The 65322-nt window shown below is 37.1% G+C and overlaps 2 protein-coding genes, 2 long non-coding RNA genes and 1 pseudogene across 5 annotated transcripts; 4 read left to right on the plus strand and 1 right to left on the minus strand.

Moving 5' to 3' along the window:
- Positions 1–11264: 11264 nt before the first annotated feature.
- LOC107814246 (ribonuclease MRP protein subunit POP4) lies at positions 11265–25584 on the plus strand. Of its 2 annotated transcripts, XM_075230893.1 has the most exons (8): positions 11266–11582; positions 20346–20381; positions 20479–20555; positions 20646–20899; positions 22055–22123; positions 22249–22307; positions 22600–22701; positions 25027–25584. In XM_075230893.1, the coding sequence occupies exons 1-8, from the start codon at positions 11348–11350 to the stop codon at positions 25122–25124; spliced, it is 930 nt and encodes a 309-aa protein (XP_075086994.1). In that variant the 5' UTR covers positions 11266–11347; the 3' UTR covers positions 25125–25584. The 2 variants fall into 2 exon arrangements, with proteins under 2 accessions (XP_075086998.1, XP_075086994.1); XM_075230897.1 differs by lacking the exon at positions 22055–22123 and having other exon boundaries at positions 11265–11582.
- On the minus strand, positions 13246–20062 carry LOC107814245 (T-complex protein 1 subunit epsilon-like; annotated as a pseudogene).
- A 9069-nt stretch (positions 25585–34653) lies between the features above and the next one.
- Positions 34654–36486, plus strand: LOC142168184 (uncharacterized). The gene is made up of 3 exons (XR_012698231.1): positions 34654–34791; positions 34885–34988; positions 35065–36486. It is a non-coding gene; the product is annotated as an uncharacterized LOC142168184 (long non-coding RNA).
- A 1288-nt stretch (positions 36487–37774) lies between these two features.
- LOC142166219 (uncharacterized) lies at positions 37775–38809 on the plus strand. Its single transcript, XM_075224793.1, has 2 exons — positions 37775–37975; positions 38321–38809. The coding sequence occupies exons 1-2, from the start codon at positions 37775–37777 to the stop codon at positions 38807–38809; spliced, it is 690 nt and encodes a 229-aa protein (XP_075080894.1).
- A 1569-nt stretch (positions 38810–40378) lies between these two features.
- On the plus strand, positions 40379–42389 carry LOC142168188 (uncharacterized). Its single transcript, XR_012698232.1, has 3 exons — positions 40379–40548; positions 40642–40745; positions 40822–42389. It is a non-coding gene; the product is annotated as an uncharacterized LOC142168188 (long non-coding RNA).
- The last annotated feature ends 22933 nt before the right edge of the window (positions 42390–65322 follow it).

Below are 65322 nucleotides of genomic sequence, written 5' to 3' on the forward strand. Positions count from 1 at the left end.
TCCTTTTAACTTATACAACTTTAAGGTTTTGAAGTATTTCTTATTTCAAGCACTTTCTATTCCTTTAGTTAGAGTTCTTTTTTATTATTGTCGAGTTAAGAGTGTTACTTTTTTTCTATTTCAATTATACAATTTCACCTTATTTAAATTTTTTTCCGAATTATATAAGCAAATGCATTTATAGAAGAAGCCTTATTATACGGTCTTCATCACCGAAAATTTGGATAGCTTTCGTTTTGAAGTGTAAAGTTTCAGCTACTACAAAAATAAACACTGAACAAAAGAGTTACTATTTAACTATTTTATTAATATTAGTGAATAGTCATTTAATCATTTTCTTAATATTTATAATTTAAAAGACAACTAAATTTTTTATTTTGAAACCGGAGATAATAGTGTAGTTTGTGATAATTGAAATCACTATCATAGTTTGGATGCTTCCGAAAGCTCCAAAATTATGAGGTCTTTTGTATGTCCTTTGACTTTACATCAATTTTCGGTGGCATGTGACCTAGTGGATGCATTGCCTAAATTATGGGCGTACATGAGTCGAGTTGGTTCAGATTATTTTAATTATCAAACCAAATTAATTGTATCGGGTTATTAAATCTAAATATCAAATCAAACCAATAAAGTCGGGTTTTTTAATCTCGGATTTTTCGGGTTTTCAATTTTTTTTTCCATAAAGTCTTCATAGCACAAAACGTAAAATTTGTGCTCCAAATATTTCCTTAATCGTATTAAGACAAAACTATATAAGGTATTTTTCAATAAAATAACATAAATATGAGATGAATCATGACATTGTACTAAAATATTCAAGAATAAAGATAATAAAATCACATAAAAAAAATATTATTAATAAGCCATGATGAAAACAAACATAATTTAAAATTATGACTAATAAGTACTATTAATGACTAACCACTAAAAGAAAAAAAAAGTTATACATTTTATCTAAAACCATAAAAAAACTAAAAAATAGATATCCAACACTATTTTCATGTATAGTACAATTGAATGTATTGTCTTTTATTAGTATTAGTATTGATTTAATTTTGATTTAGGATTTATTAGATTTACTAATATTTATGGACTATAAAACTTATTGGAACATCCAAAAATTATAAGCCCAAGCTTGAAATAATACGTTAAAAGATAAAATTATGAAAAAGCTTAAGAAATATTTATAAACTACACTACCATAAATATTTTTATGTATTAAATATATTTAAAATTTCTATACATATAATGTCTGTTTGGTTTGGTTTCGGTTTGACATTTTTTAGTTAAAATCATACCAAACCAAATATGGTCGGGTTTTTTTTTCCAACACCAAACTAAATTAAACCAAACCATAATCGAATTTTTTTTCTCGGTTTGACTCGGATTATCGGATTGGTGTAGTTTGTCGGTTTCATTTGTACACCCCTACCCCAGATAATATCACTTATCCTTATTATTGAGCTTTAATTACGAGGAGATTTGGTAACTACGAATCCTATCTAACTATATCTTACTTGAGTTTCATGATTAAATTTAATTATGTAATCATTCTATTTAAAACTAATGCGTCATTTTAAAAAAAAAATCTTCTAACGCTTTGGTTGCTCCGTCATGATAAGAACTTTTATTATGGACATTAATATTCCTCTTCAAAATGCATTATATAGTTGTCAAAGAGAGAAACATGTTTCGGCAGATACATTTGGAATTGTTTGCCATTGTGCTTTGTTTATTATCATTGTACTAGATGACTCTTGCCCGCGCTTGCGGACCCAACAATTTAGATTCTAATGCAACTTTACTTTATATTGCAATTAAGAAACAAGAACATTTCATGAGATGTACAGTTATGCCAAAAGAACAAAGACAAAATTAGACATAAAAACCCCACGATGGCAAATACGTACATCGTACATCGACTGATATCTCCAAATTATGAAAAAGTCACCTTCAATCTTATGTTATCTTGAAAAGGCACTCAACATGGGTGTTGTTAGTCATGAACTTAATTAAAGTAAAAAGTCGCCTTCAATCAGATCTTGTGTAATTGTATGTAAGCCAAGGCAATATGTTTTACTTTATAAACTTTTAGAGTGCCCTTTTTTTTTCCTTCTACGTCTATACCTGCTGAAATCAACTCAACTCCCTTCTCTTTCAGCTGACGCGGCTTGTGGGTAGGCAACGAACTACTAACATTTTCACAACTACAACTTATGCCTGCACCCTTGACTCGACATGTATGTATTGCAAACTGACAAGATCTTTACGATATATCTCCTCTCTCTACAGCTTTCAAGCTCAAGAGTCAAGAAGTAACATAATAAAAATATTGGCTTCAATTAGAGCCCTGAACAAGTCCTGCCAAGGTAATTGCTAGTAAGTTCCGCCAAGGTAATTGTGAACCTGGCAATTTTCAAAGATTGAAACTTCAAGAGAAGGGAATTATGTAGGATATTTCACAAGAGCAGCAGGAACAAGACACTGATACTTTTTATGAATGAAAACTCTCAGCAGAACAGCACATGATGACCAATATTAGGAGAAACACACAACAGAGAAAACCATTAATAACTTAACAATGCAAACTAAATGAATCACAAATAATCATGCTACCAATTGAAAAATAAGCATTATTCCAAAGGAATTCTAAGAATCAAATAACTGTAGTTATTAGAAAGGAAAAAAACATAACCATGGATTTATTATCATCTAGCTACTTTTTATTTAGTTTTCACAAATAATTGGAGGTGTTTTATTAACGGACGATGTGATGATAAATCCACTTCCCTGCTTATGCAATAGAAACAATACCCTTTTATGTTAAAAATTATAAAACGAAAGTAAAACTTGGCAACTAACAGTAGTGGATAACTAAATAACTAGTAACAATGCCGCTCGATATGTATAATAACCAACAATAATAACAACCCAGTAAAATCCCACTAATGGGGTCTGGGGAGGGTAGTGTGTACGCAGACCTTACCCCTACCCTGAAGGAGTAGAGAGGCTGTTTCCGAAAGACCCTCGGCTCAAAAAAATAAAAAGACAAAATGACAAAATGACAAAAAGGAAACAATATTAGTATCACAACAACAATCATAGGATAAATAGGAACACCATGAAATCCAGAAGAAAGATGCAAAGCAAAGGGAGACAATATTAGTAAATATTAGTATCACCACAACAATCATAAGAAAAATAGGAACACCATGAAATCTAGAAGAAAGATGTAAAACAAAAGCGATAGCTAGTAAATAGGACATGCACTGAAAAGCGAAATAGTAAGCCACAATATTGCCAATACCTATCTTAGACAAAAATCCTACATGGCTAGTCCCACAATGGTACGAAGTAAGGCACGACTCAACTACCTCCTAACCTACAACCCTAATACTCGACCTCCACATCTTCCTATCAAGTGTCATGTCCTCGAAAATCTGGAGCCTCGCCATATCCTGCCTGATCACCTCTCCCCAATACTTCTTAGGTCGCCCTCTACCTCTTCTCGTGCCATCCATAACCAACTGCTCACACCTCCGTACCGGAGCATCTGGGCTTCTCCTCTGAACATGTCCGAACCATCTAAGCCTCGCTTACCGCATCTTGTCATCAATGGGAGCCACATGCACCTTCTCCCGGATATCATCATTCCTAATCTTATCTATCCTAGTGTTCCCGCACATCCACCGCAACATCCTCATTTCTGCTACTTTCATCTTCTGGATATGTGAGTTCTTAACGGGCCAACACTCAGCCCCATACATCATGGCCGGTCTAACCACCGCTTTATAAAATTTACTTTTGAGTATCGGTGGCACTCTCTTGTCACACAGGACTCCAGATGCTAACCTCCACTTCATCCATCCTACCCCAATATAGTGTGTGACATCCTCGTCGATCTCCCCTCCCCCATGGATAACCGAACCAAGGTACTTGAAGCTGCCTCTACTCGGGATGACCTGCGAATCAAGCCTCACATCTACGCCCTCTTCCCCTGGCTCAGCGCTGAACTTACACTCCAGGTATTCCGTCTTCATCCTGCTCAGCTTGAAACCCTTAGACTCAAGAGCTTGTCTCCAAACCTCCAGCCTCTCGTTAACACCGGCTCGCGACTCATCAATCAGAACTATGTCATCGGCGAATAGCATGCACCATGGTACATCCCCTTGAATATGGTGTGTTAACGCGTCCATCACCAGGGCGAATAAGAACGGACTGAGCGCAGAACCTTGGTGTAACCCCATTACAACCGGAAAATGCTCAGAGTCGTCTCCTACTGTCCTAACCCGAGTCTTAGCCCCATCATACATGTCCTTAATCGCCATAATGTAGGGAACCGACACGCCTTTTGCCTCCAGGCATCTCTAGAGAATTTCTCTAGGAACCTTGTCATACGCTTTCTCTAGGTCAATAAACACCATGTGCAGATCCTTCTTCCTCTCTCTATATAATTCCACCAATCTTCTAACAAGGTGTATAGCTTCTGTAGTCAAACGACCCGGCATGAACCCGAACTGGTTGTCGGATATAGACACTGTCATTCTTACCCTCGCTTCAACCACCCTCTCCCACACTTTCATGGTATGACTTAGTAATTTGATACCCCTATAATTGTTACAACTCTAGATATCACCTTTGTTCTTATACAATGGAACCACCGTACTCCACCTCCACTCATCTGAGATCCTTTTTCCCTTAAAAATAATATTAAACAACCTAGTCAACCACTCCAAACCTGCTCTCCCCACACACTTCCAAAATTCTATCGGAATCTCATCTGGCCCGGTCGCTCTGCCCCTACTCATCTTACGCATAGCTCCCACGACCTCCTCAACCTCGATATGCTTGCAGTACCCAAAGTCACGGTGACTCTCGGAATGCTCCAATTTGCCTAGCACAATATCCCGATCCCCTTCTTCATTCAGAAGTTTATGAAAGTAAGTCTGACATCTTCTCTTAATCCGGGAACCTTCCATCAATACTCTACCATCATCGTCCTTGATATATCTCACTTGGTCCAAATCCCGAGCCTTCCTATCTCTCAACTTGGCCAGTCGGAATAACTTCTTCTCCCCACCTTTTTTCCCCAATTCCTCGTACATACGACCATAAGCCGCAGTCTTAGCCTCTGTGACCGTCAACTTAGCCTCGTTCTTAGCTTCCTTATACCTCTCCATGCACTCGCCTCTCCTCCTCACCTATGCTCCCTACTAACTTCAGGTACGCCGCCTTCTTTGCTTCAACTTTACCTTGAACCACTTCATTCCCCCACCAGTCTCCTTTGTGCCCACCAGATACGCCCGTCGAGACCCCTAACACCTCTCTCGCAGCCTCCCTAATATAGTTTGTTGTCGCTGACCACATAGTGCTCGCGTCACCCCTACTCCTCCAAGCTCCCATAGCCGACAACCGCCCCTCTAACGCTTGGGCTTTATCCTTAGTTAAGGTTCCCCACCTGATTCTCGGTCTTCCTCGAGTAGTCCTTTTCCTCCTCTTTAACATAATACCAACGTCCATCACTAAGAGCCTATGCTGCGTCGCGAGTATCTCACCCGGAATCACCTTGCAATCCTAACATAACCCTCTGTCACACCTCCCGAGAAGGAGATAGTCAATTTGGGTCTTCGCCACCGTATTCCGAAAAGTAACCAAATGCCCCTCCCTCTTCTGAAATCTAGAGTTCGCAATCACCAACCCAAAAGCCTTAGCGAAGTCCAACAACGATGTACCTCCTCCGTTCATCTCCCCAAAACCGAAGCCTCCATGCACCTCGCCATAACCACCTGCGGTCGACCCAATATGCCCATTGAAATTCCCTCCTATGAATAGCTTCTCAGCAGGCGGAACCTGGCACACTATCTCATCTAACCTCACAAAGAGCCTTTATGATCAATGAAAGGCATGTTTGCAAGTATAAATATACATTCTCTTAGCACAAACAAAATAGCACATTGCAATAGGTACTCTAATAGTTGGAGTAAAATTGGACTACACATATAGTACACACATGAGAGATGGTTTCCTTCTGTATACTGAGTTGATGCCGCTGTTGCCTTAAAAATTCATTTACTAACTGAGAAAAGAAAGATCTATATGTTCCTTTGACATTGTTAATCTTCTCTTTCCAAAATACTAATTTTCTTTTTCTATTCATTCATTTAATTTCTTTGTACTTGCTTACGTTTTTGGACAAAAAAGATAGCAATCACGCGAGAAGAAGGTAGATAATAAGAGAATAAGATAGTTGAATAAGGATTGAAGAAGCTTGATACTCATACTCCACGTTATAATGGTAATGGATGTTGAGTTTGGGTTCGTTTTCTTCCTTTCTATCTTTTTATTTTTCCAATGGCCCATTAGAGGCTTCTCTTCCTTTTCGTTTAATTTTCTTAGAATTTCTAAAGATCTTAATTTTTTATTTTTTTGAAATAGTAGTATGAAAAAATTGGTTGAAAAAATAAAGAATAGAATTCAAGAAGCAAAAGAACATTATGTAATAGCTTGTAATTGATCTTTCACTTCTAGCTCAGAATTGGCTATGTCATCCGAATCAAAACTACAAATGCAGAACTGAACTTTAAAATCAAGGAGAAATAAGAAAAGGAGATAGAATAGTAAGACTCACCAATCAGAAGCAGTGGAACACCATAAATCTCCAAGCGAGGGTAGCGGCAAATAACTGTAACAATAGCCCAGTCCCAAGAGCAACTATATTGCCATAGAGGGAGAAGCGTGTATGTAAAGCATAATAAAAAAGCGTGTATCTCCATAGCTCCTACTATAACTGGAGGAAAAAAGGCGCAGAGAGATGCTAAAACTCAGGCAAAGAGGAAGGCGATGAATGGAAAAGCTCTAGAGGATTTTAGAGCCACAAAGAAAGTAAAATAGAGAAGGGGTATGTGACAATTCTGCATAGGGTAAAAGAAACGCATACTAACTTAAGTAAAGAGTAGAAAAGTCCAATATGCCCTTAGTCGACCATCATAGGTTTCTATAGTATACCTATCTTCGTAGCAAAGAAAGATTCTAATCTTCAACTAAGATTATTCGCTATCAACCACATGATCTAACTGAAAATAAATGGAGAAGCAACTCACTAAATGTTTGTGAAACATGTTTTCCTAGAAGGGGAGCAATGTTGTGTTAAGTTTAACATATTTATAAAAATTAGCGTACTAATTACACTCCTTTAAAAGTTAAATTCATAATTAAAATAACTCTCATCACTTTTACTTAAAATGTTTTCACCACCCAACTAATGTTACACACATGCCTAAAACGCAACACAAACCAACATAATCGGAAGCTGATATTAGTATTCTATCTTCTGAGAACTAAGCTCTTGGGTTCTTATATCTTTTGTCATAATTGAAAGCCATTAGATCAATGTAATTCTCTAATGAATCAGTGATCAATGATCCAATAAGCTTCTGGATGTTTTTTATCACCAAGTTTGAAGCAGAACAAACAGAAAAAGGGAGGAATGCACAAGCATTCCCTGAACAGACGGCGAAATATATAAAGGCAAAGAAAAAAGGTAATTTGCATGACTGTAAAATTCCATCTCCACACAATCAACTCGTGTAATTTTATCCCTAAGAATTCATCTGAAATATAGAATCAATTCTGTTCCAACTTCCCCGAATTAGAGCACTATGAAAAATATATGATTATAATATTGAGAAAATTCAAGTAAAACAACCTCAAATATCTCACATAATACACTCATGACAAAGACATTTAAGAAACGGGTATACTAAAAATAAAGAATGCTCTAAAAAGAATATTATCTCTGTACATATCATAAATATGTTCCCAGAGACTGCACCTTTAAAGAGCAGCAAATACATGGTAAAAGAGCACCATTGTTGTCGGCAAAGAACTCCAAGTTATGCCCTAAACACTTCTACCTCACGCCTAACTCTCCAACAATAAAAGTCAAATCAGACCGGAAAACAAATTCCTCATAAAGATTAACCCGAAAAAAAGAACAAGATTTGGACAAAATTTAAAAGAGGAGGTGACCTGAAAGTTGCAATACCAAGTTGAGAAAACGAAGAGAACTGGAAAAGGCATTAGTAAGTCTGGAGAACTTGAACATATAAGGAAATGAAAGAAGGTGAAGCAATTGATCTTCCTACAGATTTGAAAGAAAATCATACATGTAATTGGAATAAGGGAGGTGAAAGAGTTCTGCTTCTAAAATTGTGTTCGAGTGTTACTTGGAAAAAGCAACCTGGAAAGGGTATAATGACAAATATACCCTTGGTCGACCAACTTCTCATTTATATATAATAGAAAAAAACAAGCGTAAAGAAAATTACTTTTGTACAAATTTAAAGGATGCTCTTCATTATTCGGAGGCAAAAATTGTATTCTAGGGATGAACACATGCTTGGAAGAACATTGACCCAGCATAATTTTTGCATGTATGACGTTATTGTCAAAACCTCTATATACCGTCCTTGTACCATTACATATATCATTTGATGGATCAAAGTTTCTCAGTAACATGATGGGTGTATTTTCTTCTTCTAAAATCGACATGCGTATATGAAAGATTAATTTTAAATTAATAAGAATATCTTCAACTCTCCGATTAAAAGCAGCTAGCAATTTGAAGAAAAAAATACTAATGCATCATAAAGCCTCAAAGTTAACCAAACTAACGTAAAAGAAAACTAAAGTGATTTAGCTGTACAAATGAATTAAAAATTTACTAAAGTATGTGTTTTGACTTGTTGGCTTTTAAAGACTTATGAATTATGGCTGAGTGGAAGAGGAAGAAGGCATATAATGAAATTTATACAAATTAAAATTTACAATTGTTCCTAATTGAACGAGAACTCTTTAAGCATTTAGATAGTTAGAACCTAACCCATTACAAATTAGACATAATAGCTGTGAAAGAATTTTTGTGTTTGTTATATGCACAATAACCTAAATTTGACAATAAACATGTACGGTGGAAGGCCATTCGATATTAAATATTTAAAATTGTATATGCCGTGACATGTTTTCTAGCACAGACAATTATATGTTGCTCTTTCAAGAAGAATATTAATATCTACAATAAAAGTTCTTATTATGACAAACCAACCGTCATAAGGGAACATACACAAAGAATAGCATCGACAAAAAAAGGCCTTAGGCAAGATATGATCACATTGTATATTTATAAACGATAAGTACATAATAATATTATTTAATTAAGACGACTAAATTGATCATTTTTGTAGGTTCATATGATGATGTCCAATATGTTTGAATTCATATATTACGTTAATGTAATAAAAATTTTCCGATATTTTTATTATTTATATTTCTCTCATTAATTAAATTTGGTGTCCCTTCATATAAACAATTGACTAAAACATCACGTGTTATTACTCACGTGCAACACACGTTCATAGAAACTAGTACTATATTAAAAATACGAAGGCCCTCAGCGAAATATTGTTTGCCATTTTTACCCTTTAAATTATAGAGTTCACATTAGACAAAATAGTAATTTGAGTATTTCATTAATATTTAGAAATAATTATTTAATTAATTCTCCTACAAAGACAAAAGACAATCTTCTTTCTTTCTTGCGCGCAAAGTACATGTTGTTATATTTATTTAATCAATAAAAATATATATGAACTATGATAAAAGCATAATGCCTCCGAGCAAAATATTAGTAAACCTTTTTAGCATTTAAAAATAAATTTTAAATAGGATAAAATTAACATTTAATTATTTTTCTCAATATTTATAACTTTGAAATCAATCAAAATATTATGATTAAAGTATTAACTTAATTGCCCATTTTTATTGATTACTACATAACGAATCATAATATACATGGTTATTAAGACAAAAGCAATATTCATAAGATATTCTAATTTCAAATTACTAATAGATTTTCTTTTGTATACGTTAATTTAATTTGTTACTTAAATAAATATTATGAGACACGATCATGAATAAATGAATATAATTCATTATATGTGTGTCAATCTCATGATCAATATTTATTATTTTCAAGAACTCAACTTTTTACTTAATATTTATTTTGTGACTAAAATCATGCTTTGAATGTTATTTATATATACTTTTAAAATTATTCTCATCAATATATGGTACAAGCACAACGTGCGTACCCTAAGACTAGTTTTAACAAACATGAGGACTATAGCTTGTTTGGATGGTTGTTACCCGTTGTATTGTATCGTATTGTTACTTTAAATACAATGTTTGTTTTGATTGTTACTTAAATTTTATTGTATCGTATCGTTAAGTCCGTCGTTACATAATGACGAAATGTGCCACTTTATGTAACGACCGATTTGGTGTGGTCGCGTCGTTACCTTGTCTTTTTCTCTCAATCTCACACTTTATTATTATTAAATAATTTTATTTTATAATTTATCCTACATTTTTATATAGTAATTTTACTCTGTATCATAAATTTTCTTTATAATATTGTAAGTTTATTCTTTATATTGTCGGTGCGTGATATCATGAAACGATGACAAACAATACAATCTATCCAAATATTGTATTTATCAAACGATACAATACAATACAATACAATATGATACGATACTTTATGAAACGATACGTAGCAATCATCCAAACAAGTTGTAAGGTTATGTATCAAGGATCAAAATAAACCTACCCATATACTTCCTACGTGTTGTTCCTCCAAATTTTCCTGTATTCACTAAAATCCTGGTTTGAGTCTACTCAATCGGGAGCTTTACACAAATAGCCGACCAGATTTGCTGTTTATTTTTCTTAGTGGACATCAATTAATTGTAAATATACGATTATATATATATATATATATATATATATACATATATATATATATATATATATATATATATATATATATATATATATATATATATATATATATATATATATATATATAGCCGTATATATTTAAGAACAGATCAGATGTGCGTTTATTTGGGTTAATTCTGCTCGAATCAATTTAAGAATGAAAAATTAATTTAAATAGCTGCTCTATTCAAGCACTTAAATTTAAAATAGCCGACAGATATATAATATATGTATTATTTATATATAATATATATAATCATATATAATTATTATATAATGTATGTATATTGACTAAAAAAATAAAGAGTAAATTCGATCGGTAAAGATCCCAATTCTAATTCAGACCTTTTTTCTATAGCCTAATGATTGGCCCATAAATTGTTGCTAATACTTTGGCCCATTTAAATGAATTGAAACACAAACATTCTCCTAACGTAATTTCTTGATTTCACTCTCAGTTGTTATATTATCACCAAATAATAAGCTCGAGTAGAGAAGGGGAACAACAATGGCGATGGCTGAAGAACAAAAGAAACGAACAATGGAGGCATTAGAGCGAAGATTTGCGCAATCCAAAGCTGAGCTTGAGTTACAGCAGCACAAGAACAAGAAAATCTCAGTTGCTACTACAACGACAACAACTCCTGTTGAGAAAAACGGTGGACATACTCCCCAGGGCATCAATTCTTCGCCTTTGCCCTTCAAATCAAAGGCAACTTCCTCTTCTATATCATCCAAAAAAGGTTTCATCTTTTTACCTTTTCCTCTGTATTTCACTGCTTTTGTTTTAAAAAATTATTAATCAACTATGCCTCAATTTCGAATTACTGGGGAAATACTCCATAGTCGTAGTTCGCTGTTCCAATTTTTGATGAGTCAAAGGGTTTTTGATTTGACTACGATTTTTTTTTCCCCAAAGATATATTTAGATATTGTGATTTATAGTTTTTTTTTCTTCTAAAGTAGTTTATGTAAGTTTGTTTTGATTATTAAGGAATGCGTGACTGTTGTACTTCAAACTCCGCCGTGCTTCATTAATAAATTGTACATATTCAATGATTCTTTTAAGACGAATACAAAATTTGAACCAAAGTTACTAGGTTCAGCCGAATGTGCACCCGACACTCTGGCTCTGCGCCCTAGTGTTTATACTCTCACCAAAGCTTGGAGGAAGGAAAATAGAGCAGGAAAAGTCTGCTCTTTGGTGTTTTATCTATTGTCTTTACAGTTGAGATGTATTCTAAGTGGAAATAAACTCAGAAAGTTGAAACAAACTACACTTCTTTTTATACATAACATTGGTGTATCAGGTCAACTTATGTACACCTTGACTATTCCGCCGGGTACATGTTACCTCCCACCAGGTACCCGGTAACTCTGTCCACTCAGGTGAAGAAATCATCTAATGTTTTTTGCCTCTTCTAGGGTTTGAATCATGATCTCTAAGGTTTTGCACCTACCTTATTGACCACTAGGCGACACTTTTGGTTGCAAGTTGAGACAAACTACACCTAGGACAAGAACTTATATTACATGTTCAATGTTGTGTTTGGGTATATCGAGTTTTATAGGATGAACCTTGATTACAACAACAACAACAACAATAACCCAGTGTAATCCCACAAGTGGGGTATGAGGAGGATGAACCTTGATTACTAAAGAAAATGATTTTTTCATATTTACATAGACGGATAAAGTGAGGGAAAGAGAAGAAAGATGATGACTAATGAGAGTTTTTAGGAACCGGTTTTGGCTGTAACAATGACAAAATTAGATTTAAGTTTGATTAAAATCCTAATATAGCCTTCATCTGGTCACTAAATTGCCACAGTTCGTGACAGTGTATCACTTCCTAATCATAGTGTCAGTCATTTTTTCTCTTCAATTTATTCAAGACCAACCTAGTGCTCATGCTTCCACATTTTCCCCAGAGCCTGCATTATTTGTGTTCAGTAGCGGAATCCAACACTAGAACAGCTTGTCGATGTTGACCACGAAGTCCCACTATTTAGAAAGAAAGAACGCACTTGCAATTACTATGTTTAATTCTTTCTCGTTGATTGGAACTGTGTTTTGGAATTATATGTGATTGGAACTGGTTTTCCGAAAGAACTTAGTTGTAATTGCATTATAATTCACTGTATTACTGCCCGAAAATGATAAATGGAGAAGAAAACTTGTTTTATGTGACCTTATAGCAGACAACATGTTTTACGTGCAGAAGACACATGTAGTTTTTCTTTTTCTATGGCAGCTGAATAAAATGAGGAATTTGGTTTTGTTAGATTTTTTTGGAAAAGGGTAAAATCCCTTAGAGATGGCAATAAGCTTTTGATAGAGCAAATTGTGACAAGGCACCGATCATCAACGGAACCAACATGTTCAATCCGAAACTCACAACAATTGGTCAACCACCAAAACTGTACTCAAAACACATGACATAGAAACCAAAACTACTTGGAGTGGCATTGCCAAAGGTACCGTGTTCATCATCTGTTAGGCGAAGCAAAAGTTTGCATTTGCGTACTTAACATCAATAATCAGATGGACTAATGACGTCGTCAATCTTTAGAATCATCTTAACAACCCGAGTTGCAAGCAAAATCTGCTGTTGCTTCCCAATCTGCCTTAAAGACATGTTATTCACGCATGTCATTTGTGCCTGTTAGTTTACAACATGTATATAGTGTAGTATTGTCCCACATTGGTAGAAGAGTAGTATGTCCTTGTATAGTATAGCTATAAATAAGGACCTCTTGTATTGTATTGTTCATCCAATATCAATAACATATTTTCTCCTGTGCCTTCTCACATGGTATCAGAGTAATTGTGAGAGACTTATCGCTGTGCATAAATTCCAGCAATTCCGGAAAAGAGAAATCGCTGTGCATAAATTCTAGCGATTCCGGGAAAGAGAAATCAATACTTTTTTAAGGTTGTTTTCTATCTGCTTCATTTCTGACAGTGTTGTGCAAAATCCAACACTACCACAAGAGTTGTCACTGTCCGACGACCAAACCCCAGTGAAAAACTCCGGCAGCAGCCTCCTCACGCGCCTCCACGCGCCACCAGAAGTTCACGCACGTGAGCTCACGCGCCGGCGCGTACGACCACTTCCGGCCATTTTTTGAAAATCTTCCTTCAGAACAATTGGGTCGCCTGGTAATTCCGATCCTACCCCTACTGTTTTCATTTCATTCCAACAACTTTGAGTTTTTTCCGGCAGCTACAGTACTATTCCGACAGCTCCAGTAGATTCCGGCAGCTATAGTATTTCAGTATTCTGTTTCTGTGTTTCCGTACACTGTTTCAGTGGATTACAGTTGATTCTTTCTCCTATTTGGTAATAATTTGCAACAATGTCTTTGGGATTTGATGCTTTTGGGTCTAGAAACATGAGTTCTGGAAGCTCTAGTGCTATTATTACCTCGGAACCTTTAATGGGAGGTTCAAACTACTTAGCTTGGGCTTCATCTGTCGAGTTATGGTGTAGAGGTCAAGGTGTTCAAGATCATCTAATCAAACAGTCTAGCGATGGAGATGAAAAGGCAATAGCACTTTGGGCAAAAATCGATGCTCAGTTATGTAGCATCTTGTGGCGATCTATTGATTCCAAGTTGATGCCCTTGTTTCGTCCATTCCAGACATGTTATTTGGTTTGGGCAAAGGCACATACCTTATACACTAATGACATATCTCGCTTCTATGATGTGATATCACGGATGATAAACTTAAAGAAGCAGGAATTAGATATGTCTACTTACTTGGGTCAAGTACAGGCAGTCATGGAGGAATTTGAGAAGTTGATGCCAGTTTCTGCTAGTGTGGAAAAACAACAAGAGCAGCGACAGAGGATGTTTCTCGTTCTTACCCTCGCTGGACTTATTAATGATCTTGATTCAGTACGCGACCAGATTTTGGCTAGTCCGTCTGTCCCTACAGTTGATGAATTATTCTCTCAATTACTCCGCCTTGCTGCAGCACCAAGTCCACCAGTGATCTCATCACAGATATTTGATTCCTCTGTTCTTGCATCCCAGACAATGGATGTTCGGGCATCTCAAACTATGGAGCATAGACGAGGAAGAGGTCGTTTTGGAAGATCTAGACCCAAGTGTTCTTATTGTCACAAACTTGGACACACTCGTGAAATGTGCTATTCCTTACATGATCGTCCACCCAAAAATGCTTTCATTGCTCAGACCGAGACTCCAGGTAACCAAGGATTTTCTTTATCTAAAGAAGAATATAATGAGCTCTTTCAGTATCGAGCAAGTAAGCAGACATCTCCACAAGTAGCCTCAGTTGCTCAGACTGATACTTCTGTTACTGGTAATTCTTTTGCTTGTGTTTCCCAGTCTAGCACTCTTGGCTCATGGGTCATGGACTCCGGCGCTTCTGATCACATCTCTGGTAATATATCACTTTTGTCAAATATTGTATATTCACAGTCTCTTCCCACTGTTACTTTAGCCAATGGATGTCAAACTAAGGCAAAAGGAGTTGGACAAGCTAATCCCTTGTCTTCTATCACCCTAGATTCCGTTCTTTATGTCCCTGGCTGTCCTTTTAGTCTTGCATCTGTTAGTCGTTTGACTCGTGCCCTCCATTGTGGTATATATTTTATTGACGATTCTTTTATTATGCAGGACCGCAGTACGGGACAGACAATTGGTACAGGACGTGAATCAGAAGGCCTTTACTACCTTAACTCACTCAGTCCTTCCACAACATGTCTAGTTACAGATCCTCCAGATCTAATCCACAGACGTTTAGGACATCCGAGTTTATCCAAACTTCAGAAGATGGTGCCTAGTTTATCTAGTTTGTCTACATTAGATTGTGAGTCGTGTCAACTTGGGAAACATACCCGAGCCTCCTTTTCGCGTAGTGTTGAGAGTCATGCAGAGTCTGTCTTCTCCTTAGTTCATTCTGATATATGGGGCCCTAGTAGAGTCAGTTCATCTTTGGGATTTCGTTATTTTGTCAGTTTCATTGATGATTATTCAAGATGTACTTGGCTTTTCTTAATGAAAGTTCGTTCTGAGTTATTTTCTATATTCCAGAGTTTCTGTGCTGAAATCAAAAAACCAATTTGGTGTTTCTATTCGCATTTTTCGCAGTGATAATGCCTTAGAATATTTATCTTCTTAATTTCAGCAGTTTATGACTTCTCAAGGAATTATTCATCAGACATCTTGTCCTTATACCCCTCAGCAAAATGGGGTTGCTGAGAGAAAGAATAGGCACCTTATTGAGACTGCTCGCACACTTCTAATTGAATCTCGTGTTCCGTTGCGTTTTTGGGGCGATGCAGTTCTCACAGCTTGTTATTTGATTAATCGGATGCCTTCATCTCCCATCAAGAATCAGATTCCGCATTCAGTATTATTTCCCCAGTCACCCTTATACTCTCTTCCACCTCGTGTTTTTGGGAGCACGTGTTTTGTTCATAACTTAGCCCCTGGGAAAGATAAGTTAGCTCCTCGTGCTCTCAAGTGTGTCTTCCTTGGTTATTCTCGTGTTCAGAAGGGATATCGTTGTTATTCTCCAGATCTTTGTAGGTACCTTATGTCAGCTGATGTCACATTTTTTGAGTCTAAACCTTTCTTTACCTCTACTGACCACCATGATATATCTGAGGTCTTACCTATACCGACCTTTGAGGAGTTTACTATAGCTCCTCCTCTACCTTCGACCATAGAGGTTTCATCCATACCAACCGTTGAGGAGTCTAGTGTTGTTCCCCCTAGTTCCCCAGCTACAGGAACACCACTCTTGACTTATCATCGTCGTTTGCGTCTTCCATCAGGCCCAACTGGTTCTCGTCCTGCACCTGACCCTGCTCCTGCTGCGGACCCTGCTCCTAGTACACCGATTGCACTTCGGAAAGGTATACGGACCACACTTAACCCTAATCCTCATTATGTCGGTTTGAGCTATCATCGTCTGTCATCTCCCCATTATGCTTTTATATCTTCTTTGTCCTCGGTTTCTATCCCTAAGTCTACAGGTGAAGCGTTGTCTCATCCAGGATGGCGACAGGCTATGAGTGACGAGATGTCTGCTTTACATACAAGTGGTACTTGGGAGCTTGTTCCTCTTCCCTCAGGTAAATCTACTGTTGTTTGTCGTTGGGTTTATGCAGTCAAAGTTGGTCCCGATGGACAGATTGATCGACTTAAGGCCTGTCTTGTTGCCAAAGGATATACTCAGATATTTGGGCTCGATTATAGTGATACCTTCTCTCCCGTGGCTAAAGTGGCTTCAGTCCGCCTTTCTCTATCCATGGTTGCGGTTCGTCATTGGCCCCTCTATCAGCTGGACATTAAAAATGCCTTTCTTCATAGAGATCTTGAGGATGAGGTTTATATGGAGCAACCACCTGGTTTTGTTGCTCAGGGGGGAGTCTCGTGGCCTTGTATGTCGCTTGCGTCGGTCACTTTATGGTCTAAAGCGTCTCCTCGAGCCTGGTTTGGTAAGTTCAGCACGGTTATCCAGGAGTTTGGCATGATTCGTAGTGAAGCTGATCACTCTGTGTTTTATCGGCACTCTGCTTCAAGTCTCTGTAGTTATCTGATAGTCTATGTTGATGATATTGTTATTACTGGCAATGATCAGGATGGTATTACCAATCTGAAGCAGCATCTCTTCCAGCACTTCCAAACTAAGGATCTAGGCAGATTGAAGTACTTTCTAGGTATTGAGGTTGCCCAGTCTAGCTCAGGTATTGTTATTTCTCAAAGAAAATATGCTTTAGACATTCTTGAGGAGACGGGGATGATAGGTTGCAGACCTGTTGACACTCTGATGGATCCGAATTCTAAACTTATGCCAGGACAGGGGGAGCCGCTTAAGCGATCCTGCAAGCTATAGGCGGCTGGTTGGAAAATTAAATTATCTCACAGTGACTAGACCCGACATTTCTTATCCTGTGAGTGTTGTAAGTCAGTTTATGAATTCTCCCTGTGATAGTCATTGGGATGCAGTTGTCCGCATTATTCGATATATAAAATCGGCTCCAGGCAAAGGGTTACTCTTTGAGGATCGAGGTCATGAGCAGATCATTGGATACTCAGATGCTGATTGGGCAGGATCACCTTCTGATAGACGTTCTACGTCTGGATATTGTGTTTTAGTAGGAGGAAATTTGGTGTCCTGGAAGAGCAAGAAACAGAATGTAGTTGCTCGGTCTAGTGCAGAAGCAGAATATCGAGCAATGGCTATGGCAACATGTGAGCTAGTCTGGACCAAACAATTGCTCAAGGAGTTGAAATTTGGTGAAATCAGTTGGATGGAACTTGTGTGCGATAATCAAGCTGCCCTTCATATTGCATCAAATCCGGTGTTCCATGAGAGAACTAAACACATTGAGATTGATTGTCACTTCGTCAGAGAAAAGATACTTTCAGGAGAGATTGCTACAAAGTTTGTGAGGTCGAATGATCAACTTGCAGATATTTTCACCAAGTCTCTCACTGGTCCTCGTATTGGTTATATATGTAACAAGCTCGGTACATATGATTTGTATGCACCTGCTTGAGGGGGAGTGTTAGTTTACAGCATGTATATAGTGTAGTATTGTCCCACATTGGTAGAAGAGTAGTATGTCCTTGTATAGTATAGCTATAAATAAGGACCTCTTGTATTGTATTGTTCATCCAATATCAATAACATATTTTCTCCCGTGCCTTCTCACAGTACCAAAGTGTTAGATCATGAGAGTAGCATGAGAATTTTGTCTTCCATTTAAGCATGCAAAAGATCTGTATTTTGCATAATATTGGCATGAATGAGTTTAAATGGTGTGACGTAGAATCCAAAGCATCTGTAAATGCCCTGATAGTATACTGCTCAACTCCTGGGTGTTTATCAGCTGCTGTTTCAACAGCAATTGAGCAAGAGATCTCTGCTGAACCACCACCCATATACAATAGAATTATTGCGGATAAGATTTCTAGCCACACACAAAGCATAATGGATACTACACTATGTCTCCTTTGTTACCACCACTGATAAATAAGGTCACAGCCTTAAATTTGCACAATGTTCAATGCATGTCATTCTGTTCTTTATTGTACCAAATGATTTCTCTAGAACCAGACTAGTTCTGTCAAGTCTTTTTAGTTGTCAACTCTTGAAACCTTGGCACAATTCTCCCACCTGAGCAATTGCTATCTGCTCCAACTCCACACCTCCTACCCATCTAACAGCAGGTTGATTTATATGCATCAGTAAGTAGTTTGCTTCATCAAAAAAACCCCACTGGTAAATAACTGAAGTGGCACCAGCATCCTTGTATTTTTGAACCATGTCATCGAAGTACTTCTGCTCATCCTAAAGTTTGATTTTTTTTTTACAGTATCAACGTCAACCTTGTGCTTGGTCTTTGGTTTTGGAGGCTCAAAAGGACAAGTCAAAATGGCAATTCTTGCATCCTCAATTTGCTTTGGCATCTGAGGATGACTCGTATCTTTGCCAACTACAATTCCATAAATTAGTTCTCTATCCTATAACTTTCCACCTTTTGCTCAACTTTGAATAGGTCTAGGCGAACATCCTTCCTCTCTAAATCTGCAACAGCTAGATCTGCAACAGCTTGCATTTGTTCACAATCTTAGATGAAAAAGTAGTCCTGCAGGTTTGAATCAAAGCTCATTCCCTCCAAATTCAAACTTCTACTCAATTCGCTCCAAATGCTAAATTTATATCCTTGAAGCCATTTCATATCCTTCCGTGATTCAAATAGGGTGATTACCACGTTTTAACAACCTCTCCGCTTGTTCTAGAAGTGCCCAGCCATGTCAACAACTCCAGTAGTTCCATTACCAAATAATCTTGACTTCGTGACAGCTCAACCATCAACTTCTTAATCTGATTTTCAACATCCATCTGCTCCAAGATGGTTGCACCATCATTTCTGATGGTGACATCACCATTAGGGCTCTGAAGCATCTTCATGCCCTTAGAACCAAGAGAAGTGCGGAGAATGCCAGCTATGACTTTTCCAGCATAAGTGTTAGCATTTACAAAGCGATGAATATTTCCTTTTTTAAAAAGAATTGTTGGCCTTTTGAGCATCAAGGCCTCTTAATCTGGTTTTCTGTTCTTGCTCCTTGATTATTATGAATGGCCTACCAAATTCATCAAATGCCTACGCCATTGCTCCGCTGCTCTCTCCACCAGATAATGAGATGGCACGGAAACTTTTGCTTTGAAGAAAATATATGCAGACAATGCAATGAATTCCAGAGTGAATCTTTAGTCTGTATAGCAGGTTGCAGAAACCTAAGTTAAGTTCAGTGCTAAACCGTGGATTTCTTTCTTTTTATTCTCTTTGATTTATCCGTAGTTAAATTGTGGCATCCAAAAACAGTGTAAACAGTTGGCATTTTCCAGGAATGTAAGTTAAACATCTTAATGTGATTCCCTCTTGATTTCATTCTTTAAAAAAGTGATTCCCTCTTAATTTATCTCATCCAAACATTTTCCTGGTTTATTTGTAGGCTATTTATCTTTTTCTGGCCATCCATCTTCTCAAGGTAAAACCTTTCTACTGTATGCTTCTCTTACATTTTTATCTATAGAAAGGTATACATGAGACTAATCTAGGATGCTGAATTTCATCCTGTAACATAGATGTTGAACTGAATAATCCAGCGTACCTTCAACTCTCCCATTCAGTAGACGAGAATCTTCTGAAAAATACTACTGAGGTAAGAATACACGTGAACAAAATAATGCTTCAAGAATGCGCACTATTAATTAATAGCTTCTTTATTGCTCATCCCCTTTGTTTTTTACAGATTACTGGTACTGTTAACGATATTTTGCACGATCTTCTCCAACATGGTGATTCAGCCCAGAAATATATGCAGGGGTCAAAAAATGTGAAAGTTGATAACTGGATTCTTCTTGATAATGTTGTTCAAAAAAGTAGCATTGCTACTGGAGCTCGTAATCGGGCTTTGCAGAGACAGTCAAAGAGATCTAAAAGACATATGTCCATAAAGCAACATAAGAAATTTGGATCATTTGATTTGCCTCAAGAGTTCCACAAGTGAGTTGCACTTTTTTTTTTTTTTTTTTTTTAAATAATTAAGTTTTAGCTTGTCTTTTAAAAACATTCTGCCCTTCTCAGTGAGGAATTATGTTTTAGTTTTTGAACTTGATACAGTGCACCGCGTTTCGTTTTTTTTCTTCTGTTTAACTTGATGAGTTTGATTATGTCCGAAGTTGAATGCTGAAGTCTCATGGTGGTTTATAGATTTAATGTTGGTGTGATTATTTCCTTATTTTAATATTGTAAAAAAATTGGTAAGTAATCTTTTAATTAAGAGCCATCACATGAAAAAGGCAGTAAGATGACCTTTTCATGAAATGGCTCTTGAGTAAGAGATTAGCTGCTGCACTGTATCTCATGTTGCATGTGATGCCTGTCCTCTATTTGCTGTGGTAATTTTCTGCACAGTTATCCTCAAGAGAACAATAGATGAATAGGCTGCTAGTACTTCTCCCTAGTGTTATTTGCTTAGATATTGCTTATGTAGAAAGTTAAAGGCTTAAAAGGATATCTTACACCCGTGTGGTTCCACTACATAAAATTCAGTTTCCGAATGATCAAATTCAGCTGTCTACTTATTTGACTTTTTAGCTATATTATTCATCTAGGATTCTAGGGACAAAGTTCTCCCACTTCTTCAGCAGGAAAGATTATACTTTTAAGGGCTCGACTTTCTGGGGCTTGCGTCTGTAGGGTCAGATTGAGCCAAATATTCCTAGACCTCACAGTTGATGATACCTCATGGATATATAGTGCCAATGTTGGCTTGGCCATATTCCTTTTTGTTCTTATTTTGACTAGTTAAGTTCCCTGTTTTCATTTGTTCTTTTATAGGTTGGGTGTCTTTTCCCCCCTTTTCTGCTCTTTTTTCCTTTTTTATTTAATGTGGATACACACACACACACACACACACACATGCAGACACATATGTTGCATTGATTTGAGCAGCAAAGTTATGTACTCACTTTCTGGTGTTGCCCAGATCTATGTTATTCGGACTCTTTAAAAATGTTGCTGGGTGCGTGTCGGATCCTCCAAATTTAGTGCATTTTTTGAGGATCCGACACCGGTGCGGCAGCACTTTTGGAGAGTCCGAGCAACATAGGCCCAGATCATCTCTTGTTCTGAGAATTCTTGTGGCTTGTTCTACAGCTATGACATCTTCAAGCCAATGCACGATAAGTGGAAAGACTATGTAACAAAACTCCTGAAGAATATTGGGTTCGCTTTTTGTTTCCTCGCTTTTGTTTATGGTTTTGTTTTTCAAGAAAGAAGCCTTTTTCTCTAATGATTCAGCTAAACAATTGACTTGTATGTCTCTCTCACCTGCAGTATTGGCCTTGCAGGAAAAATCAGTTATCACAATGTCTCCTTAATGCAGACTTACATGGTGCACTAATTCTAGGTAAATAACAAACCCACTCTCCTTTTAACTCTTTTAGGTAGACCCTTCAAAACTATTTTAAGGAAATGCTATGTTATTAGTCGCTGAATCTGTCCTGTCTTAATGTTTTACAAGGACCTAAACGTTCGTTTGAGCTAAATTACGATAACCAGTTATCTTTATCTAAAGCCTGAAGAATAGACCTGTCATAGAGAAATTGGGTTCACTGTGTTTAACTCTTGCACACTGGCACATGCACACAGAGAATATAACAACTTCGTTTCTGAAACATTGTGGCACTTATTTCCTGCAGTTGTTCAGTGCAAAATAGCTGGCTTAAGTGGTGTACGTGGTATCATGATTCGTGAGACCGTAGATACATTTGGAATAATCACAGAAGACAACAAATTCCAAGGTTTATATCCTGTTCAATTTTTCATTTTGTTGGTAGCTAGCTATATGAACTTATGACGTAGCAAATATATGTCTTTTGCTCCACTTTCAGTAGTCCTAATACCGGAATAGAACAAATTATGATGCTTGCTGCTTCTGTCTTCTCTTTTCTTTAATTTTCTTATGCTGTCTTGGTTGAGTAATTTTTGCTTGGGCTACTCGCCTTGATAAGCAATGAATTAAGCACCAAGTGCGGCAGTTTTTTCAAGTTCTGGTAGTTTTCGTCTCTACTTGTGCCATTCACATTTTAGCTTTATTAGATTGCATGTTAATTTTGAATCCACAGGAAAATCGGCACCTTAGTGGATTTGTTCTTGTTCTAAAAGAATTATTATAGGAATAGTCACCCTTCCTCGGTCTCTTTCTGGGAATCTTACCTCAGCTTAGGCTCATTTTATAAATACTCTTGTCCAACCTTATCCTTATTTCAGCTACTTAGTTCTTTGACTTCTCATTAAGCTGTGAGTTGTCACACGTCAATTGTTGCTGTCATTGCAACCTGAAACTTTTACTTGATACACCTTGTTGGTAAATTATGTATATTCTCCAAAATATTATTTAAATTAGCTGGTCCTTATTACAACAACAACAACAACAAACCTAGTAGTTTCCCACAAGTGGGGTTTGGGGAGACTATTAGCTGGTCCTTATTATGTTATAGAAAGTTTCAGAGACTGGTTGACTAAGTCTGTAGTTCCAAAACTTGGATTTTCACATCCTGGAGAGTGTGTCCACTAAAAATCAAAATGGAGCAGTGGCCTTTACTTCATCAGTTACTGTTTTGAATGAATTAGCATTGTCTTTGAAGTAGGCTGTACTGGAATATAAGGAATGAATCATAATTCTAGATAACTTCAACCTTGTATGTGAAAATCTTGAGTTCTTTGCATTTTTTCACAACCTAACATGTATGTAAATTTTTGGTTTGCACCATATCTTCTTAATTTTTAAGATTTGCCCCCCCAATGTATTGATCTTCCTGCAAAATCATTAAAACACTCATCAATGAAGGGGTAAAGTAGGAATGCTATAATTTTAATTCCATTTAATTTATCTTTCCAAACACACTTGAGTCTACTCTTTAGAGAGTATATATGTCATCTTGTTGGGCATAAAAGGATGAAATCTCAGTGCATACTACTCCTTTTTGAGTTTGTTTGTGCCACCTTTTTTGTTGGAAATGCACTGTGAAAACAAAATCGAAAATAGAAAGACAGGAATAGAAAAGTAGATGATTAGAGGTTCAGTTTTGTTAAGAAAGGAGCCAAAACCGAACCTACAGTTATCAGATTCTATAATCGCAAGTGAATATTATTAAGCACTGCAGACTACAGACTTAATTATAGGTACATAGAGGTTGTGAGTTCGAGTCACCCCAAGAGCAAGGTGGGGAGTTCTTGGAGGGAGGGAGCCGAGGGTCTATCGGAAATAGCCTTTCTACCCTAGGGTTAGGGGTAAGGCCTGAGTACAAACTACCCTCCCCAGACCCCACTAGTGGGATTATAGTGGGTTCTTGTTGTTGTTGTTGTTGTACATTAGTATGCTGTTCTGCAGCTCTACTTTTCACAAGCAGTTATATTAAAACTCACGAGAAGCCGCCTGAAAAACCATATTAGACAAATTGATTATTTATCTGAAAATCATTTTAGTTGAGAAGCTTTTTACATAGATAGAAATTATAGTATCGTACTTGCACCAGTGCTCTTGAGGAAACAAAACTGCCAATATTAGATACACTCATAATTACTGGGTGTGTTTGGCAAAAATTAACTAATTTAATCAAAATTCTATTCCTTATCAATACAAATGTAATAAACAAAAATCCTCAAAACAAAAAATGTAATCAAAATTCTATTATTACTACTATTTTGTCCCTTTGCAAATGAGTTGTTCTGTGACTTGCAGAAAGATGAATATATTAGGGGGCAAATCGAGGGTAGGTTGCAAATAAAATAATGATGTATACATGAACAACAACAACAACAACATACCCAGTATTATCCCACCCACACCGTGGGGTCTGGGGAGGGTAGTGTGTACGCAAACCTTACCCCTACCTTGTGAGGATAGAGAGGTTGTTTCCAATACACAAAATGATGTATACATGAGGAATGCAAAATGCAAAGAGCTCGAAATTCTTTAACCAAGCTAAGAAAAAACTATTTCTGTTTCCCTTTTCCATTTATACCAAGATGAGAAGGGCATGGTGCAAGAATGAAGAAGTCCGGTTCTTGTTAATACTTGTTTTCCACTGCTTTTCTTATCCAATTGCTTATCTGAACTGCAGTTGTACCAAAAAAGCTTTCTGTATTTATGCTGCAAGTGGACTGCTGGAAAGTTACATTGCTCGGAGACAAACTCAGTTCGAGAAACATGATTATATGATATTGTTAAGACGGAAATTTATCATATGGAAAATGTCTTAGCATTGTAGTAGTGGCTTCATATGGAGTACGACGTTGATGTGGATCAACTCCTATGGTAGCACATAATTTTGGCCGAGTTACTACATCTTTAAGAAGACTGGAAGGTTTCATCGAAGGGTTAACCAAGTTTGACTAGTTTTAATCATGGATTTGACCAGACTCGAGGATGACTCAAGTATGGTTCCACACGCCCCACTAGCCTCTCGACTCCTTGAAGTTATAATAGGACTTTATTATTTTGAAGTATAGGAGTAGTGTACGAGTTTTAGTATATTTATCTGAGGCTCTATTGAAGCCTTTTGGGGTTCTTTAAGAACTCTTTGGAATTCTTCCCTTGTCTTTGATATCTTTGGATCATTTCTTAAGTAATTAGAATGTAATTCATGTTAAGGCAAATAACAGTTTTAAACAATTTGCAAGTACTCCTGCAATTTTTGCTTTCTATGCTTTTGAAAATACAAATAAATAAATATATAATAGAAGCGCATTAGTTAATGCAGAATATTTTCTGAGTATTGAATAATTTATATTCTTACGGAATGAATTGCATTAAAGGCATGAACTACACAAGCGTTACCTATTGGAAGGCGGAGCTATAATTTTTTATTAAAGGAGGTCAAAATATAATGAAAATAAACATACGAAAAAGACAAGGAAATTCAATATATATATATATATATAGAGAGAATTTTCTTTACCTATGATAGATGGAAACAAAAAGTTATCTTTTTATTATGGTAAAACTGAGAGTTCAAACCAAAATTCAACTGAACAACCGAAATAAAAAGTCTATGTGAAAATTGGGAATCCAAAACTAGCTAATTAAGAACATGTTTAATGATTCTAAACATGATCGTGATATACATAGAGATGCAAACCAAACAATATGTAAATAAATTCTTCACCTGCTATCTACTGCTTTTAAAAAAAAAGGGTAATTACAGTTCTATCCTGTGAAATTGATCATTCAGATACTACAAGGCCTATGAACCACTTCGTCGATTTTTTTTACTAAATATATGTATTAATACTGTGAGGAAACGGATAAGTAGGAAAAAATGACGTCACTTGACATAAATTGTGTCTTGGTGTGTTGATTATGTGCTTGATTTTGCTCTAAGTGGTTAGAGGTTCAAGCCGCAATTAGCACAACTAGTAGAGTTGAACTTAGGCTCTTTTCTAACTTAAGACTCAACAAAACTAATAGATAAAAGCTATTTATTGTCTAGAGGTATGATAATTAAAGTTATTATTCCAATTCTTCTATAAATTTTGATACCGCTCACAAAAATTCCTGCATACTAGGGCTGCTTATCGGGCGGATTGGGCGGTTAATTACTCTTAACGGTTTGGCTTAACGGTTATCGGCTTTTAAATATATTAATCCGCTAGCCACCCGATAAGATATCGGGCGGATTGGTATCGGTTTAGCTCTTATCGGGCGGTTATTGGGCTGTTTATCGGCCTAATTCAATTTATTGCGTGTATTAATTATTTGTTGACCGCCTAGCATACAAATTCAGAATAGAAAATTATACATTGAGTCCAAACATACATGTCTGTTAATGCCTACATAAGAATGATGTAGTGTGTCATGTGTTGTAGAGTGAAAAAAGATGTGGCACAACACTACTGTTCTTCTATTAAACATAGATAACATGCATTAGTTTTAAAAAACAAAAGCAGAGGTGAACTATAGACATCAACTTAAACAATCTTGTTGTAGGGTGGGAGAATAAGCTAAGCTAAGCCAAGCCTGGGATGCTCTGATGCATAGTACGTAAGGGTTCTGATTATTTAGGAATTAGGCGTTAGAACTTAGAGATAAAGTACTGGAAGAAGTGGAAGGGTTTTTGATCTTTAATATATATATATATATATATATATATATATATATATATTCTTAACGGGTTAACGGATTATCCGTTAAGAAAATTGAATAATCCGCCTCCAAACCGATAAGCCGTTAATAAAAAAATTTCAATCCGTTCCCCATCCGTTAAACCATTAACCCGATACAAATAAGCCATTAAGCTTCGATTTCGGTTCGGTTTTTGGTTTCGGTTTGGTTTTGAACACCCCTACTGCATACGCCCCTGCCTGCCTATAGGTTTATGGTAAAGTTGTCTCCGTGTGACCTATAGGCCACGGGTTCGAGCCGTGGAAGCAGGTACTAATGCTTGCATTAGTGTAGGCTGTTTACATCACACCCGTTGGGATGCGGCGCTTCTCTAGACCCTGTATGAACGCGAAATGCCTTGTATACCGGGATATCGTTTTTTATACTATGAGGCCAAATCTTAGTCAAAGTCTGGATGCTATAATGGCTGATGTAGAGGAGCATCAAAGTGGAAAAACTCACCCCACAAGCAAAAAATATAAACAGAATACAAATTTGGCAAAGAGGCTTTAATTTGCTGCCATATATGCATGTCCCTTTAGTGTACTATGAGACTCCAAATTAAAGTGCCTTAGAATAGAATCTGATTCTCCAATCTATTTAGAAATTGAATTATACATTGTCTATTATCATGTCGAGAAAATTATGTCTTGAGTTTTTCAACAAAAGAAAAAAACCCGTTTAATGTCGTCAAATATTTATCAAACTCTACTTGTTAGATTTAATAAGAATATTGTGGGAAAAAGTTGATTTAATGGTAACTCATAGTGAAATTTTTTCACTTCCTGCTATTTTTTGGTCTATCAACTTAGTCCAAACAAATTTCGAATTTCTCAAATAATCATCCAGCTTACGAATTTTCTCAAAGACTTCCTTTATTTCTTAAATAAACTCTTATGTACAATTAATAATATTTACTTGATAAACATTTCTTTCACCAAATAATATTTTTATTCTTTTATTATAAGGTAAGATATTATCCCATTTACCCGATAAAACCAACTCAATAATATTTACTTGATAAAAAAATGATGATCAACTACATTGGCCATGTTTCTTTAGCTATTGCTAACCACGTTAATTAATTTTGGCTTTATAATATATGTTAGCAAATGCTCAGTTAAGTAATCTGCTTGATTACACAATCTAATAGGTTAATTATTAGCCTGTTGGATTCTCTTAACTATCATACATAATTCTATTACTATTACTTATCTTAGGCCCCGTAATTCTTTTCCTTTTTTCAAATTGTTTTCAAAAATGTATTTGTCCATGAAATTTTGTAACTTTTTGAAAAAAAATTGAAAATGAGTTTTTAAAAACCAAAAAGTTAACCACTTTTTCAAAAAAATTCAGAAAAACTTTTTTCCCCATTCGTAAAACTGCAACATTTTTTCAAGTGAAATTCATGTCCAAACATAATTTCAAATTCTACCATTTTTCAACTTAACTTCAAATACTACTTTTTTTTTCAAACCCTACTCAGTAGTTTGGACTAAAGATATGATGACCTATAAATTGTATGCCATCATTAACTAGTGTGGCGTAGTGAGAGAAAATAAATAAACTGCAGCTGCTAAACCGTACTAGAACATTGATAGTAGTACAAGTATCCCGAGGGGTCTTATTCAAGGGTAAAATATAATATTATGGGATCGTGTGGCACGCCGTCCACTTATATATATATATATATATATATATATATATATATATATATATATATATATATATATATATATATATATATATTATTAAATTATGAAATTGTAAATGGGCATGATATACAAATAGCACGATTTTATTGAACCTTATTAATTGAAAACGGCAGAATAGTTCGGGACCCCCTGAACTTGGTAACTTTTGTTTGGCTTCCCCTTAAACTTCACATGCTCTTTAATACCCCTTTAAACTTGGCGATTTCATAGCCTCGACCCCTTGGACGCTGGTAATCCATCGGAGTGTAACGTACGCACTGCCACATGGATTCTTTTGTCAATGTGGATTTTAAAAATAAAATATATATTTTTATCCTTTTAAGACAATCAACTATTTAAATTATTTTTTTCATGCCAAAATCTGTAAAATAATAAATTGAAAAAATATTAATTTGATTATAATTTTTTATTTGGTTAAAGACGATGATATTTTAATCAATTTGTTTACATATTTGGTGAGGAAAAGAAAGAATACACAGTTAGAACATATTATCATTGCATCTAAAAAAATAAAATAATACATTGTTGGAACTCCATATATTGGCTAAATAAATATTTAAGCTAAAAATAATAAAATTTCGACCAAATATTTACGAATTTAACTCGAAAAAAAAAATGCATAGTTTAAATAAATTAGCATCGCGTGAAAATAAGGATAAAAATACACAGTACTTTTTCTTTTTGTAGAAAATACACAATTTAAACTTTATTACTTTGGCTAAATCTTCTTTCTATTTGGTTAAAATAAATGGAGTTTCAACTAACTTTTATAGATTTGGACCGGAAAAAAAGATAAGAAATACATAGTTGAAACGTATATTATGTATCTAAAAAAATACAATTGAGATAAAATATGCAATGTATATTAAGAAGAAACAACGAGAAATATATTTGGAATAAATAAATTATTATATTTGATTATGTGTGGCAATTAATATTTGAAAAATACCTCACTTGGAAGCAAATTTTTCGATTTCTCTTCCCTACTACGCGCCTAAAAGAAAGTATATTCACGCTCTTTGCCACATCAGCATCTAGGGAGGTCAAGACTATCAAATTTCCAAGTTTAGGAGACATTAAAAATTATGTAAAGTTTAAGAGGGAACTAAACAAAAGTTGTCAAGTAAACATTTAATTTCTGCCCTTTTTTATGTTTATTTAAGTATGTGAAGGTTAACATAAAGGTTAGAATGATGGCTAATGTAGTTTCAGCAGGAGCATAGGACTGAATCGACTGACCATATTCGCTACAGAGATACAGATACAGAATAACCAGAACAACGTACAAATATATGCAAAAGAGGTTTTTGATGCTATTCCTGCAGTCTCATAAACGTAGTTTTAATTTCTTTTCCAAACTAAATAAAGGTTGAATATCTAACTCATTACGTACAAATCGGAGAAAAAAGAATTGTACTACTACTACTAGTTAACAGTGTGTCATGTCGGACCACCGCGTGATCAACGAGGTTATGAAGATTCAAGTTCCCATGACATTAATGGACATTCTCGGCCCACTGGGATACTAAGGGAGAGTGTGTCTGTATACTGTCAAAATCGAATTTACCGTTTGTATGACTAATCGAGATTGGAACATGATGGTCCGAGATTCATCATTGTGATATCGAGCCATGATACGAAGTTAGGTTGTCGAGCTCGAGCCCCAGAGACCGATCAATATCGAGATCGGTCAAGACCGACCTCGAGACCCAAATACCGATCAATATCGAGATCGGCCAAGACCGAGCTCGAGACCCAGAGACCAATCAAGATTGAAATTGGTCAAGATCGAGATCGAGCCAAGAAACAAAAAAAGCCGTTATAGCCGCAATTGGGGGAGAATCTCGGCGGAAATCAAGGAGAGACTAATTAATTAATCTATCATTGGATCTCTATTATGTATTTTTAATTATATCCAAAATAGAATTTTCCCACTATATTAAGGGTGATTATCATTTGTAGAAGGGCATCCTTAGAACTACATATAAATTCAATTGATAATAGTTTGGCGCCCACCGTGAGGCTAAGGATAATAGTGGTTATTTGATATAAATCTCTGTAAAACACACTATTTTACACTTGTTCTTGGAAGTATCTTTGATTTCAGGCTAAAAATGACGAAATCTCGATTAATGGCCCTACCTATCGACAACGAATCTGGCCATCAAGATGAGAATAACGACGTGACGCCCGAGGATGAAGGGCCACCCATTGACCCCGTTGGGACTCGGGCCGTGGATTCAATTGACGTTAATTCGCATGTGACCATTGAAGCGAATCAACATTCCGACCCCGAAAATAACATTCATGGTGGAACTCGATCTGCAGTTCGAAATACCCAAAATATTAGAGAGGACGGGATCAACATGCGTATGATTTTTGAAATGTTGCAAGCTTAACATGTAGCGATAGCTCAGTTGCAGAGCCAAACTCAAGCACCGAGCAGGCCTGAGCCCGGTCCACCCCAAGAAGTCACCCATAGAACGGGGTCAGTTGTAGTAAGGTCAAATGAACAAGAATCGGGGACTAACCCCGAAATTATAAGATGCTCGAGGAATTGACAAAACGAATAGAGTCAGGAGAAAAGAGGATTGTAGCAAACGACAAGAAAGTAGAAACTTATAACTCCAGGGTCGATAAGATCCCGGGGCACCACCAATATTGAAGGGTTTGGATTCCAAAAAGTTCGTGCAAAAGCCCTTCCCCCGAGCGCAGCTCCAAAATCGATCCCCAAGAAGTTCCGCATGCCCGAGATTTCTAAATATAATGGAACGACCTACCCCAATGAACATGTCACCTCTTACACGCGTGTCATTAAAGGGAATGATCTAGAGGACAATGAGATTGAATCCGTATTATTAAAGAAATTCAGGGAAACCCTATCAAAGGGAGCAATGATATGTTATCATAATTTACCACCTAACTCTATCTTTGTTTTTGCCATGCTTGCAGATTCTTTTGTAAAAACACACGCCGGAGCCATAAAGGTCGAGATCAGGAAGTCAGACCTTTTCAAGGTAAGGCAAAAAGAGAATGAGATGCTAAGAGAGTTTATATCTCATTTTCAAATGGAACAAATGGATCTGCCACCAGTCACGGACGATTGGGCCGTTCAAGCTTTCACCCAAGGACTAAACGAACGAATCTCGGTGGCTTTACAACAGTTGAAGTAGAACTTGATTGAGTAGCCGGCTGTTACCTGGGCCGATGTACATAATCGATATCAATCGAAGATTAGAGTCGAAGACGACCACTTGGGAGCATAGCTTATGCTGATGTGCCACATCAAGAGAAAGCGAAGCTTGACGATCGAAGTGTCAAGCATGTGTTTGCTGGCTATGATACAAGTTCAAAAGGCTACAAGTTATACGACCCAAGTAGCGGCAAGATGGTTGTAAGTCGCGATGTTTAATTTGATGAAGAATTAGCATGGAACTGTGAAGCTCAGGAAGAAACTTCATATGATTTTCTTCCATAATTTGGTAATGAAGAAGAACCAGAGACCGTGGAACCTGTGCGGGATACAACTCCATATCCTTCTCCAACCAATATTGCATCTCCCTCTTCTCAAGAAAGTTCAAATGAACAGCCGCAAAGGACAAGGAGTATTCAAGAGCTCTATGAAGACACATAAGAAGTTACTAATTTTGATTCTTTATATTGTCTCTTTGCTGACAGTGAACCAATAAACTTTGATGAAGCTGTTACAGACAAAAGGTGGAGACAAGCCATGGAGGAGGAGATCAAGTCAATAGAGAAGAACAACACTTGGGAGTTAACAACTCCTCTCAAGGGTTATCGAGCAATTGGAGTTAAATGGACATACAAGGCGAAGAAGAATGATGATAGAGATATGGAGCTATACAAGGCACGACTTGTGGGTAAAGGCTATAAGCAAATGCAATACATTGACTATGAGGAAGTCTATATATATGTTGCCCGCATGGAGACGATTCGTTTGCTCATCTCTTTGGCGGCGCAAATGAAGTGGAAGATCCATCAACTAGATGTCAAGTCAGCTTTTTTGAATGGCTATCTTGAAGAAGAAGTCTATGTTGAATAACCATTGGGCTTGTGGTAAACAACCATGAATATAAAGTGTTAGGGTTGAACAAAGCTTTATATGGATTAAAGCAAGCCCCACGAGCATGGAATAGTTGCATCGACAAGTATTTTCAAGACAATGGGTTTACTCGTTGTCTCCATGAATATGCTCTTTATCTTAAAGTTCATACTAGTGGAGATATCTTACTTGTTTGTCTTTATGTTGATGATCTTATTTTCACGGGTAATAACCCAAGTTTGTTTGAAGCTTTTAAGAAAGATATGTCTCGTGAGTTCGAGATGACAGACGTAGGGCTCATGTCATACTACTTGGGCCTATAAGTGAAGCAGATGGAGGATGAGATTTTTATCTCTCAAGAAAGATATACAAAAGAGATATTGAAGAAGTTCAACATGCTCGATTGCAACCCCGTGAACATACCGATGGAGAGTGGAACAAAATTGCCCAAGTTTGATGAAAGAGAAAAAGTGGATCCCACATTTTTCAAAAGTCTTGTGGAAAGTTTGAGGTACTTGACTTGTACCAGGCCAGATATACTCTTTGCGGTTGGAGTAGTAAGTCGCTTCATGGAAGCTCCTACCTCCACTCACTTGAAGGTCACTAGAAGAATTATTCGTTACTTAAAAGGTACGATCGACTTTGGGTTATTTTATTCTTCTTCTAATGATTTCAACCTTATGGAATTTTGTGATAGTGATTATGCGGGAGATATTGATGATAGAAAAAGCACAACTGGCTTTGTGTTTTTCTTGGGTGATTCTGTTATTTCTTGGTGTTCAAAAAAACAGTCCATAGTTACTCTCTCGACTTGTGAAGCCGAATATATAGCAACAACATCATGTACCTGTCATGCTATTTGGCTAAGAAGATTATTGAAGGAGCTCAATTTGTCACAAATTGAAACTATAGAGATTTGTATTGATAACAAATCTGCACAGGCACTCGCCAAGAATCCGATGTATCATGATCGAAGCAAGCATATAGATACAAAATATCACTTCATCAGAGAGTGCATTGCCAAGAAGGAAGTCAAGCTCAAATATGTGAAGTCTCATGATCAGGCTGCAGATATCTTTACAAAGCCTCTTAAGTTTAAGTATTTTCAGAGATTGAGATCAAGTCTTGGAATGAAAAAGAAAAATCAAAATTAAGGGAGAGATTTGTGGGGCTCATATTAAAGAAAACAAAAAAGAAATGAAGAAAAATGGGATGGGAGGTGCCTAACTTTGTTGACAACTTTGTTGAAGAAAACATGGGATAAGTGCCTAACTTTGTTGAAGAAAAAAATGGGAAGTGCCTAACTTTGTTTAAAAATTATAGGACTAAATCAACAACAAGCCATATTCTTTGTAGTAGTTGGATGACATATCTTACTATAAATAGAGGTCTCGATTCTTCATTTCAATTACACCAAAATAAGAAAGACGCAATATAAGTTAGAGAGAGTAATCCACAGATTGTAGTATGTGAGATAAATATTGAGCTTGAGTAATATTGTAATGAGATGTTTTAAATAAAGAATGTTATTTCTTTCAAAATTGTAGTAGTCTCTTGACACTACTAAGTTGTAATATTATAGTGGTTATATTGCTCCGCTCGGGTATTGTATTTTACCCATTAAAAGAGTTGGTATCGTTGTTACTCTCTTGTGGAACAATACTCTACTTATCACTTTATTACTCGTAGACCACGTATACTTGCGTATGCGTTTTGGAGCATCAGTTAATCATGGCTACACTTGCTAGTTACGTTGTTCCTATGTTTATAAAGGAAGATTCTACTTATTTTAACTATCTTTTGGTATTCAATTTCATTTTAGGTTGGTGGAAGCAACAGCTTGGTAAAACCACTTGAGAGAGAAATAGCTCACATATATGATAAACCAATAATCGTATTTGGTGCTGATGTGACACATCTGGGCGAAGGAAAATTATCCATAGCTGCAGTATGTTGAAGTCTATTAATCACATCTCTAAATTTTAAATTACTTGTGATAGATGATCTTCCACACTATGCATCAAAAATATTTTTTTTACAGGTGGTCGCTTCAATGTATTGGCCCGGGATTACAAAATACAAAGGGCTGATTTCTGCACAGACTTGCTGGAAAGAGATCATTGAGGACCTGTATAATCTTGTTAGGTAAAAATCCTTAATTATGGCCTATGGTTTAATTTTTCTTATCAAAGCTCTTGTCATCTCTAGTTAAATTTTACAGGGATTTATTGAACGAATTTATAGAGTCTACAAATGTCCGGCCTGCTAAAGTTATATTTTACAGGTTAGTTCTTATTCTTGTTGATTAGCTAGTGATTTTGTGAACCAGTTTTTCACATTAATTTAAAGAAATTGTGACATAGTTGTTTCTGTGAAATTGTGTAGTAAATAATCTTGACATTTTTCATGCGGTATTATGTGTTAATGAAATTGAGCTGAAAAGTATATTGAAAATCATGTTGAGGCTATGTGCCAGTATTATTGGGACCCACAGAGGTCATATTGTTGTGAATTATTTATTTTAAATTGAAAATTCATACTCAGTAATATTCATTTCAGTGCATATCACATCTCAGTCTCTGTTGTTATTTATCGATACATCATATCATCATTTTTGGGCTATTTTACATTTTCATGACATTGTGAGCCCATGAGAGAGACTAGAGAAATTGATGACTGAGTGAGGCTGAAAGCCTGATTGTGAGATATGATGGATCGGGCTGCGCGCCGCAGTAAATGTTGGATCGGGTTGCACGCCGCAACAAGCCTTCGGGCATGATATTGGATCGGGCTACACGCCGCAGTAATATATGAATCGGGCTGCACGCCGCAGTAGTGTTGGATCAGGATGCACGCCGCAACAATATAGCGCTTGGATTGTAGGAGCCCCTCATGAGTCGACTATAAACAGGGATCGGGATGCACGCCGCAACAGATATTGTATAGCGCTGAGTGATTGAGTGTGCTGAGCATAGTGAGAGAGAATGCGAGACAGTGAGATTGAGTACTCTGAGAGTGTGAGTACATGAGTACAGTCTCTGAGATACATTGCATTAACATGCACACATGACATATATGCATAGAGATGTGTTTTCCTCATACTGTACGGTATCACATTATTCATGATTTCTCACACATGTTGACAGATGGGCATTGTGATGCATTTATTTTACACTGGTTATCTAGAAAGAAGACGAGACATTTTATTTATTATTGAAAGGATTTTGAAAAATTACTGTTTTCAAACTTATTCATATTTTTGGTAATTTCGGTAAACGATTTGGGTTTTTATTGATGTACTTGAAATGAAGAACTATTATTGTTGAAATCATGATTTGACTGAGCATTTTATCTCTGAGTTACTTCTGGTATTATTTGCTTTATGTTGTTATGGACTGTTGTGGATTAGTGATTTTGGACCCGACCTTGGTAGAAGCTCGTCACTACTTTCAACCTAAGGCTAGGTTTGTTACTTACTGAGTACATGTGGTCGGTTGTACTGATACTACACTTCTGCACACTACGTGCAAATGTTGGCTGCTGTTGTTGCTGTGCTCGATGGTTGCGAGATTTGAAGATGTACCTGCATCCCTGTTGTAGCTGCCTCTTGTTCATGCTAGCCTTAGATTTATAAAAACTCTGTTTATGTACTATTCAAACAGACTATATATTTATTTTATTTTCGCTTTGTATACTCTATTCTTAGAAGCTCATGATTTGTACTACTAGTTCTTGGGAGATGTATAAGATTAAGATCTTTATTTACTTAAATTGCTTTAATAATTATTATTGGAGTCGGATAGTTGGTAATTGGCTTACCTAACGGGTTAGGTTAGGTGCCATCATGACTAGTTGGATTTTGGGTCGTGACACTATCCCACTCCATATCCTTTCAGCAGTTCACCCTCCTAAGACGAAATTCTACCAGATTGAGAAGATCATCTCCAACTTCTTCTGGGGTATGGATGGTAACAAGAAGTACTATTCAAACAGACTATGTATTTATTTCATTTCCGCTTTGTATACTCTATTCTTAGAAGCTCATGATTTGTACTACCAGTTTTTGGGGGATGTATAAGATTAAGATCTTTATTTACTTAAATTGCTTTAATAATTATTATTGGAGTCTGATAGTTGGTAATTGGCTTACCTAACGGGTTGGGTTAGGTGCCATCATGACTAGTTGAATTTTGGGTCGTGACACTATCCCACTCCATATCCTTTCAGCAGTTCATCCTCCTAAGACGAATTTCTACCATATTGAGAAGATCATCACCAACTTCTTCTAGGGTTTGGATGGTAACAAGAAAAAGAAGCACTGGATTACTTGGAAAGACATGTATTTTCCAATCGAGGAAGGGGGAGTTGGCTTCAAATCTTTCATAGACACATGTGATGCCTTCTCTGCTAAGTTATGGTGAAAATTCAGAACTCAAAATCCTCTTCTTAAAGACTTTCTCGAAGCTAAGTATTGTAAAAGGTTTCATCATGTTGCATGAAAGAAAGTTCCCGGCCAATCTCATACTTGGAGAAGAATGATGGACATAAAAGACAAGATGGAACCTTATATTTCATGGAGGCTTGGAAGGGGGGAAATATCATTATGGTGGGACTCTTGGACCGACTTTGGACCTCTAGCTTATCTGGTTCAAAATAGCAGGACTCCTAAAAGAATTATGGTAAAGGAGTTCTACCTTCACGATGATTGGAATTAGAGTAAATTGACGAGAATTCCCCCTTTGCACGTAGTCAATTCTATCAAAACCATCTCTTTCAACAGCAATAGAGAAGACAAACCCATTTGGACCACGAATCCGTCAGAGGAATTTTCTTGTAAATCTGCATGGCACACACTGAGATCTAAGAAAGGAACTACTCTTACAGGTATGACTATTTGGCATAAAAAAATTCCTTTTAAAGTCTCATTTTTTATGTCGAGAGTCTTGTTGGATAAGGTGAAAACTGATGTTTCTATTAAAAGATATGGGGTGAATATTGCCTCCATATGTAGTTGCTGCTTCACTGACCATTATGAAGAATCCACTGAACACCTCCTTAGTGAGAGCCATAATGCCAACTTAGTATGGTCCTTCTTCTGTAACTCTTGTAGTATTAGGTTGGTCCAAGGCCAGGTAAAACAGAGAGTTATGAGGTGGTGGTTGACTAAGCCTAAAAATGAAGTCCATAAGGCAGTACTTCAATGCCTACCTTCAATCATATGCTGGCAAATTTGGAAGAACAAATGCTTGGCTAGGTTTGACGAAAAGCACATGTCATATTGCTTCATCATCCAGCAAGTGATCGAGATGATAAATATTCTTATCCATACGAGTTTCCCAGATTTGCAATTGACAAACAAGTGGCTTGATACTTACAGTAAAATTGAGAAGCTCTCCCCTACTATTCATTGTCAGATCGTTTATTGGCATAAACCTCCAACACGCTAGTTTAAACTCAATACTGATGGTTGCATCAAGGGTAATCCAGGCTCGGCTGGTGGTGGTGGTCTTATCAGAGATTACAATGGTGTGTTGATTGGTGCTTTTGCAGAATTCTATGGAGATTGTAATTGCAATATTGCGGAAGTTAAAGCTATGAGGCGAGGCATCAAAATGTGTATTACAAAGGGCCTCACAAATATTATAGTCGAATCTGACTCAGCGATTGTTCTCAACTTGATCAAAAGAATCAGGAAACCACCCTGGAGATTCAATGATATTATTGAGCAAATTCAAACCATGACCAAGGATCGTAACTTTGTCTTTTGTCACACCTTGAGGGAAGGAAACAACTCTGCTGACAAGCTTGCTAACTTGGATGAAGAATCCAAAACTGTTTCTATCTTCAACGAGGCTGTATCATTACCATTGAATGTTAGAGCTTCAATGCAGTTAGAAGGTGATGGGATACCTAACTTCAGATTCAGACAGAAGAAGAACAAGTTTGTTATCAATGACATCACCTAGCAATAAGCTCTTCTCTAGCACCTTTTTGTACATAGCATCCATGTGTGTTAGCTACAAACTCCCGAAGGAAGCACAACCTTCTTCTTACCCATTCTAATTTACTTTGTTCAATCATGTATCATAGGGTGAGTCCAATCACCGACCTCACTGTTCTGGAGGCCAAGGTCTATGTGCTCCTCCGTGTAATTATGATTTTTGATATATATACAGGTCAGAGTCATGCCTTAATTCCTCCATCATGATGATGGAATTATTTTAAAAAAAATCTGATTCTCCAATGTATTTAGAAATTGAATTATACATTGTCTATTATCATGTGGAGAAAATTTTGTCTTGAGTTTTTCAACAGAAGAAAAAACCCGTTTAATCTCGTCAAATATTTATCAAACTTTAGTTGTTAGATTTAATAAGAATATTGTGGGAAAAAGTTGATTTAATGGTAACTCATAGTGAAATATTTGCACTTCCTGCTATTTTTTGGTCTATCAACTTAGTCCAAACAAATTTAGAATTTCTCAAATGATCATCCAGCTTACGAATTTTCTCAAAGACTTCCTTTATTTCTTAAATAAACTCTGTGTACAATTAATAATATTTACTTGATAAATATTTCTTTCACCAAATAATATTTTTATTCTTTTATAAGGTAAGATATTATCCCATTTACCCGATAAAACCAACTCAATAATATTTACTTGATAAATATTTCTTTCACCAAATAATATTTTTATTCTTTTATAAGGTAAGATATTATCCCATTTACCCGATAAAACCAACTCAATAATATTTACTTGATAGAAATAAATGATGATCAGCAACATTGTCCATGTTTCTTTAGCTATTGCTAACCACGTTAATATATATGTTAGAAAATGCTTAGTAAAGTAATCTGTTTGATTACACAATCTAATAGGTTAATTATTAACCTGTTGGATTCTCTTAGCTATCATACATAATTCTATTACTACTACTTATCTTAGGTTCCGTAATTTCAAGTTTAGGGGTATTAAAAATCTCCTAAAGTTTAAGAAGGAACTAAACAAAAGTTACAACAAGATAACATTATTTCTGCCCTTTTTTATGTTTATTTAAGTATTTGGAGGTTAACATAAAGGTTAGAATGATGGCTAATGTAGTTTCAGCAGGAGCATAGGACTGAATCGACTGACCATATTCGCTACAGAGATACAGATTACAGAATAACCAGAACAACGTACAAATATATGCAAAAGAGGCTTTTGATGCTATTCCTGCAGTCTCATAAACGTAGTTTTACTTTCTTTTCCAAAGTCTGCACTGCATGTGCATGTCACTGTTGAGTGTAGGAGATCAAATTTCAGCCCTGCCCTGCCCTGCCATTATTACAGTGGTTATATTGCTCCGCCCGGGTATTGTAGTTTACCCATTAAAAGAGTTGATTGATAGTTAATCACAAGCGCTCGTAGGAACGATACTCTACTTATCACTTTATTACTCGTAGACCACGTATACTTGCGTGTGCGTTTTGGAGCATCATATAATCATGGCTACACTTGCTAGTTACGTTGTTCCTATGTTTATAAAGGAAGATTCTACTTATTTTAACTATCTTTTGGTATTCAATTTCATTTTAGGTTGGTGGAAGCAACAGCTTGGTGAAACCACTTGAGAGAGAAATAGCTCACATATATGATAAACCAATAATCGTATTTGGTGCTGATGTGACACATCTGGGCGAAGGAAAATTATCCATAGCTGCAGTATGTTGAAGTCTATTAATCACATCTCTAAATTTTAAATTACTTGTGATAGATGATCTTCCACACTATGCATCAAAAATAATTTTTTTACAGGTGGTCGCTTCAATGAATTGGCCCGGGATTACAAAATACAAAGGGTTGATTTCTGCACAGACTTGCTGGAAAGAGATCATTGAGAACCTGTATAATCTTGTTAGGTAAAAATCCTTAATTATGGCCCATGGTTTAATTTTTCTTATCAAAGCTCTTGTCATCCCTAGTTAAATTTTACAGGGATTTACTGAACGAATTTATAGAGTCTACAAATGTCCGGCCTGCTTAAGTTATATTTTACAGGTTAGTTCTTATTCTTGTTGATTAGCTAGTGATTTTGTGAACCAGTTTTTCACATTAATCTATAGAAATTGTGACATAGTTGTTTCTATGAAATTGTGTAGTAAATAATCTTGGCATTTTTCATGCGGTTTTATGTGTTAATGAAATTGAGCTGAAAAGTATATTGAAAATCATGTTGAAGCTATGTGCCAGTATTTTTGGGACCCACAGAGGTCATATTGTTGTGAATTATTTATTTTAAATTGAAGATTCATACTCAGTCATATTCATTTCAGTGCATATCACATCTCAGTCTCTGTTGTTATTTATCGATACATCATATCGTCATTTTTGGGCTATTTTACATTTTCATGACATTGTGAGCCCATGAGAGAGAGACTGGAGAGATTGATGACTGAGTGAGGCCGAAGGCCTGATTGTGAGATATGATGGATCGGGCTGTGCGCCGCAGTAAATGTTGGATCGGGTTGCACGCCGCAACAAGCCTTCGGGCCATGATGTTGGATCGGGCTACACGCCGCAGTAATATATGGATCGGACTGCACGCCACAGCATTGTTGGGTCGGGCTGTACGCCGCAACAATATAGCGCTTGGGCTGTAGGAGCCCCTCATGAGTCGACTATAAACAGGGATCGGGTTGCACGCCGCAACAGGTATTGTATAGCACTGAGTGATTGAGTGTGCTGAGCATAGTGAAAGAGAATGCAAGATAGTGAGATTGAGTACTCTGAGAGTGTGAGTACATGAGTACAGTCTCTGAGATACATTGCATTAACATGCACACATGACATATATGCATAGAGATGTGTTTTCCTCATGCTGTACGGTATCACATTATTCATGATTTCTCACACATGCTGACAGATGGGCATTGTGATGCATTTGTTTTACACTGGTTATCTAGAAAGAAGATGCGACATTTTATTTATTATTGAAAGAATTTTGAAAAATTATTGTTTTCAAACTTATTCATATTTTTGGTAATTTCGGTAAACGATTTGGGTTTTCATTGATGTACTTGAAAGGAAGAACTATTATTGTTGAAATCATGATTTGACTGAGCATTTTATCTCTGAGTTACTTCTGGTATTATTTGCTTTATGTTGTTATGGACTGTTGTGGATTAGTGATTTTGGAGCCGACCTTGGTAGAAGCTCGTCACTACTTTCAACTTAAGGCTAGGTTTGTTACTTACTGAGTACATGTGGTCGGTTGTACTGATACTACACTTCTACACATTACGTGCAAATGTTGGCTGCTGTTGTTGCTGTGCTCGATGGTTGCAGGATTTGAAGATGTACATGCGTCCCTGTTGTAGCTGCCTCTTGTTCATGGTAGCCTTAGATTTATAAAAACTCTGTTTATGTACTATTCAAATAGACTATGTATTTATTTTATTTTCGCTTTGTATACTCTATTCTTAGAAGCTCATGATTTGTACTACTAGTTCTTGGGGGATGTATAAGATTAAGATCTTTATTTACTTAAATTGCTTTAATAATTATTATTGGAGTCAGATAATTGGTAATTGGCTTACCTAACGGGTTGGGTTAGGTGCCATCACGACTAGTTGGATTTTGGGTCGTGACACTATCCCACTCCATATCCTTTCAGCAGTTCACCCTCCTAAGACGAATTTCTACCAGATTGAGAAGATCATCTCCAACTTCTTATGGGGTATGGATGGTAACAAGAAGTACTATTCAAACAGACTATGTATTTATTTCATTTCCGCTTTGTATACTCTATTCTTAGAAGCTCATGATTGTACTACCAGTTCTTGGGGGATGTATAAGATTAAGATCTTTATTTACTTAAATTGCTTTAATAATTATTATTGGAGTCGGATAGTTGGTAATTGGCTTACCTAACGGGTTGGGTTAGGTGCCATCACGACTAGTTGGATTTTGGGTCGTGACACTATCCCACTCCATATCCTTTCAGCAGTTCACCCTCCTAAGACGAATTTCTACCAGATTGAGAAGATCATCTCCAACTTCTTCTGGGGTATGGATGGTAACAAGAAAAAGAAGCACTAGATTGCTTGGAAAGACATGTGTTTTCCAATTGAGGAAGGGGGAGTTGGCTTCAAATCTTTCATAGACACATGTGATGCCTTCTCTGCTAAGTTATGGTGAAAATTCAGAACTCAAAATTCTCTTCTTAAAGACTTTCTCGAAGCTAAGTATTGTAGAAGGTTTCATCATGTTGCATGAAAGAAAGTTCCCGGCCAATCTCATACTTGGAGAAGAATGATGGACATAAAAGACAAGATGGAACCTTATATTTCATGGAGGCTTGAAAGGGGGGAAATATCATTATGGTGGGACTCTTGGACCGACTTTGGACCTCTAGCTTATCTGGTTCAAAATAGCAGGACTCCTAAAAGAATTATGGTAAAGGAGTTCTACCTTCACGATGATTGGAATCAGAGTAAATTGATAAGAATTCTCCCTTTGCACGTAGTCAATTCTATCAAAACCATCTCTTTCAACAGCAATAGAGAAGACAGACCCATTTGGACCACGGATCCGTCAGAGGAATTTTCTTGTAAATCTGCATGGCACACATTGAGATCTAAGAAAGGAACTACTCTTACAGGTATGACTATTTGGCATAAAAAGATTCCTTTTAAAGTCTCATTTTTTATGTCGAGAGTCTTGTTGGATAAGGTGGAAACTGATGTTTCTATTAAAAGATATGGGGTGAATATTGCCTCCATATGTAGTTGTTGCTTCACTGACCATTATGAAGAATCCACTGACCACCTCCTTAGTGAGAGCCATAATGCCAACTTAGTATGGTCCTTCTTCTGTAACTCTTGTAGTATTAGGTTGGTCCAAGGCCAGGTAAGACAGAGAGTTAAGAGGTGGTGGTTGACTAAGCCCAAAAATGAAGTCCATAAGGCAGTACTTCAATGCCTACCTTCAATCATATGCTGGAGAATTTGGAAAAACAAATGCTTGGCTAGGTTTGACGAAAAGCACATGTCACATCGCTTCATCATCCAGCAAGTGATCAAGATGATAAATATGCTTATCCATACGAGTTTCCCAGATTTGCAATTGACAAACAAGTGGCTTGATACTTACAGTAAAATTGAGAAGCTCTCCCCTACTATTCATTGTCAGATCGTTTATTGGCATAAACCTCCAATACGCTGGTTTAAACTCAATACTGATGGTTGCATCAAAGGTAATCCAGGCTCGGCTGGTGGTGGTGGTCTTATCAGAGATCACAATGGTGTGTTGATTGGTTCTTTTGCAGAATTCTATGGAGATTGTAATTGCAATATTGCGGAAGTTAAAGCTATGAGGCGAGGCATCAAAATATTTATTACAAAGGGCCTCACAAATATTATAGTCGAATTTGACTCAGCGATTGTTCTCAACTTGATCAAAAGAATCAGGAAACCACCCTGGAGATTCAATGATATTATTGAGCAGATTCAAACCATGACCAAGGATCGTAACTTTGTCTTTTGTCACACCTTGAGGGAAGGAAACAACTCTGCTGACAAGCTTGCTAACTTGGGTGAAGAATCCAAAACTGTTTCTATCTTCAACGAGGCTGTATCATTACCATTGAATGTTAGAGCTTCAATGCAGTTAGAAGGTGATGGGATACCTAACTTCAGATTCAGACAGAAGAAGAACAAGTTTGTTATCAATGACATCACCTAGCAATAAGCTCTTCTCTAGCACCTTTTTGTACATAACATTCATGTGTGCTAGCTACAAACTCCCGGAGGAAGCACAACCTTCTTCTTACCCATTCTAATTTACTTTGTTCAATCATGTATCATAGGGTGAGTCCAATCACCAACCTCATTGTTCAGGAGGCCAAGGTTTATGTGCTCCTCCGTGTAATTATAATTTTTGATATATATACAGGTCAGAGTCATGCCTTAATTCCTCCATCATGATGATGGAATTATTAAAAAAAATCTGATTCACCAATTGTGATGACCCAAAATGTTATCTTTAAATTTAATGATTAATTATATGATCTAAGCACTATTTACCATTACTCGACTTGCGTGTGCAGTCCGTAAAAAATTTTCGAAAAGTTTTCAGGTGAAAAATGAATTAAAATGTGAATTAGAGCTTTAAAACTCAACTCAGTTGACTTTGGTCAACATTTTGAGCAAACAGACTCGGATCAGTGTTTTGACAGTTTTAGTAGGTATGTATTGTGATTTGGGACTTAGGCATATACCCGGAATCAAATTCCGAGGTCCCTAGCCCGAGATATGAAATTTTGATGAAAAATTAAAAGTTTAAATTCAAATAGTGACCGGATGTCAAATTATGTGCAAACGACCTCGGAATAGAATTTTGATGATTCCAACAGCTCCGTATGGCGATTTTGGACTTAGGAGCGTGATCAGAATTTTATTTGGAAGTCCGTAGTGGAATTAGGCTTGAAATGACGAAAGTTGAATTTTTGGGAAGTTTGACCGAGGGGTTGACTTTTTGATATCGGGGTCAAAATACGATTCTGAAAATTTTCATAGCTCAGTTATGTCATTAATGACTTGTGTGAAAAATTTGAAGTCATTCCGAATTGATTTGATGTGTTTCGACACAAGATATAGAATTTGAAAGTTCAAAGTTCATTGATTTTGATTTGAGGTGCGATTTGTCGTTTTGATGTTGTTTGATGTAGTTTGAAGCCTCGACCAAGTTAGTATGGTATTTTGGGACATGTTGGAATAATTGGTTAAGGTCCCGAGGGTCTCGGGTGGATTTCGGAAGGTAAACGGAATGGATTTCGGACAAAGAGTGCTGGAAATTTCTGTTGCAGAAATTTCGTGCGTGGAGCCAACTTTGAAAGCTTATATCTCGCAATTCATAAGGAATCAGAACATTTTCAAAACATGAAAGTTGTAGTCGTTTGATTATAGTTTCCATAAAGTGAAACCATTCATTATTTGGACATTTGTACAGAAAGTTATGACGGATTGAATGAAGGCTGGTAGAACAGTTACGTGGAGCCGACTTTGGAAGCTTATATCTCGCAATTCATAAAGAATCCGAACATTGTCAAAGCATGAAAGTTGTAGTCGTTGGATTACAGTTTCCAGAAAGTTAAACCATTTATCATTTGGACATTTGTACATGAAGTTATGATCAATTGAAGGAAGGCTGGTAGAGCAGTTTCTGGTGGACTTTTAGTGACGGAAAATGGACTTTTAGTGACGGATTGGCAGAAACTTAAGGACCAAAAATGATCATTTCATTCATCTCGTTTTGGATTTTTGGAGCACGGTTCGTGGGCGATTTTCACGGAAAAACATTGGGGTAAGTGTTCCTTATCCTATATTGATTATATTTCATGATTTCCATACTCATTTACATCATGAATCCGTGAATTTATGGAAGAAAAATCAAGATCTTTGCAAAATCTTCCAAAAACAAAAATTTAAGATTTGGAGGTCGAGTTGTTATCGGATTTTGGTAAAATTGGTATGGGAGGACTCGTAATTGAATGGGTTGTCGGATTTTATAAGTTTCGCCGGATTTCGAGATGTGGGCCCCACCGGCAAATTTTGAGCTAATTTTGAATTTTAATGAAAATATAATATTTTCTTATGAAATTGATTACTATAATTTTTGTTGACTGTATCGAATTAATTATGACTAGATACGAGTCGGTCGGAGTCGGAAAATCGAGGAAAAAGTATAATACTTGATTAAATTGGAGCAAGTCGAGGTAAGTGACTTGTCTAACCTTGTGTGGGGGAAATTTCCCCTAGGATTGACATTGATGTGATTATTGAAATATGTTGAAAGTCGTGTGCATGAGGTGACGAGTGTGTACACGGGCTAAATTGCGAAAGATTATATTTTTAAATTGTGTAGATCACTGTTGCGCATTTATTAAATTATTTTATCTTGTTATATTCTTCATCATTGATCTGAGATATATACTTCAAATTTGTTTGATCTTTTCTTACTAATTGTTTTACCTGTTTAGTTGAAACTTGATTTCTTTTATTCTGTGCATTATTTGAAAGTTGATTTTCTTTAAATTAAATATTATTAATATGAAGTATTTGACATTTTTAAACTTGATATTGAAGCAACGTAGTAAAGATTTTGAAATATTATTTTTCTAAATTATTTACTCCTGAATATTTTTATACTCATTGTGAGAGATCCGTGAGCTCTTTATTGTGAAAAAATATTATTGTTGAATTATTTTGACATGAGCCGTGAGCTCTTTATTGTGGAAAACTATAATTGATGAATTATTTTGACATGAGCCGTGAACTCTTTATTGTGGCAAACTATTATTGATGATTTATTTTGGCATGAGCCGTGAGCTCTTTATTATGAAAAAATATTGTTGTTGAATTATTTTGGCAAGTTAAATTATTTGAGCACTTGATGTGCAAATTGTGATATATTGTGATATTGATACGCATGCGGTGGTATAAGGTCTGGGTGTTGAAACGCATGCGGTGAGATAAGGGTGGCTTGATACGCGTGGCTAGTAGAGGTGACTAATAGAAGTCATGCGGTGTGATAAGGGTGGCTAAAACGCGGGATGCTATTTCGGAAAAAAATGTTTTTTTTTTAAAATAAATTGTGAAGGCTCCCGCGGTGATATAAGAAAATGAGATATTGTAAAATTATTTATAACATGGGACTACGAGGCGGTACCTCGGTAGTGCCCTTGTTGATATTGATTTATGGCCATAGTTGCTTTCGATTAATTGTAGTATTTTCATAATGTTGAAGGAAATTCTGTTTTGATTCCACGAGATATTATTTGCAATTATTTGGTGTCATTAAATGTGACATACTATTTAATTCATTTCCAATATTATTTTATTTTACTACATTGATAAATATTTTACCATGCCATTATTATTTTCCAGTAGGGCCTTACCTGACCTCGTCACTACTCTACCGAGGTTAGGCTTGGCACTTACTGGGTACCGCTGTGGTGTACTCATACTACACTTCTGCACATCGTTTTGTGCAGATCGAGGTATATTTTACCAGCCTAGACGTTAGTGAGTTACCTGCGCACGAAGACTTCGAGGTATATCTGCCAGCGTCCGCAGACTCTGGAGTCCCCTTCTATCATTTTATGTTGCTTATTTATATTTTATTTAGACCTTGACATATAGAGACATTGAGAATAAATTCTTAGAAGCTTGTGACTTATTTCTACCGGATTTTGGGAGTTGTAATCATTTGAATTGTAGATTACTTATTTTCAGATATTTATGATTATTCTGCATTGATAGGCTTACCTAGTCTTAGAGACTAGGTGCCATCACGACACCCTACAGAGAGAAATTTGGGGTCGTGACAAGTTGGTATCAAAGCACTAGGTTCATAGGTGTTATTAGTCACACACAAGTTTAGTAGAGTCTTGCGGATCGGTACGGAGACGTCTGTACTTATCTTCGAGAGGCTATGGAACTGTTAGGAATTATTCACTTCTTTGATTCCTTATCGTGCGCCTTTGTTGATTTTAAAGTTGTTAACAATTGTCTTTCTATTCTCTCACAGATGGTGAGGACACGCACAACTGGATCTGATGATCAGACACCCACGCCTCCTGTTAGAGCCGCAAGAGGCCAGGGTCGGGGCAGAGGCCGAGCTAGAGGCCGAGGAAGACCACGTGGTGCAGCCAGAGCATCTGCACGAACTGCTGCACTAGCGCCGCCAGTAGCTCTAGTTGGAGAGCAGGCACCTGAGACGCCTGTTACTACTCCTGCACTTTAGGAGACTCTTGCCCAGGTTTTGAGCATGTTTGGCACTTTAGCTCAGGCAGGATTAATTCCACTTGCTCCTGCCATATCTCAGGCTGGGGGAGGAGCGCAGACTCCTACCGCCCATACTCCAGAGCCATGTGCCCAAGTTGACCATGCCCCAGAGGTTATACCAGTGTAGCCAGTTGTCCCAGTTCGGCCTGAGATTAGGACAACAGTTTCATAGGGAGAGCAGCTTAGGCTCGAGAGGTATAAGAAGTACCATCCTCCCGCTTTCAGCGGTCTAGCTTAAGAGGATGCTCAGGGTTTCCTGGAGGAATGTCACCGTATCCTTCGTACTATGGGTATTGTGGATTCCAGTGGAGTTTCTTTCACGACATTCCAGTTTAGAGGAGCAGCCTACCAGTGGTGGCGGGCATATGAGTTGGATAGTCCGGCTGAGGCAGCTTCACTTACTTGGACTCAATTTTCAGATATGTTCTTGAGGGAGTATGTTCCTCAGAGTCTTAGGGATGCTTGGCGCGCAGAGTTTGAGCAGCTACGCCAGGGTTCTATGACCGTGTCAGAATATGCGGTCTGATTCAGTGATTTGGCTAGGCATGCACCAGCCTTAGTTGCTACTGTTCGAGAGCGGGTTCGTAGGTATATTTAGGGTCTTCACCCTAGTATCAGATACAGTATGGCCCGAGAGCTAGAGATGGATATCACATACCAACAGGTGGTGTCAATTGCTAGAAGATTGGAAGGTATGCGGATTCTGGAGAGGGAAGAGAGGGAAGCTAAGAGACCCCGAGATTCTGGCACATATAATAATTCTCGTGCCCCAATTGCAGCCTGACATGGTAGAGGTTATGTGGGCCGTCCTATTCATTCAGAACTTCCAGCTTCCAGTGGTATTCCTACTACTCCCAGACCTCAGGTTCCATATTATGCACCACCAGTGTCTTCTGTACCTCCTGTACGGGGTGCTTTCAGCGGACAGTCTAGTCGATCAGGCTTGAGCCAGTCCCAGCAGCCACGTCCTCCGAGAGCTTGTTTTGAGTGTGGTGACACTCGCCATATTATGAGAGATTGCCCCAGATTTAGGAGGGGTGCACCTCCATATATTTCTCAGGCCCTACCTATTCCACAGGGTCCTCCGGCTTTTCAGGCCATGATTTCTACACCAGTTGCCACTCCACCCGCACAACCAGCTAGAGGTGGAGGTCGGACAGGTAGAGGTCGCCCTAGAGGGGGAGGCCATGCCAGATATTATGCCCTTCATGCTAGGACAGATGTTGTTGCATCCGATTCTGTTATCACAGGTATTATTCCGGTCTATCATAGAGACGCGTCAGTTTTATTTGATCCAGGCTCCACTTATTCTTATGTGTCATCTTATTTTGCCCCGCATTTGGGTGTACCGCGTGATTCCTTGAGTTCTTCTGTTTATGTATCTACACCCGTGGGTGAATCTATTATTGTGGATCATATGTATCAGTCGTGTTTAATTATTATCAGTGGTTTTGAGACCAGAGCTGATTTATTATTGCTCAGTATGATGGATTTCGATATTATTTTGGGCATGGACTGGTTGTTGCCCTATCACGCTATTCTTGATTGTTACGCCAAGACGGTGACATTAGCTATGCCAGGTCTACCGCGGCTAGAGTGGAGAGGTACCTCAGATCATGTTCCTAACAGGGTTGTTTTATTTCTTAAAGCTCAACGGATGGTTGAGAAGGGGTGTGATGCGTATCTGGCCTATGTGAGAGATGTTAGTATTGATACTCCTAATGTGGAGTCAGTTCCTGTAGTAATGGATTTTCCTGATGTATTTCCAGCGGATCTTCCGGGTATGCCGCCCGACAGGGATGTTGACTTTGGCATTGATTTGTTACCAGGCACTCAGCCCATTTCAATTCCACCATATCGTATGGCCCCAGCAGAGTTGAAAGAATTAAAAAAAACAGTTACAGGAGTTTCTTGATAAGGGTTTCATTCGACCCAGTGTATCGCCTTGGGGTGCTCCTATCTTATTTGTAAAGAAGAAGGATGGTTCTATGCGGATGTGTATTGATTATCGCCAGTTGAACAAGGTTACAGTGAAGAACATGTATCCATTGCCACATATTGATGACTTATTTGATCAGCTTCAGGGTGCCAGGGTATTCTCAAAAATTGACTTGCGTTCAGGCTATCATCAGTTGAAGATTCGGGAGCTAGATATTCCGAAGACTGCTTTCAGGACTCGGTACGGTCAGTACGAGTTCCTTGTGATGTCTTTTGGGCTGACCAATGCCCCAACAACATTTATGCACTTAATGAATATTGTATTTCAACCCTATCTTGATTCCTTCGTCATTGTATTTATTGACGACATTCTGGTGTACTCCCGGAGTCAGGAAGATCATGAACAACACCTGAGGACTGTGCTTCAGATTTTGAGAGAAAAGAAGTTATATGCAAAATTTTCAAAGTGTGAATTCTGGCTTGATTCAGTGGGAATTTTGGGTCATATAGTTTCATGCGAGGGGATCAAGGTAGATCCAAAGAAGATTGAAGCAATGCAAAGTTGGTCCAGACCGTCCTCAGTTATGAAATCCGGAGTTTCCTTGGTTTGGCTTGGTATTATCGCCGATTTGTAAAGGGTTTCTTTTCTATTGCTGCATCTATGACCAAATTGACCCAGAAGGGTGCTCCATTCAGGTGGACCGAGGAATGTGAGGAAAGCTTCCAAAAGCTCAAGACAGCTTTGACTACAACCCCAGTATTGGTATTACCTATAGGTACATGATCTTATACTGTGTATTGTGACACGTCGCGTATTGATCTCGGCGCAGTGTTGATGCAAGACGGTAGGGTGGTTGCTTACGCATCCAGACAGTTAAAGGTGCATGAAAAGAATTATCCTGTACATGACCTGGAGTTAGCAGCTATTGTTCATGCCTTAAAAATTTGGCGGCATTATTTGTATGGTGTCCATTGTGAAATCTACACCGATCACCGGAGTCTACAACATCTGTTTAAACAGAAGAATCTTAATTTGCGGCAGCGGATATGGTTGGAGTTGCTTAAGGATTATGATATCACTATTCTCTATCATCCGGGGAAGGCCAATGTGGTGGCCGATGCCTTGAGTCGTAAGGCGGAGAGTTTGGGCAGCTTAGCATATTTACCGGTAGCAGAGAGGCCTTTAGCCATGGATGTTCAGGCCTTGGCCAACCAGTTTGTTAGATTGGATGTTTTCGAGCTGAGTCGGATTTTGGCTTGCGTGGTTTCCCAGTCTTCACTTTATGATCGTATCAGGGAACGTCAGTATGATGACCCCCATCTGCTGGTCCTTAAGGATACAGTTCAGCACGGTGATGCCAAGGAAGTCACTATTGGAGAAGACGATGTACTACGGATGCAGGGCAGGCTATGTGTGCCTAATGTGGACGGCTTGTATGAGTTGATTCTCCAGGAGGCTCACAGTTTGCGGTACTCGATTTATCCAGGTGCTGCGAAGATGTATCAGGACTTGAGACAACACTATTGGTGGAGGCGGATGAAGAAGGACATAGTGGGGTATGTATCTCGGTGTTTAAATTGTCAACAGGTAAAATATGAGCATCAACGACCGGGTGGATTACTTCAGAAGTTAGAGATTCCAGAATGGAAATTGGAGCGGATCACTATGGATTTCGTTGTTGGGCTCCCACGGACTCAGCGGAAGTTGGACGCAGTTTGGGTGATTGTGGATAGGCTGACCAAATCAGCTCATTTCATTCCTGTGATTACTACTTACTCCTCAGAGCAGCTGGCTCAAGTATATATTCGCGAGATTGTTAGACTTCACGGTGTACCAGTATCTATCATCTCTGACCGGGGTACACAGTTTACCTCACGGTTTTGGAGGGCAGTTCAATGTGAGTTGGGTACTCGGGCAGAGTTGAGTACAACATTTCACCCTCAGACGGACGGGCAGTCCGAACGCACTATTCAGATACTGGAGGATATGCTTCGTGCGTGTATGATAGATTTTGGGGGTGCTTGGGATCAGTTCTTACCACTTGCGGAGTTTGCTTACAACAACAATTACCAGTCAAGCATCCAGATGGCTCCGTATGAGGCCTTGTATGGTAGGCAGTGCCGGTCTCCAGTGGGTTGGTTCGAACCAGGCGAGGCTAGACTTTTGGGTACAGACTTGGTTCAGGATGCCTTGAAAAAGGTTAAGTTGATTCAGGATCGACTTCGTACAGCCCAATCTAGACAGAAGAGTTATGCAGATCGGAAGGTTCGTGATGTTGCATTCATGATTGGTGAGCGGGTATTGCTCCGGGTTTCGCCTATGAAGGGTGTGATGAGGTTCAGGAAGAAGGGCAAGTTGAGCCCTAGGTATATTGGGCCTTTTGAGATTCTTGAGAGAGTTGGAGAGGTGGCTTACAGACTTGCACTACCACCTAGTCTTTCTGCGGTTCATCCGGTATTCTATGTTTCTATGCTTCGGAAATATCACGGCGATCCGTCTTATGTGTTAGACTTCAGTTCGGTTCAGTTGGACAAGGATCTATCTTATGTTGAGGAACCAATGGCTATTTTAGATAGGCAGGTTTAAAAGCTGAGGTCAAAGAACATTGCTTCCGTAAAGGTTCAGTGGAGGGGTCATCCGGTCGAGGAGGCGACTTGGGAGGTCGAAAATGATTTACGCAGCTGTTATCCACACTTATTCACCAGCTCAGGAACGTTTTCTAACTTCGTTCGAGGACGAACATTTGTTTTAGAGGTGGAGAATGTGATGACACAAAATGTCATCTTTAAATTTAATGATTAATTATGTGATCTAACACTATTTACCATTACTCGACTTGCGTGTGCAGTCAGTAAAAATTTTTCGAAAAGTTTTCAGGTGAAAAATGAATTTAAATGTGAATTAGAGCTTTAAAACTCAACTGAGTTGACTTTGGTTAATATTTTAAGCAAACAGACTCGGATCAATATTTTGACAGTTTTGGTAGGTCTGTATCGTGATTTGGGACTTAGGCGTATGTCCGGAATCAAATTCCGAGGTCCCTAGCCCGAGATATGGAATTTTGATGAAAAATTAAAAGTTTAAATTCAAATAGTGACCGGATGTCAAATTATGTGCAAACAACCCCAGAATAGAATTTTGATGATTCCAACAGCTCCGTATGGCGATTTTGGACTTACGAGCGTGATCAGAATTTTATTTGGAAGTCCGTAGTGGAATTAGGCTTGAAATGCCGAAAGTTAAATTTTTTAGAAGTTTGACCGAGGGGTTGACTTTTTGATATCGGGGTCAAAATATGATTCTGAAAATTTTCATAGCTCAGTTATGTCATTTATGACTTGTGTGCAAAATTTGAAGTCATTCCGAATTGATTTGATGTGTTTCGACACAAGATATAGAATTTAAAAATTCAAAGTTCATTGATTTTGATTTGAGGTGCGATTCGTCGTTTTGATATTGTTTGATGTAGTTTGAAGCGTCGACTAAGTTCGTATGGTATTTTGGGACATGTTGGAATAATTGGTTAAGGTCCCGAGGGTCTCGGGTCGATTTCGGAAGGTAAACGGAATGGATTTCGGACAAAGAGTGCTGGAGCGTTGAGCCAACTTTGAAAACTTATATCTCGCAATTCATAAGGAATCAGAACATTTTCAAAACATGAAAGTTGTAGTCGTTTGATTATAGTTTCCATAAAGTGAAACCATTCATTATTTGGACATTTGTACAAAAAGTTATGACGGATTGAATGAAGGCTGGTAGAGCAGTTTCGCCAGAAATTTCTGATGCGTGGAGCCGACTTTGGAAGCTTATATCTCGCAATTCATAAAGAATCCGAACATTGTCAAAGCATGAAAGTTGTAGTAGTTGGATTACAGTTTTCATAAAGTTAAACCATTTATAAGTTATGATCAATTGAAGTAAGACTGGTAGAGCTATTTCTGGTGGACTTTTAGTGACGAAAAATGGACTTTTAGTGACGGATTGGCAGAAACTTAAGGACCAAAAATGGTCATTTCATTCATTTCGTTTTGGATTTTTGGAGCACGGTTCTTGGGCGATTTTTGGGCGATTTTCACGGAAAAATATTGGGGTAAGTGTTCCTTATCCTATATTGATTATATTTCATGATTCCATACTCATTTACATCATGAATCCGTGAATTTATGGATGAAAAATCAAGATTTTTGCAAAATCTTCCAAAAACAAAAATTTAAGATTTGGAGGTCGAGTTGTTATCGGATTTTGGTAAAATTAGTATGGGTGGACTCGTAATTGAATGAATTGTCAGATTTTATAAGTTTCGCCGGATTCCGAGATGTGGGCCCCACGGACAAATTTTGAGCTAATTTCGGATTTTAATGAAAATGTAATATTTTCTTATGAAATTGATTACTATAATTTTTGTTGACTATATCGAATTAATTATGACTAGATACGAGTCGATCGGAGTCGAAAAATCGAGAAAAAAGTATAATACTTGATTAAATTGGAGCAAGTCGAGGTAAGTGACTTGTCTAACCTTGTGTGGGGAAAATTTTTCCTAGGATTGACATTGATGTGATTATTGAAATGTGTTGAAAGTCGTGTGCACGAAGTGACGAGTGTGTACACGGGCTAAATTGCGAAAGATTATATTTTTAAATTGTGTAGATCACTGTTGCGCATTTATTAAATTATTTTATCTTGTTATATTCTTCATCATTGATCTGAGATATATACTTCAAATTTGTTTGATCTTTTCTTACTAATTGTTTTACCTGTTTAGTTGAAACTTGGTTTCTTTTATTCTGTGCATTATTTGAAGGTTGATTTTTTTTAAATTAAATATTATTAATATGAAGTATTTGACATTTTTAAACTTGATATTGAAGCAACGTAGTAAAGATTTTGAAATATTATTTTTCTAAATTATTTACTCCTGAATATTTTTATACTCATTGTGAGAGATCCGTGAGCTCTTTATTGTGAAAAAATATTATTGTTGAATTATTTTGACATGAGCCGTGAGCTCTTTATTGTGGAAAACTATAATTGATGAATTATTTTGACATGAGCCGTGAGCTCTTTATTGTGGCAAACTATTATTGATGATTTATTTTGGCATGAGCCGTGAGCTCTTTATTGTGGAAAAATATTGTTGTTGAATTATTTTGGCAAGTTAAATTATTTGAGCACTTGATGTGCAAATTGTGATATATTGTGATATTGATACGCATGCGGTGGTATAAGGTCTGGGTGTTGAAACGCAAGCGGTGAGATAAGGGTGGCTTGATACGCGTGGCTAGTAGGGGTGATTACTAGAAGTCATGCGGTGTGATAAGGGTGGCTAAAACGCGGGATGCTCTTTCGGGAAAAAAATATTTTTTTTTAATAAATAAATTGTGAAGATTCCCGCGGTGATATAAAGAAATGAGATATTGTGAAATTATTTATAACTTGGGACTACGAGGCGGTACCTCGGTAGTGCCCTTGTTGATATTGATTTATGGCCATAGTTGCTTTCGATTAATTGTTGTGATTTTCATAAAGTTGAAAGAAATTCTGTTTTGATTCCACGAGATATTATTTGCAATTATTTGGTGTCATTAAATGTGACAAACTATTTAATTCATTTCCGATGTCATTTTATTTTACTACTTTGATAAACATTTTACCATGCCATTATTATATTCCAGTAGGGCCTTACCTGACCTCGTCACTACTCTACCGAGGTTAGGCTTGGCACTTACTGGGTACCGCTGTGGTGTACTCATACTACGCTTCTGCACATCTTTTTGTGCAGATCCAGGTATATTTTACCAGCCTAGACGTCAGTGAGTTACCTGCGCATGGAGGCTTCGAGGTATATCTGCCAGCGTCCGCAGACTCTCGAGTCCCCTTCTATCATTTTATGTTGCTTCCTTATATTTTATTTAGACCTTGACATATAGAGACATTGAGAATAAATTCTTAGAATCTTGTGACTTATTTCTACCGGGTTTTGGGAGTTGTAATCATTTGAATTGTAGATTACTTATTTTCAGATATTTATGATTATTCCGCATTGATAAGCTTACCTAGTCTTAGAGATTATGTGCCATCACGACACCCTACGGAGGGAAATTTGGGCTCGTGACACCAATGTATTTAGAAATTGAATTATACATTGTCTATTATCATGTGGAGAAAATTATGTCTTGAGTTTTTCAACAGAAGAAAAAACCCGTTTAATCTCGTCAAATATTTATCAAACTCTAGTTGTTAGATTTAATAAGAATATTGTGTGAAAAAGTTGATTTAATGGTAACGCATAGTGAAATTTTTGCACTTCCTGCTATTTTTTGGTCTATCAACTTAGTCCAAACAAATTTCGAATTTCTCAAATGATCATCCAGCTTACGAATTTTCTCAAAGACTTCCTTTATTTCTTAAATAAACTCTGTGTACAATTAATAATATTTACTTGATAAATATTTCTTTCACCAAATAATATTTTTATTCTTTTATAAGGTAAGATATTATCCCATTTACCCGATAAAACCAACTCAATAATATTTACTTGATAAATATTTCTTTCACCAAATAATATTTTTATTCTTTTATAAGGTAAGATATTATCCCATTTACCCGATAAAACCAACTCAATAATATTTACTTGATAGAAATAAATGATGATCAGCAACATTGTCCATGTTTCTTTAGCTATTGCTAACCACGTTAATATATATGTTAGAAAATGCTTAGTAAAGTAATCTGTTTGATTACACAATCTAATAGGTTAATTATTAACCTGTTGGATTCTCTTAGCTATCATACATAATTCTATTACTACTACTTATCTTAGGTTCCGTAATTTCAAGTTTAGGGGTATTAAAAATCTCCTAAAGTTTAAGAAGGAACTAAACAAAAGTTACAACAAGATAACATTATTTCTGCCCTTTTTTATGTTTATTTAAGTATTTGGAGGTTAACATAAAGGTTAGAATGATGGCTAATGTAGTTTCAGCAGGAGCATAGGACTGAATCGACTGACCATATTCGCTACAGAGATACAGATTACAGAATAACCAGAACAACGTACAAATATATGCAAAAGAGGCTTTTGATGCTATTCCTGCAGTCTCATAAACGTAGTTTTAATTTCTTTTCCAAAGTCTGCACTGCATGTGCATGTCACTGTTGAGTGTAGGAGATCAAATTTCAGCCCTGCCCTTCCATTATTGTCCAATTCAAAGGGAGAAAGTGGAGAAGATATTGAGAGTCTTCTTTAGAAGAGGGTGGACGGAGTTCTCTCTTTTTCATCTGAGGAGCATTCTATGAAACTAATTAAATAAAGGTTGAATATCTAACTCATTACGTACAAATCGGAGAAAAAATAATTGTACTACTACTACTACTAGTTAACAGTGTGTCATGTCGGACCACCGTGGTGATCAACGAGGTTATGAAGATTCAAGTTCCCAGGACATTAATGGACATTCTCGGCCCACTGGGATACTAAGGGAGAGGTGTTTCTGTATACTGTCAAAATCGAGTTTACCATTCGTATGACTAATCGAGATTGGAATCAGAGTAAATTGATGAGAATTCTCCCTTTGCACGTAGTCAATTCTATCAAAACCATCTCTTTCAACAGCAATAGAGAAGACAGACCCATTTGGACCACGAATCCGTCAGAGGAATTTTCTTGTAAATCTGCATGGCACACACTGAGATCTAAGAAAGGAACTACTCTTACAGGTATGACTATTTGGCATAAAAAGATTCCTTTTAAAGTCTCATTTTTTATGTCGAGAGTCTTGTTGGATAAGGTGGCAACTGATGTTTCTATTAAAAGATATGGGGTGAATATTGCCTCCATATGTAGTTGTTGCTTCACTGACCATTATGAAGAATCCACTGACCACCTCCTTGGTGAGAGCCATAATGCCAACTTAGTATGGTCCTTCTTCTGTAACTCTTGTAGTATTAGGTTGGTCCAAGGCCAGGTAAGACAGAGAGTAATGAGGTGGTGGTTGACTAAGCCTAAAAATGAAGTCTATAAGGCAGTACTTCAATGCCTACCTTCAATCATATGCTGGCAAATTTGGAAGAACGAATGCTTGGCTAGGTTTTGTCACACCTCCTTTTTCCCGATTGGGGGGTATAGGGGAATTTTTTCAATTAAAGTGACATTAATTGAAATAGGATTATTTATTTATCAGAGTCGCCACTTGAAATAATTTATGGTGTCCCAAGTCACCGGTTTATTTTAAAATTCCAAATCGAGGAAATTTGACTCTATTTATGGTCCGCGAACACAAAAGACCGGGTAAGGAATTCTGTTAACCCGGGAGAAGGTGTGAGGCACTCCCGAGTTCCGTGGTTTTAGCACGGTCACTCAACTATTAATAATTGGCCTAATTATCTGATTTATTACATGTTTGAAACTATTGTGCATTTTATTCCTTTTAACCATTTTTAATATTTATGGAGATTATTTAAATAAGTCGCGATGTCGCGCACTTATTATTTTTGTACACATTGTGAATCGCGTCACGTGAAACGCACCCGCGATTTACAACATGTTAATTTTTATTATTATTTAAAGTTGTAAGGTCGAGTCACGTGAAACACACACTCGAATTGGGGTTTACGTATCGTGACTATGCCACGGGAACCGTACCCATAGCCTCGATGATCTATTATTGATCGCGCCTAAAGCAAGTTACGATGTTCGTGATTTTCCTAAAACTAGTTTGAGATTATTGTAAGGCCATGATTTATACAATTATTGAGGAAAATGGGTCAACTTTTAAATCTCTAGTAATCATTGGGTTGGGTAAGAATGATTTACTCTCCTATTGGGCTTGCGAAATTTCGGATTTGTTAGGGCCCTGAATTATTCAAAAGTCCAAACCAACTCTTATTATGAAAAACTAATTCTGTCCACTAAAGACTCTAAAACAATTCAATGATTTTCCAATTGAATCCATCTAATAATTAAAAGTATTTACTCAAGAACCAAGACTACACATATCACAATCGAAATAAAAATAAATTAAAATAACTTAGATGAAATCTAAGATATGCTATTCAAACAACGGAGAATCACAAATCAACCAACACGCTCAACAAGCTATGTAACAAAATGAAATAAGAATGAAAATTGAGAAATGAACCTTTTATTGATGGACAAAGCTGAAAATTTCAAATCAATCGGACTAAACAGAGCAACAACCATTGGACTGAAACGCTACCGGACTCTCGACTAGAAACCTCGCCTGGAATCTCCTGGACGCCTCTCTTTCGCTTAGATCTAAGCACCCAAGGCCTAAAGCTCAAAGAATTATTTTTGTTCTTTTTGCTCAACTGGCAGGACCTTCCTTTACCAATCAAAAGAATTTTGAAATCAGAACAGAGATGAGCGACGTTGGAGCTCACATAGCTTTTCTAGGTGTTTGTTTATTTTCCTAGCTTATCTTTTCTCATTTTCCCGTTTCTTTTCTTTTGTTTGCGTGCTTCACTTTCCCTTTTTGTGGTGTGTGGTTGAAGATGAGAGCTCTTTTAATTTTGTGGATGCTCGTTCTCTCTTCTGAAAGAGAGTAACAATTGATATCCCTTTTCCGGGGTGTGTGCGGCTGAAGTTCTAAGGTGTTCTCCGTCCAGGAATTAGGAGAATAGTTAGGTTTTATTTGGGGTGGGGAATTAATATTGGCCCTTGGATAAAAGTAGATCAATGGCTTTGATTAGGGAAGATGGGGGGTTGATGGGTGAGAAAATGATTTGGGCTAAAAGGGGTTGGGAAGAATGGGCCATTGTCTTGCTGGGCCACTAAAATCCGAAAATGAGCTCCCAATTGGCCCAAATTTAATTCTTTCTCATTGAATAAAAATAAAAATACTACCAAAATATACTAATTAAACTTATCTAATAAGAATACATTATTAAAGTGAACTCTATATTAAAATGAAAATATTTTTGGTATTTTTTTAAAATGTTATAAATATTATAAAATACTAATAAGCTAAAAAAAAGTTATAAAACTATTTTTGTGTTTTCAAATTTATATTTTAAAATTAAAACTAAAAGTTGACTGAAATCCTATTAAAAATAAAAAATAAACAAATATTTTTGAAATACTACTTTTAAAAGTTGCGCGGGTCAAAAAATTACGTGCTTACAGCTGCCCCTCTTTGCTTGAAATCACGAAGAGTTTTCGGAGCAAAGAACAATAAGTAACGTAATTGATTTATGACCCGACGCTTATTCAAAACGAAATCAAGACGGACAAAAGATTGTGACTGAGCCCTGGTATCTGAGCTACCTACATTTCCTTGGCTTAAAAGGAATCAGGTCACGTGTAGTTCAGAGGTGAATGAAGTAATGGAGTGTGTGGAGAGGATGACAGAGTGGAGCGAGATACCGTTCCGTCGAGGTTCCGGTCCGCAGTCCTGTTATTACATCAAAATCAAAAAATGAAAAAGACTAACTAAGCCTATCAACTATGAGTTACAAGATTCCTATCTATAAGTCTTCTGAAGCTTGATCTTGAGGCTTGAATGGTTCTTCATGCAAACTTTTGATTTGAACCTTGCTGCTTGCTAATTGCAGGTGCTGATTCATTCTTCTACAGCTTCTTCGGATCAAGACCGGACATGCAGTGCTCGTGTATTCAGCAATGTCTTGAGCAGTTCATGTCTTTCATCGGCTTATGCATTTTGGATTCACTTTTCTTTTTTCTTTTTCCTTTTTTTTTTAATTCTGGATTGAGACTTCTTCCTTTGGTCATCTCGGACTGTCAGCTCGCATTCTTGAGGCGAGCTTCTGCTACTTCTAAATTCTTAAATGACTTCCCTCGTTCTCTAGGTGGGCGCCTGATGACTTAAAACTCGAAATAAATTCCCTCATTCTCCAGGTGGGTGCTTGATGACTTAAAACTTGAAAGAAATTCCCTCATTCTCCAGGTGGGCGCCTGCTGACTTTAAAAACTTGAAATGAATTCCCTCGTTTTCCAGGTGGGTGCCTGATGTTGACTTAAAACTTGAAATAAATTCCCTCATTCTCCAGGTGGGCGCCTGCTGACTTAAAAACTTAAAATAAATTCCCTCGTTCTCCAGGTGGGCGCCTGATGTTGACTTAAAACTTGAAATGAATTCCCTCGTTTTCCAGGTGGGTGCCTGATGTTGACTTAACATTTGAAATGAATTCCCTTATTCTCCAAGTGGGTGCCTGATGCTGACTTAAAATCTGAAATGAATTCCCTCGTTCTCCAGGTGGGCTCCTGATGACTTACACTTGAAATGAATTCCCTCATTCTCCAGGTGGGCGCCTGATGCCGACTTAAAACTTGAAATAAATTCCCTCATTCTCTAGGTGGGCGCCTGCTGACTTAAAAACTTGAAATAAATTCCCTCGTTTTCCAGGTGGGTGCCTGATGTTGACTTACACTTGAAATGAATTCCCTCATTTTCCAGGTGCGTGCCTGCGACTTAAAACTGAAATGAATTCCCTTGTTGTCCAGGTGGGCGCCTGCAACTACAACAAAATGGAAACAACAAAAGAAATTTTTTTCTGCCCCAGTTTACACTAGGAAGATTTGTGAGTTGTTAGCAGAACTATAAATCACCTATGCTGTTGATGAATGATGCAATGATGAGAGTAAAATTGAAGACTCGACTAGGATATGCGTCTCCTAAAGAAATAAAGATCTGAAAAACCCAAACTAGGAAGTGCATCTCCTAAATTTGAGATTGAGCTTGCAGAAAACTATAAACTAAGCTTGACTAAACTAAAAACTGACCCTATTCTCCAGGCGGGACCCCTGATTTCAAGAAAACTAAAGATTGATAACTTAAGAAAACTAAAAATTGACCTTTTTTTTTTTCAGACTTCCTTTTTTTAAAACTTATTATCCTAGGAGAAAATTCATCAGACTAGGTCTTTTTTTGTATCTTAGGAGAAAGATTCATCAGACTAAGATATCTATCCTAGGAGAAAGTTCATCAGACTAGGTTTTCTATCTTATGAGAAAGATTCATCAGACTAAGATTTTGATCCTAGGAGAAAGTTCATCAGACTAGGTCCTTTTTTATTATCTTAGGAGAAAGATTCATCAAACTAAGATTTCTATCCTAGGAGAAAGTTCATCAGACTAGGTCTTCAATCTTAGGAAAAAGATTCATCAGACTAAGATTTCTATCCTAGGAGAAAGTTCATCAGACTAGGTCTTCATTCTTAGGAGAAAGATTCATCAGACTAAGATTTCTATCCTAGGAGAAAGTTCATCACACTAGGTCTTCATTCTTAGGAGAAAGATTCATCAGACTAAGATTTCGGTCCTAGGAGAAAGTTCATCAGACTAGGTCTTCAATCGTAGGAGAAAGATTCATCAGACTAAGATTTCGATCCTAGGAGAAAATTCATCAAACTAGGTTTCTTTTTTATTATCTTAGGAGAAAGATTCATCAGACTAAGACGTTTATCCTAGGAGAAAGTTCATCAGACTAGGTTTTCAATCTTAGGAGAAAAAATGTGAAGATCAATGACAACATTTTATGCATACTAGCAAGACAAATAAAGGCAAAGATTTGAGAAACTTCCCTTTGTCGACTCTTCTCTTTTTTTTAGAACCATTATCCTTGCACTGCTTTGTTCCTGTTTCAAACAAAGAAAATTTTTTCAGTTTTGAAAGTGGTGGTCGGTCTTGGCCTTGAGTCTTGGGCAGCTTGGCTTTTGCTCTGCATCAACCCTGATTATTTCACACCCAACACCATTTGTATTTGTGGCTCAGTCAGCCTTATCTCAAAAAAGAGATTTCTTTTCTTGGATAACCTTTCTGATATCTTGAATGGCTTTGCTTTTGGAGCAATTTGTCTATCAGAGAGAATCACAACTGGTAAGAGCCTTTTGCACGATGTGCACACTTCATAGTCATTGTTCGGTACTTCAGAGAATCTCTGATTAACCGAGAGGTTATCTTTGCTTGCTTTACCCGAATAGGTTGACAATAGTCTTTTGGGGGGGGGGAGCCTTTGCATGAATTCTCAATGCATGTTGACTGTAACAACTGAGTGTACTGGCCAAATTTATCTTGTGCAACTGAAAAGCTGGTAGCAGATTTTAAAATCTTTTCTTGCTTGTTTTGACAAGGACTGACTCAAAGCAAAGGACATCATGATGCGAAGAAACAATATTAACAAGAAATGCCCCTGTCGGAAGGACAGAAGGAAGAGTTTTTTTTTTTCCCGGTAACTAACCTTAATGATCATGACATGCATTTTGGACTTAACTGTCTGATCTATCCAACTGACCAAATCTTCCCTTTTACCATTCTTATGACTTTGAAGTCGGGCTTGTTCGTGCCAATCCTTTGCATCAGTTTCACGACTCACTATCGACTAATGGTGCCCCGAGGGGTTTTCACCAAGAAGTCTCTCTCATTTATTCATCTCTACTTACCGTCGTCTTACAGTGCCCGTGAGGGTTTTCACTAGTAAGACTCTCTCATTTTTTCTTCTTTTTTTTTCTTTTTTTTTCTTTGTGTGAGCAACTCGACAGTGTTCTACGTCGTGTGACAACTGCTGCTCTTTGCATGCGTTTCTGGGCATTCTTGAAGGCATATCGGGAGGTCTTTATTTGGAAGGTTTTTGGATAGGATTGGAAAGATGGGTCGGCATGGAGGCTCTAAGTAGACTCAATATGATGGGTTGTACACTTTACAACTCTTGGAATCGACTCTTTCAAAAGTGAAATAAAATCTTTGCCCCAGTTTCAGATATTGGGGATTTTTGGATTTTTTTTTTATTTTTGAATTCTTATTTGGTTGGACCGAACCGTGTAAGGCTGCCTACGTATCCCTTTTAAAGAAATCAGGTCTAACGTAGTTCAAACATCAGACCTAATATTGTTTTTTTTTTCATCTTTCTTTCTTTTTCTTTATTTTTTTCTTTTTTTTCATTTTGTCCTTCGTTCTTCTCTTCTTTTTTTTTTTCAAAACAAACTGCCCCAGCTTCTATTTTCTTGGGGCACGGATCTTCGAATGTTCTTTTCTTATTCTTTTTTTTTTACTTGAACTTTCTAAGAGTCGCCCAGTTTGTACTCTTGGGACATGTACTTTTCTTTTCATTTTTTTTCATTTTTGTTTTGGACTTTTAACTCTAAACTTGATTCCAAAAGAGGCTGGTCGAAGAAAATAATACAGGCTCAAAAGGGGTAATAACGGGTATAAAGTATTTGGGTAGCAGAAAAAGGGCCTCCCAGCCTCGAGAACGCCAAACGTAGTATCCTTTTGCGGTCACAACATTGATGACCATGTTTGTCTTCTTGGTGTATCGTGGTTGGAAGACACTTTTCACCTATTAATGTCAAACTTTCCAATAAACTTCAATTGATTCTTCCTCAAACCCGACCTTCACAATGATTTGAAGGTAAAGATCATTAACCTCCGCGGGTAATTTTATTCGAGCTTAATTCCAAAGTGTTTCAACTCTTTATTCATCCTCAAAAGTTCCTTTTTCTCATTTATCCAATTCAAGCTTAAATCAGTTTTCTAAGATCTGGCCAAAAATTCCGCATGCATGTCATGTCACTAAAACTAGCGGGAAAAGAACTAAGCATGGAATGACACAAAAGGACAAACTGTATTTCATTGAGTAAACAACAAGGCAAACAACCTAAAATCCGAGTTACAACCCTAAAATAACCCGGCTAATGAAAATAGCAACAAAACGGACAGACAAGACTCACACCAAC

The sequence above is a fragment of the Nicotiana tabacum genome, chromosome 2, assembly GCF_000715075.1.
Source record: "Nicotiana tabacum cultivar K326 chromosome 2, ASM71507v2, whole genome shotgun sequence".
Classification (NCBI taxonomy): domain Eukaryota; kingdom Viridiplantae; phylum Streptophyta; class Magnoliopsida; order Solanales; family Solanaceae; genus Nicotiana; species Nicotiana tabacum.

Coding starts and splice junctions, on each gene's coding strand:
- LOC107814246 (XM_075230893.1), top strand. CDS start 11,348: ATGGCGATGGCTGAAGAACAAAAGAAACGAACAATGGAGGCATTAGAG. Junction 20,382..20,478: donor TGGCCATCCATCTTCTCAAG/GTAAAACCTTTC, acceptor CCTGTAACATAG/ATGTTGAACTGAATAATCCA. Junction 22,702..25,026: donor AGAAGACAACAAATTCCAAG/GTTTATATCCTG, acceptor TCTGAACTGCAG/TTGTACCAAAAAAGCTTTCT.
- LOC142166219 (XM_075224793.1), top strand. CDS start 37,775: ATGTCGAGAGTCTTGTTGGATAAGGTGAAAACTGATGTTTCTATTAAA. Junction 37,976..38,320: donor TTAGGTTGGTCCAAGGCCAG/GTAAAACAGAGA, acceptor GGTTGCATCAAG/GGTAATCCAGGCTCGGCTGG.